Raw genomic sequence first — 72,089 nt, 5'->3', positions numbered from 1 at the left:
GTTCTAGTTTCTGGGATTTCCCTGGTCCTGAATCATGTTCTACCTAATTAAAAAAAATTCTTCCTATGAGTTCTTTATCACCATGGGAGAAGGCTTTTCCCTAGAGTTAACAGAATGTGAATCAGAACTGGCTAAATCCCCCTGGATTAGATTGTATTTTTATCTACACATTTTTTGAGTATGTTATTTTTTAAACCCCACAAACACGGAAAAATGAAACTTTTGCCAACATTGTCAGGAATGGAGCTAAGTTTGGGTGGTGGCAGAGCAAACAGGTCAATGTGAGGGAGAGAATTAAGAAGTTTCATAAGTTTCATAGGATTGCCCAACTAGACAAGACTTCATGACTTCACTTAACTCATTCATCAAAAATCCCAACATCTGAACCTCCTGAACATGTTGCAAAATTCCTTTTGTTGCCCCCACCTTTCTGAATGTATAAGAATCATTTATATTTGATAGAGTGCATTTCTTCCTCATTTCTCCATTTAAGGAACGATATACTGACTTTCCTCAACAAATAAGAGCTTTCAGGGCTTTCTGCTCTTAGACAGACGTTTTGAATGACCTACTAATGCTTATCAAGCTTTTACAGGCTTGTATGGGCATTTTGTTAAAATGTAGGTTCTGATTCAGTGGTCCTGTGTGGGGCCTGAAATTCTTCATTTCTAACAAATAGTTTTATTGCTGCTGATCCACATACCACATTTTGATTATTAGGAAGGCCTTAAACTAGTCTTAATGTTAAAAGAAGCCAAAACAAGCAAAGTCATTAAGACTATGTGCAAACATGTGTGTGAATATAGAGAATAAGGGGTAGTATACATAGCCATATAATGAAAAGCTCTGTGGAATACACAGAAGCAGAATAGCATTTTGGTTAAAAGAATTAAGTCTGGAATCTGACAAACTTTATTTCAAGCTACCAGCTTCATCACTCACAATCTATATAACCTTAGAAGAGTAACTTAATATCGCTAAGCTTCTGTTCTTTCAACAATTAAGGGTAGCAATAATAGGCTGGACCTATGATATCGACATTTTTATCAGTGGGAAATGTTCAACTGCGGGCTGTTTCATGCATTTTGATCTAATAGTACCACTTACTGGAGCAATTGTAAACATTAAAATGGATAGCACGTGAGAAGATCATAGCACATTGCCAGGCACAGAATTAAAACACAATACATTCTAGTATGTATACCTTTATTCTGAGTCATGTTTGTATATGTGTGCTTCTAAATATGAAAATGGGAAGCAAGTGGATATTTTTGTCCTTTACTATCTGAAGATTTCTTGGATTTTTTTTCCTTTTCTTCTCTTCCCCTTATTAATATTACCTTGTAGCAAAATCACTAGCCCTGGAGGGAGACTCTTGAATTCCAATCCACCAGGTATCAGCTGTATAACTTTTAGAAAGTTACTTAACTTTCCTATGCCTCAATTTTCTCATCTGTAAAATGGGAGATTTAATAGTATTTACCTCATAGGATTGTTGTGACATTGAGAGGTGACAAAGTGCTAGCAGCCCTCGCTCGTTCTCGGGGCTTCCTTGGCCTCGGCGTGTACTCTGGCCGTGCTTGAGAAGCCCTTCAGCCCTCCGCTGCACTGTGAGAGCCCCTCTCTGGGCTGGCCGAGGCCAGAGTCGACTCCCTCTGCTTGCGGGGAGGTGTCGAGTGAGAGACCCTGGCGGAAATCCCGGCTGCGCGCAGCGCTGGTGGGCCAGCGCGAGTTCCGGGTGGGCGCGGACTCCTCGGCCCCCGTACTCGGAGCCGCCGGCCGGCGCCGCCGCCCAGGGCAATGAGGGGTTTAGCACCCGAGCCAGCAGCCGCGGAGGGTGCGTCGGATCCCCCAGCACTGCGGCCCGCAGGCGGTGCCATCGAATTCTCGCTGGGCCTCCGCCGCCTCCCACGCCGGGCAGGGCTCCGGACGTGCAGCCCGCCATGCCAGAGCCGCCTTTAAAAACTGTAACACTCACCGCGAAGGTCTTCAGCTTCACTCCTGAAGCCAGTGAGACCACGAAACCACCAGAAGGAAGAAACTCCGGACACATCTGAACATCTGAAGGAACGAACTCGGGACACAGCATCTTTAAGAACTGTAACACTCACTGCGAGGGTCCGTGTCTTCATTCTTGAAGTCAGCGAGACCAAGAACTCACCAATTCCGGACACAAGTTAAATGAGTCAATATGCATAAATTAATTACAGCAGAGCTTGGCACATAATAAATGTTATGTAAGTGTTTGGTGATGAATGGATGGATAAGATAGATAGATGACCTCTGATTAGCTGACTATTCTTTCTAAAATAACTTGTTGATAATCGATCAATTCTAATGAAATAATAGTTACTAAACAATAAAACAACTGGTTAATAATAAATAAAACCAGTAAGAGTTTAATGTTTTTCCCTTTTCTCTGGCTCCTTTTTTTTTTTTTTTTTTTTTGAGACGAAGTTTTGCTCTTGTTGCCCAGGCTGGAGTGTAGTGGCGCCATCTCGGCTCACTCCAACCTCTGCCTCCCAGGTTCAAGCGTAGCGGGGTCCTTGAACCATCTTGGAGCTTCTCATCTCTCCTTAGCTATCACTCACCAACTTGCTTTCCCACCAAATTTCCAACCAGGTGCTATCAAGAGACAGAATTTACTGGTCTCAATTTTACTTTTTTCTCACTTCTAATCACCTTCCATGGGAAGATTAACCAGTTATAGCCTTTCAATATGTATCTACTATAATTGTATTTCAGTTGCCCGTACAATTTATACTCATTGACCCAAAGATGGTTCAGAGGGTCCTACGGGACCACCTCAGGACCTTAGTACTGATGCAGGCAAATTTGAAGAACTTACTTATTTGCTGTAGCCTGCAACTGCACCAAAGAGACCATCTGGACAACAGCCAGTGTTGAAATTGCCAGAGATAGTCTCAGTTGTTCAGTACAAGCACAGTTTAAAACATGGGTCAGAACTATTATCTCTTTTTAAATATTTTGTAAAATACATTGTAGCTCAAAGAAAAATAATAGAAAGCACCGTTGATAGAAAGTAAGAGATAAAGCTCAGGAGGAAAGTTTTACTTGGCTCCCTTTGATATCTGAATTGACTGAGTTCTAAAAAATAGCATCCATGATTCAAGTCCCTAAGACTGGAACAAAATGGGTAACACCGGAATGAACAATTCTCCAAATAAAACACACCGCACACAAAATTATATCAAAATATATCACCGTCCTACTTGTTTTAGAGTTAAAGGGTTTATCCTACACTTAAACCCGTTTTAGTAGAATATCATTATGTCCAATAGAGCAGGGACAGAGGCTGGAATGGAAAAAAAAAGTAGCTTAAAGAGCAAAGATTTTCTTTCTTTCTCATATAACAGAGCATAGCATACCTGTCTATAAAGAGCGCTAGGAAATGCAGTCTCTAGCTGGAGAATCACTTTTCAGTTACAATTCTATTAGTGTCAAGGAAAAAAAAAAACAAAACAAAACCAGGATTTGGCGCACAGCCAGCAGTCTCTACTACATTCACAAATAGAGTTTAATGAAATGATACCTCAGTGATTTATAGTGAGGATTCAAAAATCATTTGAAAGGTAAGTACCTTTTAAGATTCACATCTTCTAAGTTTGTAAACTGGTTTATGTCAGAGTTCAGTATATGATCTTGCATCCAGTAAAAATAATTCCTTCAATCCTAACATTCCACCGCTATCAAAAGTTGTTTTTTTAATTTTAATTTAATTTAATTTTTATTTTACTTTAAGTTCCAGGATACATATGCAGGTTTGTTACATAGGTATACGTGTGCCATGGTGGTTTGCTGCACCTATTACCCAGTCATCTAGGTGCCCTCCCTTGCCCCCCACCTCCCAACAGGCCTCGTTGTGTGTTGTTTCCCTCCCTATGCTAATGTGTTCTCATTTTTGAACTCTCACTTATGAGTGAGAACATTCGGTGTTTGGTTTTCTGTTCCTGTGTTAGTTTGCTGAGGATGATGGCTTCCAGCTTCATCCATGTCCCTGCAAAGGACATGATCTAATTCCTTTTTATAGCTGCATAGTATTCCATGGTATGTATGTACCACATTTTCTTTATCCAGCCTATCGTTGATGGGCATTTGGGTTGGTTCCATATCTTTGCTATTGTAAATAGTGCTGCAATAAACATACGTGTGCATGTGTCTTTATAGTAGAATGATTTATATTCCTTTGGGTATGTACCGAGTAATAGGACTCCTGGAGTCAAATAGTATTTCTGGTTCTAGATCCCTGAGGAATAGCCACAGTGTCTTCCACAATGGTTGAACTAATTTACATTCCCACCAACAGTGTAAAAGCATTCCTATTTCTCCACAGCCTCACCAGCATCTATTGTTTCTTGAATTTTTTATAATCGCCATTCTGACTGGCGTGAGATGGTTTCTCACTGTGGTTTTGATTTGCATTTCTCTAATGATCCGTGATGTTGAGGTTTTTTTTCAGATGTTTGTTGGCTGCATAAATATCTTCTTTGGAGAAGTGTCTGTTCATATCCTTTGCCCACTTTTTGATAGGGTTGTTTTTTTTTTTTTTTTTCTTATAAATTTGTTTAAGTTCCTTGTAGATTCTGGATATAAGACCTTTGTCAGATGGGTAGACTGCAAAAATTTTCTCCCATTCTGTAGGTTGCCTATTCACTCTGATGATAGTTTCTTTTGCTGTGCAGAAGCTTTTTAGTTTGATTAGATCCCATTTGTCAATTTTTGCTTTTGTTGCAATTGCTTTTGACATTTTTGTCATGAAATCTTTGCCCATGCCTATGTCCTGAATGGAACTGCCTAGGTTATTTCCTAGGGTTTTTATGGTTTACATTTAGGTATTTAATCCATCTTGAGATAATTTTTATATAAGGTGTAAGAAAGGGGTCTAGTTTCAGTTTTCTGCAGATGGCTAGCCGGTTTTCCCAGCATCATTTATTAAATAGGGAATCCTTTCCCCATTGTTTGTGTTTGCCAGGTTTGTCAAAGATCAGATGGCTGTAGATGTGTGGTCTTACTTCTGAGGTTGCTGTTCTATGTCATTGGTCTATATGTCTGTTTTGGTACCAGTACCATGCTGTTTGGGTTACTGTAGCCTTGGAGTAGTGTTTGAAGTCAGGTAGAGTGATGCTTCCAGCTTTATTCCTTTTGCTTAGGGTTGTCTTGGCCATATGGGTTCTTTTTTTTAACCAAATGAAATTTAAAGTAGTTTTTTCTAATCCTGTGCGGAATGTCAATGGTAGTTGGATGGGAATAGTATTGAATCTCTAGATCAATTTCTGTAGTATGGCCATTTTCAAAACATTGATTCTTCCTATCCATGAGGATAGAATGCTTTTCCATTTGTTTGTGTCCTCTCTTATTTTCTTGAGCAGTGGTTATTAGTTCTCTTTGAAGAGGTCCTTCATATCCCTCATTAGCTGTGTTCCTAGGTATTTTGCTCTCTTTGTCACAATTGTGAATGAGAGTTCATTCATGATTGGGCTCTCTGCTTGTGTGTTGTTGGCGTATAGCAATGCTTGTGATTTTTGCAAATTGATTGTGTATCCTGAGACTTTGCTGAAATTGCTTATCAGCTTAAGGAGTTTTAGGGCTGAGACAATGGGGTTTTCTAAATATATAATCATGTCCATCTGCTAACAGAGACAATTTGACTTCCTCTCTTCCAAATTTAATACCCTTTTTTCTTTCCCTTGCCTGATTGCCCTGGCCAAAACTTCCAGTACTATGTTGAATAGGAGTGGTGAGAGAGGACATCTTTGTCTTATGCTGGCTTTCAAAGGGAATGCTTCCAGCTTTTGCCCCTTTCAGTATGATACTGGCTATGCAATTGTCATGAATAACTCTTATTATTTTAAGATATGTTCTATCAATACCTAGTTTACTGAGAGTTTTTAACATGGTGATGTTGAATATTATCAAAGGCATTTTCTGCACCTATTGAGATAATCATGTGGTTTTTGTCATTGGTTCTATTTGTGTTATGAATTATGTTTATTGATTTGCATATGTTGAACCAGCCTTTCATCCCAGTGATGAAGCCAACTTGATCATGGTGGATAAGCTTTATGATGTGCTGCTGGATTCAGTTTGCTAGTATTTTATTGAGGATTTTCACATGATGTTCATCAGGGATATTAGCCTGAAGTTTTCTTTTTTTGTTGTGTCTGTGCCAGGTTTTGGTATCAGAATGGTGCTGGTCTCATAAAATGAATCAGGGAGGAGTCCCTCCCTTTCAATTATTTGAAATCGTTTCAGAAGGAATGGTACCAGTTACTCTTTTACCTCTGGTAGAATCTGACTGTGACTCCGCCTGGTCCTGGGCTTTTTTTTGGTTGTAAGGCTGTTAATTACTGCTTCAATTTCAGAACTTGTTATTGGTCTATTCAGGGATTCAACTTCTTCCTGGTTTAGTCTTGGGAGGGTGTATGTGTCCAGGAATTTATCCATTTCTTCTAGAATTTCTAGTTTATTTGCATAGAGGTGTTTATAGTATTCTCTGATGGTAGTTTGTATTTTTGTGGGGTCAGTAGTGATATCCCCTTTATCATTTTTTATTGTGTCTATTTGATTCTTCTCTATTTTCTTCTTTATTAGTCTAGATAGTGGTCTCTTTTGTAAATGTTTTCAAAAAACCAGCTTCTGGATTCATTTATTTTTTTGGAAGGATTTTTCATGTCTCTATCTCTTTCAGTTCTGCTCTGATCTTAGTTATTTCTTGTCTTCTGCTAGCTTTTGGATTTGTTTGCTCTTGCTTTTCTAGTTCTTTTAATTGTTGATGTTAGGGTGTTGATTTGCAACCTTTCTAGCTTTCTGATGTGGGCATTTAGTGCTATAAATTTCCTTCTTAACACTGCCTTAGCTGTGTCCAAGAGATTCTGGTACATTGTCTCTTTGTTCTCATTGGTTTCAAAGAACTTCTTCATGTCTGCCTTAATTTCATTATTTACATGGCAGTCATTCGGGAGCAAGTTGTTCAATTTGCATGTAGTTGTGTGGTTTTGAGTGAGTTTCTTAATCCTGAATTCTAATTTGATTGCACTGTGGTCTGAGAGACTGTTTGTTACGATATCAGTTATTTTGTATTTGCTGAGGAGTATCTTACTTCCAATTGTATGGTCAATTTTAGAATAAGTGCCATGTAGCACTGAGAAGAATGTATATTCTGTTGATTTGGGGTGGAGAGTTCTGTAGATGTCTACTAGGTCCACTTGATCCAGAGCTGAGTTCAGGTCCTGAATATCCTTGAAAATTTTCTGTCTTGTTGATCTGTCTAATATTGACAGTGGGAGTGTTAAAGTCTCCCACTATTATTGTGTGGGAGTCTAAGTCTCTTTGTAGGTCTCCAAGAACTTGTTTTATGAATCTGTGTGCTCCTGTATTGGATGCATATATATTTAGGATAGTTAGCTCTTCTTGTTGAATTGATCCTTTTACCATTATGTAACGCCCTTCTTTGTCTTTTTTGATCTCTGTTGGTTAAAGTTGATTTTGTCAGATACTAGGATTGCAACACTTGCTTTTTTGGCTTTCCATTTGCTTGGTAAATTGTTCTCCATACCTTTATTTTGAGCCTAAATGTGTCTTTGCACGTCAGATGGGTCTCGTGAATACAGCACACCGATGGGTCTTGACTCTTTATCCAATTTGCCAATCTGTGTCTTTTGAGACATTAGCCCATATGCACTTAAGTTTAATATTGTTATGTGTGAATTTTATCCTGTCTTCATGATGCTATGTGGTTATTCTGCACACTAGTTGATGCAATTTCTTTTTTTTTCTTTCTTTCTTTTTTTTTTCTTTTTTGAGACAGAGTCTCACTCTGTCACCCAGGCTGGAGTGCAGTGGCATGATCTCAGCTCACTGCAGCCTCTGTCTCCCAGGTTCAAGCAATTATCCTGCCTCAGCCTCCTGAGTAGCTGGGACTACAGGCGCCTGCCACCACGCCTGGCTAATTTTTTTTATTTTTAGTAGAGACAGGGTTTCACCATGTTGGCCAGGATGGTCTCAATCTCCTGACCTCATGATCCACCTTGCCTTGGCCTCCCAAAGTGCTGGGATTACAGGCATGAACCACCGTGCCCAGCCCAATGCAATTTCTTTATATGTCATTGGTCTTTATATTTTGGTGTGTTTTTGCAGTAGCTGGTACCACTTTTTCCTTTCCATATTTAGTGCATCCTTCAGGAGCTCTGACAAGGCAGGCCTGATGGTGATGAAATACCTCAGCATTTTCTTGTCTGAAAGGATGCTATTTCTCCATTGCTTAGAAGCTTAGTTTGGCTAGATATGAAATTCTGGGTTTAAAATTATTTTCGTTAAGAGTGTTGAATATTGGCCCCCACTCTCTTCTGGCTTGCAGGGTTTCTGCTGAGAGATCTGCTGTTAGTCTGATGGTTTTCCCTTTATAGGTGACCTGGCCTTTCTCTCTGGCTGCCCTTGACATTTTTTCCTTCATTTCAGCCTTGGAAGAACCTGATGATTATGTGTCTTGTGGTTGATCTTCACGTGGAGTATCTTAGTGGTGTTTTCTATATTTCCTGAATTTGAATGTTGGCCTGTCTTGCTAGGTTGGGGAAGTTCTCCTGAATAATATCCTGAATGTGTTTTCCAACTTGGTTCTATTCTCCCTGTCTCTTTCAGGTACTTCAATCAATCGTAGGTTTGGTCTTTTTACATAGTCCTAATTTCTTGGAGGTTTTGTTTGTTCCTTTTTATTCTTTTTCTCTAATCTTATCTGCATGCCTTATTTCAGCAAGATGGTCTTCAAACTCTGGTATCCTGTCTTCTGCTTGATCAATTCAGCTATTCATACTTGTGTATGCCTCACAAAGTTCTCGTGCTGTGTTTTTCAGCTCCATCAGGTCATGTATGTTCCTTTCTAAACTGGTTATTCTAGTTAGCAGCTCCTATGACCTTTTATCAAGGTTCTTAGCTTGTTTACATTGGGTTAGAACATGCTCCTTTAGCTCAGCACAGTTTGTTATTACCTACCTTCTGAGGTCTACTTCTCATCCTCCATTCAGTTCTGTACCTTTGCTGGAGAGGTATTACAAACATTTGGAGGAGAAGAGGCACTTTAGTTTTTTGAGTTTTCAGGGATTTATTTTGTTGATTCTTTCTCATCTTCATGAGTTTGTCTAGTCTCGATCTTCAAGGCTGCTGACCCTTGGGTGAGGTTTTTGTGGAGATTCTTTCTGTTGATACTGGGGTTTTTTTGTTGTTTTTCTTTCAATGGTCAGGTCCCTCTTCTGTAGGGCTGCTGCAGTTTGCTGGGAATTCACTTCAGGCCCTATTCATCTGGTTCACTCCCACACCTGGAGATGTCACTCAAGGAGACTGGACAACAGCAAAGATGGGTGCTTGCTTCTTCATCTGCAATCTTTGACCTTGAGGGACACCTACCTGATGCCAATAGGAACACCCCCATGTAGGGTGTCTGACAATCCCTGTTGTCAGGTCTCACCCAGGTGGGTGGCATGGGGAGCAGGACCCATTTAATGAAGCACTTTTGCTGTCCCTTGATAAAGAGCATGTGCTTTGCTGGGGGGAACCCAGTCATCAAGGCTGCCCAGATTCCTCAGAACTAGCAGAAGGAAAGACTAAGTCTGCTGGTCCATGGAGACTGCAGCCATCCCTCCCACTGGGGACTCAGGGTCAGGAAGATCAGAGTTCTGCCCCTGAGCCCCTGGCTAGAGTTGTTGGAGCTCCTGTAGGGAGGCCCCACCCAGTGAAGAGGGATGGGTCAGGGTCAGGCCTGAAGAGGCACTCTGGCCACAGTCTTCCACAGGTGGTGTGTTGGGCTATGGGGAATACCTCTTGGGAACAAGCTGTCCAGCCTCCCTGGCTCTAGCAGGGGAAAAACATGGCCTGGAGCTATAGGAATGGCTGCAGCCCTTCCCCTGCCCTGGGAGCTTAATGTTTTGGGCAGCTAGCAGTCCCAGTATTGGTGGCTGCCCCTCCCCCAAGGAGCTCAAGCAGCTTAGACAGCAGGCAGCCAGCTGTGGTGCCTGCTGCTTCTCCCCCTGGGAACTAGGCAGGCTTAAGGAGATTCTAGCTGAGTGGCTGTTGAGAATCTGTACGATTTCATGGTTGGGACCCTAGGCCCTGGTGGCATGGGCTCACAGGTGGGATCTTCCAATCCATAGGTTGCATAGTTCCATGGAGAAAGCACAGCTTCCCAGGCTGGGTAACATGCTCACTCACCACCTCCCTTGGCTGCAGATGGGGGCTCCCCTGCCCTGTGTGTCTCTCAGGTGAGCCACCGTACCACATTGCTCCTCATTCCTCTCTGTGGGTCACGTCAGTCACCTTGTCACTTCTGATGACAGAACCTGGATACCTCAGTTGCTGGTGCAGAATTCGCATGCTGTTATGGTTCTCATGGATAGGAGCTTCCCATTGCCACTGCTTTTAGTTGACCATCTTGGCCCCGCTCCCCCAAAAGTTGTTTTTTTAATTAATAAGTTCAATACACATTGCTCTTTATTTTTCTCATAGCCTGTGATATTTATTCATACCAAAATCTCTAGTATTTCATCACATGTTGATATCTTGGGCACACTTCTAAAAGACTGTAAACTTCTTAAAGACATTTGAGTATCAGTAGTACTCAACACAATGCAAATCTTAGGAGGTAGAGTAGTAACCCCTTTTTCTCAGGAGATACATTCCAAGACTCCCAAGTGAATGCCTGAAACCATGGATAGTACTGAACCCCATATATAGTATGTTTTTCCTATGCATACATACATATGATAAAGTGTATTCATAAATTAGGCACAGGCCTCTTGAGCTTTGGAGCAATTACTAAGTAAAATAAGGGATACCTGAACACAAGCACTATGACACTGTGACAGTTGATCTGATAAACAAGACAGCTACTAAGTGACAAATGGGTAGGTAGTATGTATAGTGTGGATACAGCAGACAAAGGGATAATTCACTTCTCAGGCAGGATGAGACAGGACCGTGGAGATTTTGTCATGTTACTCAAATTGGCATGCAATTTAAAACTTATCAATTGTTTATTTCTGAAATTTTCTATTTAATATGTTTGGACTGTGGGCAACTGAAACCACAGAAAGAAAAATGGGGGATAAGAGGGGACTATTGTAAATTGATCAAAATCACACAACTAGTAACTGGCAGAGTTGAAATTAGAATGCAAGTTGTATAACTCTAAAGCCTGCTCTCTCTATGTGATACTATGCTAGTCTCCCTGAAGCCTTCACTTGAGTACTAATCAGTGCATGCATGTATGGATACTACCAGATGCCAGGAAAAGAACCACCCAAAAGGAGCAGTGGGGACAATCAGGGTGTTAACATAGGACCAGGACTAAAATGCGACCAAAGTGGAAGTGATTCATGAATCAGCAGATAAGGTACTCATAAAATTGTTGCCTTTGTCCTGGGAAAAATTTAGTTTTAGACTGCTCAGCTTCTGCCTAATAAAGCTTAAATTCAAGCCTCAAAAGAAGAAATGGTCCTATCAACTTAATTACATACCAAAACAAATATTGATACAAAATAAAATATTTTGAGCCCAAGCTGTCCAGCCTCCCTGGCTCCAGCAGGGGAAAAATAAAATTTTTTTTACCAATCATAAGACTATCAACACAAAAAATAAAATATTTTGTATTAATCACAAGAATATCAATACAAAACTATCCAACTCCTAACAAGGTAAAATTCACAATATCTTACATCCAATACAAAAGTATCAGGAATGCAAGGAGGAAGAAAAATACCACCCATAATGGGGAGGAAAATCAATAAATAGAACCAAATTCAGAAATGAGAGCAATGATGAAATTAGTAGAAAGGACATTATAATAAATAGTCAATTTAACTGTATTCCATATGTTTACTAAGATAGAGAAAAGATTGAGTTTGTTAAATAGAAACACAGAAGATATAAAAACTATCCCAAATCATACTTCTAGAAATAAAAAATGTAACATCTGAAATTTAAAATATATTTGATGACATTAATAGTGTATAGAATCTGCAGGAGAAAAACTGGTGAACTTGAGGATATAGCATAGAAGAAAACCAAATTGAAATACAGAGAGAAATACTGAAAAAAAATGCATAGGGAATCAGTGAGCTGTGGGACAACTTCAAGTGGTCAAATTTATTTGTAACTGGTGTTCCCAACGAAGGGAGGACAGAAAAAATGTTTGAAGAAATAATGGGCAAAAATTTTCCAAATCTCATGAAAGCTATAAACTCACAGATTGAAGTTCAATAAACCCCAAGCACAGAAAACATGACAAAAACGACACAAAAGCACACAAAATCACATTGTTTAGAAAGTTTAAAATAAATGTAGGAAGTGATGAAGAAAATAATCTTAAAAGCAGCCAGAGAAGGAAATGTACCATATGTTAACCCTGGGTCATAAGATGTCAGTAGATTCCTTTTTGGAAATAATACAAACGATTAAACAGTAGAACAAGATCTTTGAAGTATCGAAAGGAACAACCTTCTATACCCAGCAAAATATATTTGAAAATTGAAGGCAAAGAAAAAGACTTTTTCAGACATACAATGACTAAAAGAATTCATTACCAACATACCTGCACTACAAACAAATGTTAAAGAAAGTCCCTGCAGCAAAAGAAAAATGATTACCAGATAAAAATATAGATTTACACAAAGGAATTCAGGGCATAAAATTAGTAACTACAGGGGTAAATATACAAGGTAAACTTTTCTAATTCAAAAAATCTCTTTAGAAGATAATTGACTGTTCAAACAAAATAATAATGTATGGTGGGGTTTATAAAAGATGTAGAAATAGAATATATGACAGCAATTACACAGAGGCCAAGAAAGAAGAAAGAGATGTACTTGTTTGTAATGTATTTAAGCTACAAATAAAGTGGTATATTACCTGAAGGTGGACTGTGACAATATAAAGATATGTGCTTACTATTAACTCTAAAGCAGCCACACAAAAACAGACCTATAACTAATAAGCAAATAAAGGAATTAAGTGGAATTTTTAAAAATACTGAATTAATTTTTTAAAAGGAAGAGAAAAAAATGAAAGAAAATATGGGGGAAAAGCCTAATAGCAAGATGATAGACTTAAACCCAATTTATCAACAATCATATTAAATATAAATGGCCTGAATACTTCAATTAAAAGTAAAAGGCTTTCAGATTGTATTTTTAAAAAGCTCCACAGAAACGCATGGTAGCTCACACCTGTAATCCCAGCAGTTTGGGAGGCCAAGGTGGGTGGATACCCTGAGGTCAGGAGTTCAAGACCAGCCTGGCCAACATGGCGAAATCCTGCCTCTACTAAAAAATACAAAAATTAGCTGGGCGTGGTGGCAGGTGCCTGTAATCCCAGCTACTCAAGATGCTGAGGCAGGGAGAATTGCTTGAACCTGGGAAGTGGAGGCTGCAGTGAGCCAAGACTGATTGCACCGCTGCACTCCAGCCTGGGCGGCAGAGTAAGACTGTCTCACAAAATGATAATATTAATAATAAAATAAAATTTTTAGAAAGCCCTACAAAAACACTAACTTTCAATATAAGACATAAATAAGTTAAAGATAATGTGTGGATAAAGATATACCATGCTATCATTAATCAAAAGTAGATATGTGTTTATTAGTATTAGACAAACTAGATTTCAGAATAAATAAAATTATCAGGAAGAAATGTTAATACAGATTATGAAGATTATAAGGCACCTGTTGAAATCAATGAGGGAAAATAAATTATTCAAAAAAAATATTCAAATAAAAATTTGTTTTAAAAAAGATAAATGTCTTATATTTTATCCCATTGTTAATGGGAGATCAAAGATTTAAATGTAAAAATTAAAATAATGTTCACTATTATGAACAAAAATTGTTTCCTTGTTGTAAATACAAAATAGGTAAGGCCTTTCCAACTATGACACAAAAGAATCCATGAGAAAAATACTTAAGAATTTAATTAGATTTAAAAAATATCTTCATAGCAGAAACCACTATAAGCAAAGTCAAAAACAAATCACAAACATATAGGTAATATTTGCACTCACAAAGGGATAATTTTCCTAATTTAAAAAGATCTCCTTCAAATTAATAAGGAAATTACCAACAACCCTTTAGAACAGGGGTATCCAATCTTTTGGCTTCCCTGGGCCACACTGGAAGAAGAAAAATTGTCTTGGGCCACATATAAAATACACTAACACTAATGATAACTGATGAGATAAAACAAAAATTGCAAAAAAAAAAACTCACAATATTTTGAGAAATTTTATGATTTTGTGTTGGGCCGCATTCGAGCCATCCTGGGCTGCATGCAGCCTGGAGGCTGCAGGTTGAACAAACTTGCTTTAGAACATCCAGCAAAGCATTTAAGTAGACAGTTCACATAAAAAGAAATACAAGTTGTCCTTATGCATATATAAACTAAAGATATTTACTATAAACTCCAAAGTAACTGCCAAAAAAAAGTCAACTTGACTCATAATAAAATAAAGGCAAATTGCAACAACACTGACACATAAGTTTTACTCATCAGTTTGGCAAAACCAGTAAGTTTGATAACAACTTATGTTGACAGGGAACTGACATTTTCATGATATGAGACCATTTTACCGGTACTTCTATAAATAGATATTATATAGTCAGATGATAAGTAGATAGATAATATCTATCCAAGTTAAAAATGAACATACCTTTTAACCTAGAAATTTTACTTGTAAGAATTTATCTTACAGATAATTCACACTTGGATAAAATGTACTAAATGATGACTGAACAAGGTTATTCACTGAAGCATCATTTAGAATAGCAAAGATTGAAAATAATTTTATAAAAACAAGAAAGTTAAATTTTGATATATTTTAAACAAATGAAACTATAAATCAATAAAAATTCTTAAGAAGCTCTTTATAAAATAATATGGAGCAGTAGCTAAGATACTATTTGAAGAAGAAAAGAACTCAGAATAGTGTATAACAATGTTATCATTTTTGTGAAAATAGTATTTAAATAGATATGTGTAAAATTTGCTGGATATGTAAACGTATGTATGTATATGCATGTATACATAAACCTATGTATGTATATGCATGTATACATATGTATACGTATGTATATGTATATATCTCTGGAAGAGTAAAGGATAGCATTTATATAAACTTTTTTAACCATATTGTTTTCAAGCACATATTTGTAAAAATAAAATTACAGAGACATACGTGGTAGTGATAAACACCAAATTCAGGGTTGTAATTAACTTTGGAAAGGAATAGTAATAATAGAATTATGCAATGATACACAGAGCCTTCAACTGTTCTGTAATTCTTTTGTAGGGTTGTCATTTTCATATAATTTCAAACTTGAAAAAATAGTTAAAAGACAAGAACAAAGAACTTTCATACATCCTTTACCTATGTTTTAATATATTTTTCATCTCTCTCTCTTCCTTTTCTTTCCTCCCTCTCTCCTCTCTCTGTCTCTATCCACACAAACAAAAAAACATACTTTATCTCTAAATCATAACCATGATTCAATGACCAAAATTAGAAAATTAAGCATTGACTTAATATGATTAGCTAATCCATAGTCCACTGCATCTATAATATTATATTTATTTAAAAAATGCGAAGCAGGCTGGCCATAATTGTTCACACCTGTAATCCCAACACTTTGGAGGGTCAAAGTGGGAGGATCACTTGAAGCCAGGAGCTCTAGAGCAGCCTGGGCAATATAGTGAGACTCTATCTCTACGAAATATTCTTTAAAAAATTAGCTTGCCATGGTAGTGTGCCTGTAATCCTAGCTACTCAGAGGGTTAGGGCAAGAAGATCACTTGAACCCAGGAGTTTGAGGTTGCAGTGAGCTGTGATTGCACCACTGCACTCCAGCCTGGGTAAGAAAGTGACACTCTGTCTCAAAAAAAAAAAAAGTGAAGCAAATATGGGAAAATGTTAAAACTGTTGGAGTTTATTAAAGGGGATGTGGATGTTTAAAATAGTTTCCATTGCCTAAAAAATAAGGATAATTTAACCATACATAATGATGTTATCTAGCTCATGTTTTAATCAGCCATCAATAAATATGTAGTATTTTCTATCTATGATGGAGACCAATTTCCTGGCCTCCAGGGTCTGGACCCTAGAGTTCAGTTAAGGCAATTATTTCTCTCATCATGTCAGATAGATATGAATGTTATGGACTGAATGTTTGTGTTCCACCAAAATTCAAATGTTGAAGCCCTAATCTCTCATGTGATGGTATTTGGAGGTGGGGCCTTTGGGACATAATTAGGTCCTAAGAGTGAAGCCTTCATGATGAGATTAAGAAGAGACACGAGAGAGATGATCTCTCTCTCCATTATGTTAGGATAAAGCAAAACTAAGGCCATCTGCAAGCCAGGAAGAGAACCTTTACCAGGACTAAGTGGAGTCTGCCTTGATCTTGGACTTCCAGCATTCAGAACTGTAAGAAATAAATATCTGTTGTTTAAGACACGCCATTTATAGTATTTTGCTATAGCAGCCTGAGCAGCATAACTCACCTAGCCTCACTCTGCAATGGAAAAATAATGGCTCATGAAGATTGTCACTCCAAACCCTTTGCAAAGGAAGGTACAAATGCCCAAGGCTGCTCATTACATAATTGCTCTGGAACACTGTTTCTCAGGTGTACACGATCCTGCACACTTCCACTGAGACACCTAGTGGTAGGCAGTTCTGTCTATCTGAAGATAAAAAGCAAAACACTATGCTCGGTCTTTTGCATTTTAACTCATAAAATGTCCAATTGGTTCTTTCCCCAAATGCTCAAAGGCTTTTGTTTATTCTAACTCCTCTTTAAATCATTCCAATGAGGAATAAAAAGAAATCAGACTGTGTAAGCACATTGCCCTGGGTCAAAGTCAGGATGAAATGCCCTCATCTCCTGATCTTTGCACTAACTGACTACTCACTGACCTACTATATTTGAATTATTAATTCTCACGGCTCTTTCAAAATCATTTATTTATAAAACAAAATACTATAGGACATTATCTGAATCTTCAGATTTATTTCACTGCAACTAATTTATTTCAATACATATTAAATATAATTGACTTACATTAAGATATAATGAGTGTAGGCAATGTGCTAGGTCCTAAACGCAGATACAAATGCAGATATAAACATCATAATAAGAATTCAAATCCATAGATTGGAAATTATCAAGATCATTACAAAATGACTGTTCTCTATAAGAAATCCTTTCAAGAAGAGTAACCAACAAAAAAGCTCTAACTACAAAAATACTACAAAAATACAAGTATACATGGAAAAAGTAATGCAATTCATTGTATCAGAGGAGTTTGGGGGTTTGGGGGAAAGCAGGCATTCTTCATTGAATTAAACGACAATGATGAGCTATAAATTAGCACATCCTTTTAATAGGAATAACACCCACACCACAGTTTTATAAATCTCTTCTTTCCAACCAGTGAGAGTAGCCTATACTCCCTGAGGTAAGAAGTCATTGAGTTTCTTTCCTGGTTTTATAAAATAGCAAAGTATGAAATATTTATTAAATATGTTTGTTATTAAATGCTTATCTTCTTTTCAAATGCATTTTTGGAATGACTGTTCTTTAAAAGGGATTTGAACCTTTAGAGCTGTTAGGAGCACATGAGGAAAGACTTGGGAACTTAGGAGTATAATTAATATTGTTAGGAGGTACTCGATATGAGTTATGAGTTCATACTACAAATGTTGAGGAATAAGAGCTATAAGTCAGAACGAAAGGGGAGACGGAATTATATTTGACTGAATGACTATACTGGAGAAATTGCAGGTTTGGGGCCATACCATGGGACCCTTACATACTGTTGATAAACTTTCTTGGTAAAAGGATTGTAAACACTACAGAGAGTCAAAACCAAACCTGTCATAAGGCTGAGTGGTATGATTTCCTAGAGCAGAGATCTGTAAACTTTTTCTGTGAAAGATGAAATAATAAATATTTTAGACTTTGCATGCCAGATTGTTTCTGTCACAACTGCTTAACTCTGTCCTTGCAGCACAAAAGCAACCAAAGACAATACTGTAAAAAAAGGGAGGGTGGGTTTGGATGTATTTCAATAAAACATTATTTACAAAATCAGATAGATAAGTAGAATTTAGCCTACACAGGCTGGGCACGGTGGCTAACGCCTGTAATCCCAGCACTTTGGGAGGCTGAGGCGGGCTGATCACTTGAGGCCAGGAGTTCGAGACCAGCTGCCAACATGGTGAAACCCCGTCTCTACTAAAATTACAAAAATTAGCCAGGTGTGGTGGCGTGCGCCTGTAATCCCAGCTTCTCGGGAGGTTAAGGCACAAGAAATGCTTGCACCTGGGAGGCAGAGGCTGCAGTGAGCTGAGATTGTGCCACTGCACTCCAGCCTGGGCAACAGAGTGAGATCTGTCTCAGAAAAACAAACAAACAAACTATATAGCATTTAGCCTACAGGCTGCAGTTTGTTAACCCCCTGCTGTAATCTCTCAAAATCTTTTCTAGGTGATATACCCACATTAAGACAGTCCTCAGGCCAAACTCATAGATCCCAATTCTTTGCTATCCATTTATCCTCTTCCGAACTTTCTAGAGTCTCCTTTTCTGTTTCTTCCTCCCTCCACCCCCACGTGTGTCTGGAATTGTCAGGTAGCCTTTTCTCAGAAGCCCCGAATGGCTGTATGGGAAGAAATTAGACCTCTACGAGACACACAAAATGGTTATTAGGGACTTACTCTGTTTAAGAGAGGAAATATAGTTAGGGGTGATTGCTTAATGCAGAGATTATTACTGAGAATAGTGGGACTCAATAGAGGAGACACTTGGAGGGCCTCAAACACACCAGATGAGAAATAAGCTGAGGGCTACCCCCTGACTAACATAATGAGCTTTTAAAAGACCCTTTTATACATAAACAATGTGGCTAAACTATGAAACAAATTACACAATAGAGTCCAGTAAGTGCATAGATTTCTTGCAAATCCTGGTTGGCAATATTACTAGGAAAAGAGGAAACAGAGGAAAATTGCAGAATTTCTTATAACTCATCTTTCACAGCTAGAAACTTTTTTTCTAACAAAATTTAATGAAACATTAAGAGCCACTGTTTCCTGTGCAAGAGTTATAGAACTGGTATGATGCCACAAGGCGGACATAGAAGATTAGGAAAGGAATGTTACCTGATGGCTGCATGTGATGACATCCTGCTGACTCCTGTGAATGACTGCATCAGTCAGGGTCCCACAGGAAACAAGGAGCATGCTCAAACTGGGTAATTGTGGGAAAGTTTACTAAGGGGACTCTTTACAAAGGACATAAGCTGGAAAATCAAGACTAATCATATAATTTATTGTTGAAACTGTGCCACTCTTTTTCGCAGTACTTTGAGTTGCTGTTTTAGGAATGGTGCCACTTTTGAGGGTGAAAGGAAGCTTTATTAATAAATTATTCCAGGACAATGGGTATAAACTGGGTCTAGCACAGCCAAACCATAACTTTTGCAAAGTGGTATATCCCAGGCTAGCAAAAATAAGGAGCTGTTATCACCCCTACCCCTACAAGGACAAAGGGAGGAAACAGTTACGAGAACCTGGTGGGCAGCAAAATGAAAAGATTAACAAAGAGGAGCTATGGCCCTCTATAAAGGAAAGCATCCAATCTACAGTGAACCAACAGCTAGAGAGTGGGTGAATTAAAATCCAAACTTCGCTGTCTTACTACTTTCTGATCTCTTGCCAATATCTCACATTAGGTGAACCCAATCAGAAGCTGGAGGTCAGGGGAGCCTGTGGATGCAGTCTTTATGGGTCTGCTTCCAAGGTACAAAGCCACATAGGGAAGGACAGAGAGTATACCTAAACAGGAAAATAGAAGATATCCAGCATAGTAAATATCCTTGCAAAGTGTCCAAAACTGAAACTATCCTTTGGCTCTGACTTCTTCCAAAACTTTTTTGAAGCATTCTAAGAAAGCTTGACTACTACATTCTTCTTGAACAACTTTCTCCCTATTCATGTCCTATCATGTTGTAGAAAAACAGTAAAGTAAGCAAGAACTTTTATCCCCAACTGGCTGGAGTAAGACTGTTTCTTCACAGAGCAATGAATGTAAACACGAGGTTTACATGAATATATTTAGTGTCCTCACTATCCATTTCAAAAAGATCTGGGAACATTTCACAGCCATGGGCTGATTATGAAGGTATCATCAGCCTGGGAATAAAATGAAATAAAAAACTTGTTTTTCACATTTATCATAGGAAACCCCTTCACTCCACTTTCTGGTTCACAAATGTTCCCAAGAGATCTTAGAAGAAGTGTGGAGTCTGGTGAACCAAATCAGTGGTTCAGACCAACAGCCAATCTGCATGAGCATAAATATAAAATGCAAAGGAAATAGGCAAAATAAATATGACTTTCAGGGGTGAACACTAGCCACTTCTCCTTACATAAATACCATCCTTGGCTATAAACAATTAAAGTAGAATATGAAAAAGGAAACAATGTCCACCTCTGAAAGTGTGACACTCTCTTTTATATGAGCATATGAAAACCAAGAGGTAGAATGATTTTATGACTTGTGTCCTGGAGGATCCAGAGCAACACACTTTACTTTCAAGACCAAAGAACACCCTTCTGCTAGGGAAAGTCCATTATTACCCTTTCTAAATTATTATCAAGCTAAAGTTGGTATCATTGACTTTTCTTACTCCAAAGAGAGAGATCTCCCCTATCTCATCAATAACCTCTCTGATATCCCTTCCATTTTTTTAAATCCCATAATTATATTATTGAATAAGCTAAAAAAAAAAAAAAATAGCAGTCTTCTTTTGGCAGCTATTTTTCAAACCCAAACTGAGTTTTGCATGAGTTCTAGGCTACTTTAAATATTCAGGACAGTTCAAGGAAAAGGAGGAAAGACATAAATTTAAAAAGAAAGAGGGAAAGACTAAGGGAATAAAAGAAAGAGTGGGAAGCATTACTAAAACAAGAAATAAAAGTATTAAGAAAATTAATGAATGATTTATCTTTTGAGTGAGGGTAGGAGAAAAAAGAGCTATGTCATGGATCATTTTCTGATCCATCACATGGGTGAGAGTATTGCCTAAGCTTCCTGAGTAATCGCAGAGTGTTACAAATGATCTCACTTCTATTTCCATATGGAAGACACACCATTCTTCACCTAACCTAGGATTTCTCAAACTAGATATGCAGATACTGTTCACTCCTTCAGCATTTGGACAAATGAAAAGAGAAGGAAAACAGGAAGATTTTCAGCTCACGCTGAATTTTCACAGAGGGCCGTGGTCTGAATTGTTGCCCCAGGTGAGACAGAAGTAGATTCCAGGAAGACAGCAGCAAAGAACTAGAAAAAGAAGTCTTTATAGAGAGGTTCTTTCAATGGAAAATAATTTGCTTCCTGACAATGATTTTCATAGAAGGTTAATATGCTTAAGCATATTGAGAATTCATTGAATGTCTATTACATGTAGTACAGAAAACAGCCCTATTGTGGTTATGATGATGACCATTAGCTTAAGAAAAATTGCCTTTCATGATGAATTTGTATGTGGTAGAGCTTGTCATAGTCTACCCCTTGTAGTGGCTGTTTGGAAGCTCAGAATTCACTTTTGAGATCAATTGTTGTAATTCTCCAGTTTTTAGTAATGTTTTTCTATAGTCTTCCCTGCACCTGATTCTAAGCACCTTATTCCTTTGTTCCATTCTCTTGTCTCGCTTTGACTGTTTTTTTACCTTTTGGCACCAATGTATTTATTGCAAATCACTTCAAATGCTACTGGAAAGGTAGATAGTGAACAAATGAACTGCTATAAAACATTACCTACTTTTAAAGAACTCACAATCTAATAGAGAGATAAGGTTGAAAAGCATTATTGAAATGTTAAGTAATCTATAGAAGTCATAGAAAGAAGTCAAAAATAGATATGGCTTACAGGATAATGAGGTCGCATCCGGGTAGGAGACCACTTTTGGAGACATCCAATAAGATGAACATGGAAAGACACGAAAATCTAACATCTCAGATTGGGAAGAAGAAAGCCCAGAGCATGTTTAGAGCATATTACCTTCAGATACCATTTGCTGGAAGCCTAGGAGAATCAAGGAAATAAGGCTGGAAAGACAGCCTGGAGCCAATGCAGGAAGGATAATTGTAAATCTCAAAACAACCTTAAGTAGGTTGTTTTGCCATAACTTTTTGAGCAGAAAAGTAATATAATCCAGATGATCCAAGAGGTCACATAATTACAGATAAGGAAATTGCAGGCAACAGGAACAAGTGTTTAGCAATGTTTTAACAGATAAAGAGACACCTAGGATGCCTTGGGGGAGACACTCTGCCTACCTCATCTCAACAAAGACTCTACATAGATCATAGACACAAGGGGTTTTTAAAGGAGAAAACAAAAGAAGGGAGGCAGCCTGGTTATACCTCCAGAAGAATGCAAGTTAAACCTCAGTGCAGGCTGCTTTCTGCTGTTCTTGCCCCCATCAGCAATCAAGAAATGAAGCTGAAGGTTCTAGTGGGCACTCACACTCTCTGGCCCTACAGCAAGCCACTAGAGGGGAAGGCATGTGAGGTGAGGGTGACAGAAGCAGCCACCATGCCCTTTCCTTTATCTCTTGGAGACATCCAGCCCAGTGAAGAAATCTGGGTTTAGCTCCTGTCTGCCTATGCAATGTCCAGCTGCCGACCAGAATCATCTCTGATGTCACAACAGATGAATCAGATTTTGACATCATCCCACAATACCCTGAGGAGTTGGTGATGGGGGAAGAATGGACTTCTTTTTCAATGAATGTTGTGGTGACTTGAGTACAACACATGAAGAATTCCAGAAAAGGGCCACTTTTGAAGTCAGCGGTGAATCAGAGGTTTTCTGACCCTCTTCAGTGCCTTCTATGAAAAAGAGTTCAACTCTGGCTTCAGTTTGTCCCTTACGCTTTTCCGGAATCCCTCGACATTTCCTGCTCTTTTTCCCGGGCACCGTATGGCCTGTGACATTTGCTGGGACTCAAATACAGCGTCCAACCTCCTTGCTCCAAGCGATGACTCCTAGGAACTTCCCTAGTACCAGAGCGATGCAGGCTCTGACACGCGAGGGCGGGGGGCGGGGAGGGGGTGGGGGGGGGGGATGAACGGGGAAGCGGAAGGGAAGGAGAGAGAAAGGGGACCTGGGTGTAGAGAGGGCCCAGGGCAGCATGAGCCAAGCTAGGGCGGAGCAGGGGGTTCGTCTCAGCAACGTGATCAGTGTCAGCCTTTCCCTCCCTTCAACGCTCCATTGGTGCTGCTGGAACTCGGAAGACTGCTAGACAGACATCCTCCAGGGCGCTCTCCCTGACTGCGCTTTTAAGCACTCTTTTCTGGATCAACAATAGTTTGCTAGCACAAATCTGAGCCCGCCATCTCGTTGCTTCTCCTGTCTCTAAAACCTGTGCCCGCGCTCAGGCCCCAGGTGACAGACGTTTTCCAGTCTACGCGGCGCGGGGCTAAGCCTCTGGGAGGCAGAGCTCACGAAAGCGTGCGCCGCCTCTGGGAAAGCTGAGCTCAGGACAGCATCCTCTCCTTGCGCTCACCGCTAGGCACCCAGCAGAGCGGTCTCCTCAGGTTTAACACTGGCTTTAAGAGTGGGACTGTGAAGGTGGCTGGGCACTGGAATTTGTGGTTTTAAAAGTTCTTGACACCTACTAGAAAGTGCTAGAGGACCCTTCAGCCCCTAAGGTGCCCCTAGTCACCAAGAGTAGGCGCTTTTCCTGAAATTGATATGAGAATTTGAAAAGTAGGATTTTTGAGAACAAGGCACATCAGATCTTTCCCCATTTATTTCAACCTCTTATCGTTCCTGCCCCTAAGGTTCTAGTCACGGTTGCACATTTAATGCTTTCACATGGAAGTGCTGTTGAAGACTGAGACTGCACCCACCCTCCAAAGCATCCCATAAGTAAGCACAGTTTCTTACTAGCCAAGGAGAAGGGAAAGCATTAGTTGAAGGCGGCCACACGAAATTCTCAAAGATGTTCAGGATGCATGGGACAGTATGCAAGGACTCCAAATCCTTACAGTGGCTGCTGGTTTCAGAAGGTGTTTCTCCCAAATAATAGAAAGGATTGGTCACTGAAACGCCCTGTGGGAGAAAGACACTGGTATCCATTTCTTAAAGGACATTAACACATATGAAGAGTTTAGGGCAAAGTAAAAAGGAGGAAGGTGAGGGAAATTCCTGATGACTTTACTAATGTTAAAATTCCATAGATTTAGCTACTGCTTTTTTTTTTTTTTTCCTTTCACATCATCAATTCAGAATTCTATAAAGGAAGAGAATGACATGGTAGAAAATCATTGGCCTAGGAGGAAAGAGCCCGTAGGCGTTTAGGTGTTATATATCTGCAGCCAGAATGCTCTGGAGCATCAGGGAGACTCCAACTTAAGACAACAGCATGGGTGAATAAGGGCTTCCTGGGGACTGGAAATGAGAGGAAAACCTGGTGCTTGAGCACTGGCCCCTAAGGCAGGCCTTACAGATTTAGAGGCAATTCAGCCTTGGTGGGAAGAGTTTAGTGTGAAACTGGGGTGGAATTGGGTTTCCACGTACATTCCCTTTTGCCTTACTATGTGTTCTGTCAGTTTCTTTCAGGAAATTCTTCATCTTTCAACTTGTAGGGCTGGTGCTAACTTACGACTTCACTAACTGTAACTTTGAGAAGATTGAAGCAGACTATCTCAGTGCTATTTCTAAAGACCTGATTACATATATGAGTGGGGTAAGTGAAGAAATTTTTTTAAAACGAATGTATTTTCATCAGAAGAGTAGGCGTACACACACTCTACAATTTAACTTTGTAGGAAAGAAAAATAATTTAGAAAAAATCATGGTCCCACATTTTGTCAAGAATTCTTACAAGTGGCATCTAAAATGATTATCTAGAAATTGGCACATTCTAAGTGTGCAGATGCTGATGAGGAGCAGGTATTGATAGGCAGAGCATTATGCATCAAGGATGTCTATCCTCTGCTAAAGTGCTGCTCTGACTATGCTGTAAAAAGACAGCAGGGGAAAAGAGCTTAAGAAAGAAGAGTAAAAGAGAGATAATTCTCATGAGCTAAACTTTAAGGGTTGATGCTGTGCTCCAGGTCTCTCCAGTGTTTTAGATGTTTCAGGATGCTACTTATTACAGAATATGGTGTACTTGGAATTTTTTAACATACAGTAGTAATCATTTTCCTGATTAACCTAATTTCTAGATAGAGTTTGCATTCATGAATGGCCACAGTACAGATGTGGACATCCAAAGAATGGCATTATTACTCACCAGCATAGTGCTATGTGCAGTCGTGGCTTGAGGGAAAGGAGCAGGAGGTCTCCCTCTGAGACCTGAACCTTTTGGTGTGGTTTCAAGCACTAGCCAGCACTATCTAAAGACTATTTCACTGCCTTGTCAATGACATAGGAAACAGGTACCTGAGTGGAAACTGTTTTCAGAGCACCTTTAAAGCCTGGGAGCAAACGGTGGAGGGATGATTTTCCTTGTGGACTTAAAAGTCTTTACCCTCCTTGTCGTATTTTTCTTTCTTCCAGACCAAAAGTACCGACTTCAACAACACCGTCTCCTGTAGCAATCGGGTGAGTAGAGAGGTCAGTGCTGCTGGCTTTCTCCAGGGAGACGCCAGGCATTTTGGAGAGGGAGTATCCTGCGATGTGCAGAACCCCGAGAGATGCCTGGGCTCCGGGACGCCGCGGCCGGGGATAGGGGACATCTGGGTTGCCAGCTCGGGGCTCCTCCCAGCTTGGGACAACACTTCTGTTCCAATTTAGGGAGAGGAAGTCCCTATCGGGAGGAAAGGCAAATTGGGAACTGGGATGAGGGAACTTTGTCGGGGCACCACCTGCTGGGGTCCGGCGGCGCTCCGAGCTTGGGCTCGGGCTTTTGGCAGCCTCCGCCCCCTGGAGACTTGGGCGGAGCGAGCGTGGGTGAAAGTCTTTTCGCGACCAGTGCCCTCCGCCACCCTCGCCACGCCCCTGCACCCCTGCGGTTGGTTCTTCCTTGCTCTACTCAACCGTGACCTCTTCGCTCTTACTCTGGACTTGTGTACCCGCTCCTCCCCGACCTTCCTCCGCTCGCCTTTCAGTCAATTCTCACCAACTCTCTCTCTCTTCTTTTTTTCTTTCTGGTGTTTTCTCCTTTTCTTGTAAACTTTGCCGCCTATGGGCAGCCACACTGCCTTACTGAAATCCAGAGCCTAACCTTCAATCCCACCCCCCGCTGCGCGTCGCTCGCCAAGGAAATGTTCGCCAGGAAAACTAAGGCTACCCTCGCTCTCTGGTGCCCAGGCTATTCGGAAACTCAGGTAAGCCCGAAGCCTCAGACGCTTGCTTTGTACCTTGGGACTAACCTCAAATTAAACTGGGGCTTTGGTGCAGAAGTCGTTCTCTGATTTTTATTTAGGTTTTATCTTTCGAAGAGCAAACGAGCCGGGTAAAAGTAGTAGGATGTCAATTAGACCCACGTTGATACCCGGACTCAAACTCACCTATTTCTAGGGTTCTGATACTGTTTTGGCTGAATTATGGTTCTAAACCTTACGGCAATGTTTCAAGGTATGTTGAGTGAGCCTCCTATATCAGAATGTTTTGATTGCTGGAGCATAAGAGTATGGCTGTTAAAAATGCCAATTCTCGGGGACTCAACCTAGACCTTCAACATCAAAATCTCAGGTTATAGGGCTACTTAAGAGATTCTTGTCCAGTCCAAAGTTTGAGCAACACCGCTTGTTCTAATCACGTAATTATTGTGTGCTTATTTACTAAAACGTTACATTATACAAAAAATCTCTATCCTATGTTTGCTTAATTGCTTGTGTGGATGCTGTTGCTGTCTCTTTACATATTTTTGCACAGGTAGTTATCTGCATTTGAATGCTTGTGTAGCATTAAATATGGACATAGTGTAGTGGAAAGTTAGGCGTAGGAACTCTGGAGACAACCTGCCTGACTTTGAATCCTGGCCGTATAACTTCTGTGAAGACTTAGTTAAATTACTTAGCCGCTGTGTACTATAGCTTCATGGGTAAAGTAAGTATCATATCAGTTAGTCTTACATAGATTGTTTATGAGGATTAAATTAGTCAATACGTGTAAATGCAGTTGGAACAGTGCCTGGTACACAACAGGCACTCAATATTTATTTCAGTCAGCAAGTAGAGAATTTATCTTCAGGATGACAAGTTTAAGAAACAGAGAGAGACAAGTGCAGATATGTATGATTGCTCCTTATTAATCTAGTGGACTTTATACGTCTGCAATCTAGGTAGATGGACAAGACTGCCTTTTTTTTTTGACAGAGTCTCGCTCTGTCACCCAGGCTGGAATGCAGTGGCACAATCTCAGCTCACTGCAACCTCCGCCTCCTGGGTTCAAGTGATTCTCCTGCCTCAGCCTCCCGAGTAGCTGGAGCTACAGGCGCCCCCCACCACGCCTGGCTAATTTAAGTATTTTTAGTAGAGACAGGGTTTCACCATATTGGCCAGGCTGGTCTTGAATTCCTGACCTTGTGATCTGCCCACTTTCGCGTCCCAAAGTGCTGGCATTACAGGCGTGAGCCACCATGCCCGGCCAAGACTGTCACTTTTTAGAGATTGAGGATTTAAGCCATAGGGCTGATCTGGGTTGAGCTTGAATTAGAAACTCAATACCAGACAGCCATATGACAAATCTATGTGGCTTCATGCCTTCTTATGAAGGAGTGACTGGCAAATCTACAGATGGCCACAATAAAATTCATTCAAATAAGAGCACAAACAAAAAACTAGATCAAGTTCTTGGACAGCATGTGAGAAAGGGAGAGTCTGGAGAAATTTATTTCAGTCACCTCTCAAGCCCAAATGGAGAGTCTAAGACTAATAATAGTTACGATTTTATAGATTTTTGTAAGATTTGTGCTTGATAACCCTGTGACTTTATTAATCTGCATACCATGTGTCTAGGAGGCCCAGTGTACTATTCAAAGGTAATTCAGATAAAGTTATATGCTGGAATCCTCTTTAAAATAAACCTTGAGATGTCTGTGGCATATCTAGACAGTGGGGCAGGGGAGGGGGAAGGATGGGGAGCAGGAGCATGCATTTTGGGTTCAAAAAAGAGATTAGGTTTACTGAATTATGTCTATAAGGAGGTATAAGATAGCTCTTACCCATGAGGAACTTGTGATCTTGTCAGGGAGATCTTGAAATCAGCAATTTATTCATTTATTTAATCACTCAACAAATATTCAGTGTTTCCTATGATTAAGACTCAGTGCTATGGGGAATACCTATGATGCAATATAAAGAAAAGCATGTTAAGTGAGAGCCAAGTTAAATGACACATACTCTTAAGCACTGGAAGACTTTCCAAAACCAAGGTCTGAGCAATTATCGGAGGCTTTTTGAAGGAGGTGGTGGTTGGCCTTGAAGTGAAAGTAGGTGGGTAGAGAAACAGGAATTCATTCCCCTGGAGAAGGCACATACTAGCACATAGTAAGCAGGTGCTTTGGAAATACACTGAAAGATGGATTTGCATAGAGAAGGCAATAAAACCTGCACTCAACAGTTACTAAAGATAGTGAAAAGTAATTTTGACTATTGATTCTCATATTCTACAGATAAATGCTACTCAGGCAATGAAGAAGAGGAGAAAAAGGAAAGTCACAACCAATAAATGTCTGGAACAAGTGTCACAATTACTAGGATTGTGGCGTCGCTTCATTCGAACTTTACTGAAAAAACAGTAAATCATCTTTATTATGGTCATATTTCACAGCACCAAATAAATCATCTTTATTAAGTAGATGAAACATTAACTCTAACTGTGACACAGAAGATCACAAATAGTTATCTTTTAATTACAGAAGAGTTTCTTAACTTATTTTTCTAAGTTTTTATTGTTTAATATAAATTTATAATGCAGGGGAAGTACTACGCTTCAAATGTTGAGGGAAGCTTCCGTAACATTGATGACTGGCTTAATTGGCAGTAATTCTCAGCCGTAATTGCATAAGCATTACTCAAGAGGAAAATCCAAAAGTGTAGCAGGAGAACTCTTTTCCTTGAAAAAGGAAAAATATTGAACTAAATGATAGTACCTAAACTTACATTTAAAAGGCAGACATTCCTTCTACATGTAATGACACTTCTTGTGTTAAACTAAAAATTTATGAGAGAAGAAAGTGAAAGCAAATGGGGTTTCACAAATAACTGTAAATATAGTGAAGCAATTTGAAATAATTTTCAAGCAAAATATTGTGAAAGTATTCTAAGCTAAGTTTTAAATATTACCTAACAGACAAGAGTGGTATATAATAAGTAGATCCTGAGAAGTACCTTTGTTACAGCTACTATAAATATATATAGAGAGAATGTACTTTAATTTATTTTATGAATGCTTTTGAAAATGTATATGTTCCTTTGTAATTGACACTATATATTTCTTAATAAAATAATTCTCAAATTTGTTTCTTACGAATCATCTTTCAAATCTAGTTAGTAGACAATTTGCACACATACTTTTCTAAAGGACATTATTTTTCTTCAGGTTTTTACCTCTACTTATCCTTAGAGTCCATTGACTGCTCCCCTTTATACCTGTTGGCCCTGCCTATAGGAGAGAATATTTGGAGATAGGCAGCTTCAGGATGCATTGCAGTCATCCTTTTCTTAAATTATGTCACTAGTCTTTTCTGTTTCCCCTCTTGAACTTTCCTCACACCTGGAAGAAACAAAGTAGGCAAAAGTGAACAGGGGATGTCAAATCTGTTCTTGAATTCCTGCTGCAAGCTAGAGCCACAGGCACCCTCTCACTCACCTTCCACTCAGAATCCTCCAAACACCAGTGGGAAGGGCAACCCTGGCCATAGAACCTAGACCAAAATAGAGCATGTGAGAATGCACTGATTTTTCCTAGGAGTAGACATGCTCCTCTAATACTCCCCTGAGGGTTAACTGGGGCTAAACCATGACAGAAGGGGGGAAGTTCAATGTCCTTAAATCCATCTTACCTACCAACAGGTAAGAGGAAGCTTACATTATATGTCCAGTAAGCATTTAAAGGGCACTTACTGTGGAACAAGCCTTCAGTCAAACACTGGGGATAGAAAAGAAAGACTCAGCCTTTTTCCAGAGAAGCTCAGGGTGTAGCTGAATACGCAGTTTCTTTTGTCCTGAGGAAAATCAAGACATGCTTTTCTGAAAATCTTCCTCTGAAGACCTGACCCAAACCCTTAAATGCCATTACAAGAGAAATTTCTTTAAGTATACTAACTCCATTTTAGTAGGGATTCACTGACTAGATTTTACTGAACTATGAAAATAAATACACACAATTTTTCATAAAATTTTGGGCCCAATTCCCCTAAATGAATTGAGGATTAGGGAGAAAGGAGACAACTCAAAGTCATCCCATTAAGTGCAGTTTCTTTGAATCTTCTGCTTTATCTTTAAAAAATTGTATAATTTATGTATTTTATTCTATGTATTCCATAGATGTCTTAATATAAAATTAGTCATTTAAATTACACTGTCAATTAAAAGTAATGGGCAAGAGGATGCATTATATTAATTTAGTAAGAACTTTCCCAAATGTTGTAACAATGTGGATCATATATCTCTGTTTTTTTAAATATACTCAGGCTTTCTTGGTGGACTAGTATAGTATACAGTCAGTTATGTCAATGTTTCATGGTCAATAAAAGGAAGTTGCAAATTGTGATTTAAGCATATAAAGTTGAATATTTTCATATTGAGACTACATGGTTAGTTATGCTATTTATATAATCTATATTCTCACTTTTGTCTCCTTCATTGAGAGGCTAAGACTGCTGTATGAAAGTCTACTGCTGGCCAGGCGTGGTGGCTCACGCCTGTAATCCCAGCACTTTGGGAGGCCAAGGCGGGCAGATTGCAAGGTCAGGAGATTGAGACCATCCTGGCTAACACGGTGAAACCCCGTCTCTACTAAAAATACAAAAAATTAGCTAGGCATGGTGTAGTCCCAGCTACTTGGGAGGCTAAGGCAGGAGAATGGTGTGAACCCGGGAGCCGGAGCTTGCAGTGAGCTGAAGTTGGGCCACTGCATTCCAGCCTGGGCAACAGAGCAAGACTCTGTCTCAAAAAAAAAAAAAAAAAAACCAAAATACAAGAAAGTCTACTGCTGATATAATTCTTTATTTCTTTGTATCCATAAAGTTTTGCTTTCTTGTTGCTGATATGGTTTCCCCTCACCTTTATTTTGATAAGGATAGAATGAAAAATTGATATTTGATTCTTAAAAGTTAAAGGAGCTTTCTTTTTTTCTTTTACAACAAAGAACATTGACAAATAACTTTACCAGCATATAGAGTTGCCTCCTTTGACGATAAAAGGAGGGGCTTAGTCCTGTCTTGGTCAACATTTTTTCAAAAACTGAATTAAGCAAATGCAGCTTTAATACTTCTATAAAGAAAAACAAACTATATATTTTTATTTTTAGATGCTAATTTTCACACATTTCTCCAAAATTCACATAGACGTTTGCTAGGTTGTAATTAGAAGGCAAACAAACACCAAATCTCACTGGCTAGCAACAACAGTTAATTCTCACTCACATTACAAACTGGCAACCTCAAGTCAGCTGCAGGCTTTATCTACAGACCTTCTCATTTCAGGACCCAGGCTGAAAAAGCAGCTCCTATTTGAGACATACCTTTCTCTTTTGGCAACAGAAAAGAGCAAGAGAGTTGGTAGAAACAGATAATGGCTCTTCAAGCATCTGCTGGGACTTGCTGAACATCATGTTTGCTTATATGCACTGGCCAAAGTAAGTCAAACGCTTCCTATTCCTGCTCCACTATGAAGGATTTGCTGCAAGTCTTGGGCAAAGGACAGAGAGACACATCTTCTTACAGGAGGAAGTTTAAATATTGGAGATGCTAAAGTGTACAACTCATTACTTTGGGAGGGAACATGACTAACATAAAAAAAAAGAGAGAACATTCCACATTTTTAGCAGTTTATTACTTAAATGTAACTTTTTTTTTTTTAAACAAATGTTTATTAAGCACCCCTTTTGTTCCAGATACTGTTCTGGGTGCTTGTTATGTGTTAATGAACAAAACAGAAAAAAAAAATTCTCTACCTTTATGGAGCTTACCCACTAAACTATTAAAATAAGCCTAATAAATAAGTTAATAGTACAGTGAGATGCTCTTTTCCCCTCTTTTTAAATTTAAATAACGTTTACAAATAATTAGCAACTTGTTCACTTTTAAGTCATACCACAAATATGGCTGAAAATGTGCACTGCTATTGAGAAATCCGGGGTACAAATGAAATCACAAGTAAGTACAACATGTCAAGGATTAAATAACAAGCTCTCATTCTGTTATCATCTGCTTCTTAATGATCTTAACATCCAAAGTGTTTGAGGCTCTGTGCCAGAACTATAAAATAAATCAAGATTTTTTTTTTTTGTTCAAGAGTGTATGAGTCAGATATTCAAATTAGCTAACAAGTTACTTTTGTTTCATAATAAAATAATTACATTTTAGAACTGGAAGGAACCCAAGAGAGTACACTGATCTGTGTAGAGACAGACCCTCCTTATCCCTTTCAAGCACAAGTATACTTACATTAGTAAATATACCCTCTTTATCCCTCTCAAGTACAAGTATATTTACATTAGTCACTCAACCCAAATCTGAATAGGCTGCCAAAACATTTTCATAAACGAAGTGAAATGGAAATAAAACAGTAAGATAAGAGGTTATTCCATATGTCAAACTTTGGTCCTGGGCTCTAACGTCACCACTGTTTTAGTTAACGTTCACATGATCAGAGATTGTTCCCCAAACCTACATCTTGGTAAGGCAGTTGGCTCTCGAGGAGTGAGGTGTCTTGACACCCACTTCACTGGAATCAGTCTTCTTCAGCATCCTAAGGCACTTAGCTCTAATGAACTGCCCAGACTCCCCTTTGCATTATGATGAGCTCCTCTTTGGAACCCCTACTGTCTGCTTTTGACAGCCGACCTCAAGGAATACTGACTTAATCCAGGGGTCCCAATAACATTTAATATTTATCTTCCTTTTCTCAGAGGAATCTACAGTTATCCAAGTTGCCCAAGTGAGCAGTTCCCTTTCCCCAAATAATTAGTTCTACAACCCAGAGAGTCTATGAGTGAATCCCTCTGTCATCTTTGAAATGTCCCATTATAGTTTTCATCTGTAAATATGTCAGTATATATCCAAAAGATGAGGATCTTTACGTAATCATAATGCTACTATCACATGCAAAAATTAAACATAATTCCTTAATATAATCAGATATCCAATGTTTAAATTTTTCCAGTCTCATGTTTTTGTACATTTTAAAATAATCACATGTTTAAATCGTTTCCATTTCCAAGGCGTCGATCTCTCCTCCACTCTCCTGGGCGTCGCGCTTCCCTCTTTGCTTCCCGCCCTTGCGGTTCCGTCGGAACCTCAGGAGCTTCCTTCCGCCGCAAAAGAGCTGGAGAACAACGCTAGGCAACATGCTGGACACCTTGGCCAACGGAACCAAAGTCACGCCTCCCATGTGAGCTCTGGAGGGAGAACTTTATGTGTTGCACTGAGGGCAGTCCCCGGAAACGCGATTTGCAGCGGGCGCCGGAAGCGGTCTTCTGTCTTCAGCTCTAGCAGATGACTGTTCCACTAGACACGCTGAAGGGACTGGCTACGTGTTTTCCTTCAGGACCAGAGCTGAGCGGAGCCGGGATCGCGGCGGCAATGGAACGGGCCTCAGAAAGGCGCACGGCCAGCGCGCTGTTTGCGGGGTTCCGGGCCTTGGGACTTTTCAGCAACGACATTCCACACGTGGTGCGGTTCAGCGCGCTCAAGCGCCGGTTCTATGTAACAACCTGCGTGGGCAAGAGTTTCCACACCTATGACGTGAGTGACTTCTTTCGTTGACTTCCCAGGAACCACCCTCCTTGGCCCCTAACTCTGTCCTGGAGCAATCCGATTCACCCTTACCATCTACCACGGGCTTCCCTTCTTTAAGCCCTCCCTGTCCTATTAATATTTCGCCATCCGGTCACATCCACGTGCTGATTTAGCACTTGCAGTCCTCCTGGGGCGAGTTTCAGAGGCATCCTGGCCAAGGGGAAACTGCTAGATAACCCCTCAGTTGTATGGCAATAATACTTGTTCAGTGAATATTTATTGACCTTCCCTTGAAGGTGGAAACATAATTAAGACAAACCTCTACCTCTTAATGAGAAAGAAAAACATGCATGCTATTACGTTATTGGTGACACGAGCTGGGTTAGAAATTCACTCTAGATAACATTGGGAGAACCGCAGATGGTGAGATTAATTACCGTTAGGGAAAGTATTTGATGGCAATCATTTATTTTCAACTAATGCAAAGTGTCTGGCACTGTCACTCTAAGCCTTGCAGCCGTTTCTTTGCAAGATAGGTATCGTTATACCGTAGCACCTTTATATAAACTACAAAAGTAAATTTCAGATAAATTACTTGTTAGTGTTGATTTTTTTCTCCTTTAATGGCTCATAAATCATTGTAATAGTGTCTCTTGTTTACTTGTTTCTTTTGTCTTCTCCAAAAGAGTGTAAGCTCTCTGAGAGCGGGAACCTTGATGAGGATGATAATAGTGTTAAATAAGTACTTTATTTTCTGGAAAACATGTTGTAGAGTTGTCTCTCTTGGAGGATTGTGAATGGCTTATTAGCAAGAAGAGCTGGGAGTTAGGAACCAGTTGAGTTAGTGGAAGAGGAAAGTGAGGGCAGAACTGAGGTTAAGAGCAATTGGGTTTCTCAGAGTCTGAGTTGGTAATGGAGACAGGGTGGGTTAGAACCATATCATTAAGATATCATGTGAGAGTATTTAGTGTTACCATTCTCTACACTTGTTCCTTGCTTGCTAAGTTTTACTTTTGCTGGTTAATGTTTTCTTCCTTGAAATGTAATTTTTCTAAGTTTATTACTTAAATAATTCTTGAAATCTTGTCTTTGGTACAGTGTCTTTCCTGACACTGCGTTACACACAGACACAGGTGTTTTTCTCTATATTCAACTTCCAAAGAAACCCTGTGGTGAGGAGAGTAACATATTTGCACATTTTATAAAGTTAACAATTTACTTACTGTGCATTGACATTTAGTCATAATAAAGATGGCTTTTAACGTCTCGTCTAGTGCTAACACTGATGATACATTCGTAACATCATGGCATGTAAATGTTCTTTACCCAGACTGTACACTGCTCAGATTAACCAATGCATTGGGCTATGACCTCTGAAACAGAAAATACTTGGGAGTAAAAAGAAAAAAAAAAAATGGAGCTAATGAACTTAAGTCACTAATTGGGTCTACAAGTGCTCTATCCCATGACTATGGCTGTATATGCTGTCCCCAGTCAGACTTCCTACAGTCCTACAGATTAGTTTCTTCTGCAGGGGAAACTAGACAAGTTGTGAATAGGTGGTGATAGTGATGGTAGCAGCTATCATGTATTGAGCAATTACTATATGACTGACCCCATTCTGTTTTACACAAATTTATTCATTGAATCCTTATAACAATCCCATAAAGTAAATAAATACCTGTTTTACAGATGAAGAATTTGAGGCACAGGGAACTTATTTTTCCAGGGTCATACAGCTGGATCAGTAGCCATGATTGGGGTGAGCAAATTACAGTCTGCAAGCCAGTCTAGCCCACTGCTTGGCTTTGTATGACCCAGGAGTTATGAATGATTTTGACATGTTTAAATGTTTTTGGGGGTAGGCTGGGGGTGGGGAGAAGGATATTTCATGACGTGAAAACTGTGTGATAATCAAATTTCAGTACCTATACGTAAAAGTTTGATATACCCATGCACATTATTTATGTATTAAGTATAACTGTTTTCATGCTATGGTGGCAGAAGCTAGTAGTTGCAACAGCGACCACATGCATTGTCTGCAAAGCCTAAAATAGTTAATATTTGGCCCATTGTAGAAAACATTTACCTACCCCTTCCATTACCACTCCTGGTGAAATATAGTTGAAAATATAAACTTCCCTAGTAATGAAAATTAGAGTCAGTAAGTGTCTTTCTTACGAAGGACAGCATAGCAAATGTACGTGTGAGGTTATAGCTTACTCTTCAGGTGTTAGATTATTATGATTGTGTTTGTTAATGAAAATTTAACCCTTTTTCTTTTTTTTAAACAGGTTCAGAAACTTAGTCTGGTTGCAGTAAGTAAGTATGGACTTTATTCTGAATTTATGCACATGTAAAAAAATTTTTTTTATTTTGACATAAATTTGAGACTTACAGAACATATAAGGAAGCCAGGGTAACATGTATGTCTTATAAACTTACATTATCAGCAACAAAAAAGGGTGCCAGGATAGAATCATGTTTTGCTTTCAGTTGTTACGTATCTTTATTTTCTTTAATCTGGAACGGTTCTTTAGACTTTCTTTGTACTTGATGACATTGACACATTGACATTTTTGGAGTACAGGCTCATTTAGAATGTCCTTCAGTTTGAGATTTTTTGACATTTCTTCAGGATTAGATTCAGGTTGTACCCGTTGGGAGGAATCACGGTGAATTGTATCAGAAGGCACATGCTGTTGGTTGGTTCTGTTCCTGATAGTGATTGGTTAGGAGGCTCTGTTTTAAAGTTAGGCCGGGCGCGGTGGCTCACACCTGTAATCCCAGCACTTTGGGAGGCCGAGGCAGGTGGATCACGAGGTCAGGAGATCAAGACCATCCTGGCTAACACAGTGAAACCCCATCTCTACTAAAAATACAAAAAATTAGCCAGGTGTGGTGGCAGGTGCCTGTAGTCCCAGCTACTCAGGCGACTGAGGCAGGAGAATTGCTTGGATCCGGGAGGTGAAGGTTTCAGTGAGCCAGATCGTGCCACTGCACTCCAGCCTAGGCAATAGAGTGAGACTCTGTCTTGAAAAAAAAAAGAAAATTAAAAAAAAAATTAAGTTAGTGTTTTGTCCTTTGTAACAGATAAGTATCTTTTGGTAATATGCACTGGGACTATGTAAATATCCTAGTACTCTTCAAAGTTATTACCTGCTGCTTTTAGTATTTTATGATGATACTTGCCTGAATCAGTTATTAATATGATGGTTGCCAAATGCATGTTGATTATCCTTAATCCAAAAATTTGAAACCCAAAATGCTCCAAAGTCTGAAACTCTTTGAGAGCCAACATGATGTTCAGAGGGAAATATGCATTGGAACATTTCTGATTTCAGACTTTCAGATTAGGAATATTCACCTGGTTATGCAAATAGTCCAAAATCCAAAAAAATCTGAAATCTGAAACACTTCTTGTCTCAGGCATTTCAGATAAAGCATAGCTTTTAGTGATTTTCTTTTTCCATCATTCCTTCTACTGTAAGGAAAAGTTTTCCCTTTTCTCACATTTTGGTATTTCTTTCCAATGGAAGGAATTTTAATAATAGATTAGAAGGCAGAAGAAAGGCATTGGAACTTAAGTTGAATACAAAATTGAATGATAAATCTATAAAACAGGATTATGCAAACAAATCCTAATATGGAATTTGCAGCATAAAAGTACAATAATCCTCTGTCTACTAACTCTCCTGCCCCAAAAGAGGAAATGGAAATGTCAGTGTGACCAGGATACTGAGAAAAGAATCATATGTCACGTGAGAAATGCTAAAGATTGATAGGCATATTTCTCTTGGAGAAGACTGTAGAAACAATATTATCTTTAAATGTTTTAGGAGTAGGCATATAGAATACCATATGGAATATTTTTGGGTTGGTCCAAAGTTAGAGATTTAGATTTTGAGTTACTTTTAAAATTTTTCTGAAGTTATTAGTGAACTTGATGTTCCAGAAGATACTCACATGGGTCAGGCGTGGTGGCTTATACCTGTAATCCCAGCATTTTGGAAGGTTGAGGTGGGCAGATCACCTGAGGTCAGGAGTTCAAGACCAGCCTGTCTAACATGGCGAAACCCCGTCTCTACTAAAAATACAAAAATTAGCTGGGCGTGGTGTGCACACCTATAATCCTAGCTACTCGGGAGGCTGAGGCAGGAGAATCAGTTGAACCTGAGAGGCAGATGTTGCATTGTGCCAAGATTGCATCACTGCACTCCAATCTGGGCGACACAGTGAGACTCCGTCTCTCAAAAAAAAAAAAAGATGTTCACATGAAGACTGGGTGACTGTCAGAGCTTTGTGTATCAGATGACAGTTTTTTCCAAATAACCTCAAAAAGCTTCTTTTCATTTCTCTAGGATTATGTTTTTATTTCTGCAAATCCTAGACATTCTCTTAGGGAAGGACAAGGTGATTTCCTATCCTTTGTTTGATAGTTACTATTAGATATTTAAAATATTTTAGTCAAAATTTTATACTCTGGTTCTCAACTTTGATCTTTATATATTTTTTTAAATTATAACCATGAAAAATGTTGTACGTATACTTGAGGTTTCTGGTTAACATCTTAAAAATCCCTGTTTCTTTCATTTGATATTTGCTAGGTAATTCTGTTCCGCAGGATATCTGCTGTATGGCAGCTGATGGCAGATTAGTCTTTGCTGCTTATGGAAATGTTTTCTCTGCATTTGCCCGTAATAAAGAGGTTGGTATCACTAAACTGCTTGTTTGCAGTCAGTAGTTGTTTGTTGTGATAGTGGAGGGAACTTTAATTCTGTCATTCTTTACCTGGCACACTCTGGAACTCTATAGTATTCTTTTTTTTCTAATGTATATTCAGTTTTCTGGAGGAAGATAAATTTTCAGAAAAGGCTTACTTAAAACTGGTGCTTTCCTTCAGTTTCTTTGCCCAGAGATGAATATCAGAATAACTTGGAGAGTTTCTTCAAAATTTTTTATGCCCAGTCAGTTCCCATCTCAGGAGTTTTCTGTTTCGTATATTTGTAGAGATGGGACGTAATGTGTATTATTAAGTGTATTTTAAAAATACTTTCCTGGAAAAGTTCATATTTGCACTACCACTTTATGTGGGTTGTTTATTCATTATGCATAATTTAGCTTATAACTCTTTTTCTGAAAACCAGATGCCTGTTCCCTATTTAGAGAAAGCTAGATTCTGTTTTCTCCACTGCTAAGGAAAGATCTTTTCTGGTCTAAATTTACCAGTTGGTTTCTGAATTTGTCCTGGAATAACTAGGTTGAGAGGTGACCTGGCCTTAATGGTCTAGAATGAAAGGAAATGTAGGAATGGGAATACAAGGATAGCCAAATGATAGTATCACTGTACTTGTCAGGGACTTGGAGTGAGGTGGTTCCCACAGTCTTTCATCATCACTACCTGTGGCAGAGGAAGGTAACTTATCTGTAGAGTTCTTTAATGGAAGGTGTTCAGATTTTTAGAATTGGAAAAAATGTTTATTTTTGTATTGTTGTTTATAGTTTTTCCAGGGAGATATATATGATTTACATGAGGAGACTTTATCCCATATGTATATCCTATATGTGGTTCAGATGCAGAGACTTTAATAAAGGACCTTTATGCACAAGTGTGGTCAGGGTTAGGGGAACAAAGTAGGGGTGGGGAGGCATCGGACACTGTCAACTGTAGGAAGTTGTTACCACCCCTAAGGCCAAAGGGCCAAGGAGAAGAAACAATGTTACTGGAATCTGGTGAGAACTGAAACCATGGAGAAGGGGCTATACTTATGGAGGGATCAGCTACTGTAAGGATCTCTGTCAAAGCAGAAAGGTATGGGGAAAAAGACCCTATATCCCCGTTTCCCATCTCATTTGAAAGCCAGTTGGTGTTGGAGTCTGTAGAGATCAGCCTTCTGGAATATACCATCTCGCTAGGATATGTGTAGTTACACTGATTGAATTGGGTGAGGGAACTAGGTGTGTGTGCACGCCTCCTCTCTAACCTAAGTTGGAAGACTGAGCTTCAAAGTCTCATTTATTTGTACTAAATGGACAGTTTACTTCCTTATTGTTGAACTGGCTGAGGGAGCAGATGAACATGCCTAGTTCCTTCGTATCTATGCGTTCATCCTAACCTTGAATAATCAAAAGTTGGGGTACATTTCTTAACAGAAGCATCTCCGGATTAGCTTGTTTTTGGGATAATATGAATAATATGACATGATGACTGAGTAATAATATGAAATTCTTTTAAACTTCGATATTGTAGATAGTACATACCTTTAAGGGTCATAAGGCAGAAATCCATCTCTTGCAACCCTTTGGAGACCACATTATCTCTGTTGATACTGACAGCATTCTTATTATTTGGCACATATATTCAGAAGGTAAGAGTTAACTCACTTATTTGCTTTATCTTAGGGTAGTATGTGTTTAATTAAAATTTAAAATCTATGTAAATATCTATGCCAGAGATTTTGCCTGTAAATAGTAAGAAATTTAAAAAATTAAAAATCTTTAACATGTATAAGAAAAAAGTTCTAAGTAAGAAAGAGATAAACAACTGTAGCAAGGTAACTACTTATAAACTGTTTAATGTGCTTACCTCAACTAATGTATTTTCCATTGCAGTTCTCCAACTTTAATGATTTGTTATATTCTCTGTGGAGTGAATATTGATGTATTTTCATGCCTGAGTAATTCTTGTTTTGTATTTTCAACTTTTAGTAAAGGAGACTGTAATAGTAAACTTGATCTTGTAATCTGAAGGAAAAGTACATCCATTTCCTAGGGATATGAGTCAGTTTCTTTCAACTGTGATAGTCTTAGACAGTGGCTATGTTTGTGGGATTATGTATCTTTAAACATGAAGAATTTATCCCTAGGATATCTACACCTTTCCTCAATAAAATACTGGGTTCATTATGAATTGAATCTTTTAAGTTCTTTAATCTGGTTACATTTTTAGCTTATATTGCCTCTTGGTTATTTCATTGTTCAATACACTGTGGGTTTTTTTTTTTTTTTTCTTTTTCTTTTTTTCTTTTTTTTAGTAAATATCCTGAAGATTACATTTCTGGGAATTATTCCAAGTTCTTATTTCAGATTAGTAACCCTTTTCTTGTTTTGTGTTTGCTCAAGTAGAGGGAGGGAACAGAATTCCAAAAGTATTCCTTGTGTAGATAGAAGTTAAAAGGGCTTTTATTAGGTTACAGGATCTGGTTCTTACATTCCAGCAGATTCTCTTGATGCTGATGGACCAGCTTTTTTGTTGCTGTTATAGCAGCATATTAAACCAGTATCTTCAGGGAGCCATTTGTAGTGACGAATAAAGTCAAGGATCTCTTAAAATAACATTCAAAGTAAAGTTTATATAATTTTCACCTATACTGTACTTCCTAAACTGGGGTACCCATACCCCTGGGATTATATAGCAGTGTACCAGAGGGTATGTGAACCTAAAGCTTAAATGAAATGTACCTTCTTTGATACTCAAATTTATTGGAAAATATAGTGAAACATTGTTTTAATCATGGAGGAACTGTAAAGTAAAAAACAGAATTCAAACATAGAAATTTTGAATGTAACCAAAGATTTCAGAGAGTTTTTTGATCTTGGAGCAAGTGACCACTGGTTATGGCCCCCCAACTCCACAGGGTTATAAGTTTTTTTTTTTTCCTTTATTAGAGGTTCTTTTGTGGAAATGAGTGAGAAGTACTCTTAATAGTTTCACTGAGGTGTGCCTTTTATTTTTGGCATTTTTTGAGTGACCCATCAAACTTTCTAGATAGTTGGCTTTTCATTCCTTGAAAGAGCTAAGTATAAGTACTTCACTTGGAATATTCACTCCTGTCTGTTGATCAAATTACAGAAACATTAATGCTAATCCTTAGGATCTTTTTTTTTTAACTTTATTATCCTTTTCTGTAAAGTAATTCAAAAGCGAATGAAACTTTTAATAGTATTTTTATTAGAAGTTGTAGAAAATTTTTGACAGTCTAAATTACATTTACAAGTTGCCCCTCATTTATTTTATTTCTCAAGGAATGTTTATAGATTAGTATCTAAGTCTGTGGTTTATTTTAGCATATAAATCTTTGATATGATAGACTTACTTTAAGTGATAAATATATGGTTATATAAAACATTTTAAACTGTTTTATAACAAATAATTTTAACTTTCACTTTTGTAGAAGAATACCTGCAGTTGACTTTTGATAAATCAGTATTTAAAATTTCTGCAATTCTGCATCCAAGTACCTACTTGAATAAAATACTGCTGGGCAGTGAACAAGGAAGCCTGCAGTTGTGGAATGTAAAATCTAAGTAAGTGTTTTAGTTAGAAAATAATATAGTTGTCACCTTATCCTCATCAACTACTTCCTAATGCATACTTAAGTCTCATTTATCCCTGTCCTTATATATTTATTTGGAGGGTTGTCTATAAATACAGTTGGTCCCCTATATCAGAGGAGTCAACCTCGGATCAAAAATATTCAAGGAAAAATAGATAAATAATAATACAACAATAAAACATCACATTTTAAAATAGTACAGTATAACAGCTCTTTACATAGTAGTTACATTATATTAGCTTTTATAAGTAAGCTAGAGATTATTTAAAGTATATGCATAAATGTGTGAAAGTTGTATGCAAATACCACACCATTTTATGTAAGGGACTTGAGCATCTGTGAATTTTGGTATCAGCAGAGAGGTTGGGGAAGTCCTGGAACCAATCCCCCACAGATACTGAGATATAACTGTATGTTTGCTTTTGGAGCTGTTGTTGCTGGCATCACATATGTGAAAGCTGGCATGTGATCCTGACACTTGTTAGACAGCTTCATAAATGCTCACTGAAAAGTGTGTACTAATGACCTAATAACTAAAGAACTGCTATAGAGAAGGCTCTAATAAAGTAATAGGAGATCCATCAGAAAATAATAATTATGAGATTATGACTAGGGAGGCTCTAATTTTCCATACATGAAGATTTTCTATACATGAAGATGGTAAAGGATGGAAAGGCAAATCAATGACAATGTAGTGCTAGCATTTAGAAATGACTTTTCGGGTTTAAAGTACTTCCATCGCCTCCCATAGTTATGGCACATATCTGTAATATTGGTGTAGCTGGAGGGCTGGATACTCAATTTTGAATACTTCTACCCATTATTTAAACATTTATCAGTAGAAAAAGGTGGCAGCTCACACTTGTTTGTGTAGCATTTTGAAAAGCAAACAAATATTTGACTGTCCAAATTGTTTTTTCCAAAGTCCTTATCAATTCAAAAGGGAAAATAAGATTATTAAAGATTTAATGATTTGAATCAGTGTTTCATTTCAGTTTAACAAATACCATTGACTGCCTACTTTGTGCTAGGTTCAGGGATAGTGACTGAAATACTGTCTTTGCCCATTTACATAATTTAGTACATGATTTAATACTTGATAATTATAATGATTTCAGATACCTCTGTTTGCTCCATGGATGTGTTATTTGTCATTCATGGCTTGCTTCTGAAATTGAGAGCAGCATTACTGTTGTCATATGACAGTCATATATCATGCAAATAATATTGTTATTAAAATATAAGTTATTCCCTTTCATGATGATGTTTCTATAAAGATATTGCAGTCCTAAATTTTTTTTACTGTAGTCTGTAATATAACATGGTTTTTACTCATGTATTTTTTTTTTTCCCACTTAGGATATTTTATTTCTTAAAGAGGTGGCATAGCATAGTAGTTAGTTTGAGATCTAGAATTTGGACAATATTACTAACCTTGTGACGTTAGTTTAATTATCAGAATAGTGTGTGGAAGAGTAAGAACTTAATAAATATCACCTATTATTATTTCACTTTTTAATGTGTAGCCGATATTGTTTTCCTCATATATATATGTCTTTCAACTATTTTTCTTCTTATAGTAAACTTCTATATACATTTCCAGGATGGAAACTTGGAGTGACAGCTCTTCAGCAGGTTAGTATTTTTCTGTTAAGTCAAAGAGGAAACAAAGTTAATAGGAAAATCCTTTAGTTTCAGGAATCAGTCATAATTTTAGACGTAAAGACAAAACAATATATAGCTTAGTTTACCTTAAAATTGTTAGCCTAAGGAAATAGTGTTTTGGAAATGTAAGTTAAAACAAGTAATAATGTCTTTGCCAATAACGCTTATGGAGTACTTTGTGCTTATAGTTTGACTTTAAACCTGTGATTGCTATAGATCCTTGTTACTAATCATTTTGCAAGTATATGTATTCCATTGTCTTGTGTAGCTTGGAAATGAGTGTTCAGCAATGCAAGGGGTATTGTAAGTCATGCAGAGAAATTTGTCAAGATGTTGAGATTTATGGTTTGAAATTATTGGAGCCAAAATCCTAATGTTTGATTCGATGATGGACTATTTAAGAAATAACTGCTTTTTTTAATGTGCAAAATATGTATAAATAAATGAATGCATGTCTACAGCAAATCCTGTGTTTCTATTGGCCACATATGTAGCCAGTATACCCTTATCTTTCTCAGTACCCATTGTCTATACTTGCCCAATTTATATGTATTCCTTATCTTCTCTTACCACCATCAACCTAGCTCCACTTTTGCATATCCAGAAGACTCCGTAAGTATCAGAGGATTAGGTCCCTTGAGGACAAGGGATTATATTTTTTTTTTAGTATCTCCAGTTTCTACACAGGGTCTCATGCATAGTAGACAGTTGATGACAAATTAATAAAACGTGTAACCTGATTCCATTCTGTAATGATATTGGACATTGATCTTTGCTAAAATAGAGAAATTCATAATAGATCCTGTATGTAAGACTTGTATTATAGACCGTTATAACCATAGAATATTAGAACTGGAACAGACTAACTGTATAACTTTTTTTACCTTTCTCCTTTCTAGGAATTGTCTCCTTTTACTGTTTCCATCCAGTCCAGTGATCTGTAATGATTTTATACATAGGTTTCTTTTTCTGTTGTGGCTGTTTTCTTTCTAAAATCTTACCAGCTAGGTTTTGGGAATGAGGATGGGGTGTTGACTGGCAGAATTGAAGCTGGGAAGTAATTTGGAAAAGTTGTTTCTGAATACTTCTATGCTGAATAAAAAAGTATGCTGGAATGGTAATACTTGTTGAGTTTTTCTGCCATCTTTAAGAAGATACTTCATTATTTCTTTTGACAGCACCTAATAAATGATGCATATCATCAGGATTATTAAAGCTATTTTGCTTTAGAAAATAAAAGTTTGAATAATCTAATTTTTAGGCACCAGCTGTGGATGTTGTTGCTATTGGTCTTATGTCAGGTCAAGTTATCATACACAACATTAAATTTAATGAAACATTAATGAAGTTTCGCCAAGACTGGGGACCAATTACTTCAATATCATTTCGCACAGGTAACTTTTAACATACTTATTGATAGAAGATAAGAACACTTAAAATTCATTATTTAAAAGTCAAATGTTTTTTGTCTTCTGGTAGCTTAATCTAATAGAAGTGAATGAATACTGGAGTAAAAGGCAAAGAAATATGAATAGATTATTGGTATATAGTTCTTTCTAACTTTATGGATTAAAAGGGAAGAGAGAATTCTTATTTTGGGGGATCTAGAAGTATTTTTCTTGATGTATTTTATTTTAATAACAGATGGTCATCCAGTAATGGCAGCTGGAAGCCCATGTGGCCATATCGGACTCTGGGATCTGGAAGACAAAAAATTAATCAACCAAATGAGAAATGCACACTCTACAGCAGTTGCCGGACTGACATTTCTCCATAGAGAGCCACTTCTTGTCACAAATGGCGCTGACAATGCTCTCAGGGTATTAGGATTGTTGTTATCTTCCTGACTCATCTAACTTACCCTTTGGGTTATTACAAGCTTGCTTTAATGTGTCAGCTTTCAACCTAGGAGATGAAAGGAATATGGAATGAGATACTGGTATAGATGAGACAAAAAGCACAGCAGGTGACATGATTGCAGCGTAGCGGGAAAGAATTACAGTTTATTTCTCTCCCAGTACCCACTCCCTCCCTTGTAGCTCCAGGGTCACTGGCTTAGCAAGCACTACTCAATGCCAGTTGATTTATGTAGGGGGTGATTTGACTACTTGCAGATCAGATGGAACATTGTAGAAGAACTTTACATTTTTATTTCTTGGCAGATATGGATATTTGATGGTCCTACAGGTGAAGGCCGACTTTTGAGATTCAGAATGGGTCATAGTGCTCCTCTTACCAGTATCAGATATTATGGACAGAATGGACAGCAGATTCTAAGTGCAAGTGAGCTTCTGTTTCATACTATTAGTTTATTCCAGCAAGTATTGAGATGTGGGTGCCCAGTATTAGGTTTGATATTTATACATATTTAGATTCACATATCTCTTTGAGTGACTTAGAAGTCTGGGTAAAACTAAGAGTCCTTTTTGTCTACTTGAGAAGCACTGTAGATATTATTATCTGTGCTTAATGTGTCCTTCTGTTTACTAATCCTCAGAGACAGAATGGTCAGATTCTAAAAATTCTGTTAGTCTGCTGAAAATTATTAGTACCTCATTTTCATTTTATCCTTTGTTCTTACTAAATGCCATTCTATAAAATGTTCAATATTTTAATGAAGTAGTTGCAATCTGGTTTTCCCTTTAAACTGTCCCAAACTGTAACTTCAAGATTTTCAAATTGAATTTTATAAAATTTGTGATTCACATAGTCCCTTGTTTTGATGAAGCTTGATTAGAGATTTTCTGTGTATATCAACAGGTCAAGATGGAACTCTTCAGTCATTTTCCACAGTACACGAAAAATTCAATAAGAGCTTGGGACATGGTAGGTCCTTTGCAAGACAGAAAATAAGCTGGTCACGAAAGAAACATTTTGACATTCTGTGAAACAACTGGAAGAGGTTTCATTAATGCATTTTATTTTTTCTCGGATGAACTAGATAAACATGTATGGAAGAGGTAGTAAGATTCCTAGGATCAAAGTTGCTATAGAAGTGGTTGAGGTTCTGCTATGAGGTTATTGAAAATGGTTAGACATCTTGGGTGGTAAAAACATACGGCTGCCACCCAAAAGATGTTGATGGCCTTACTTGAGCTACTGTACAGTGCACAGTTTTTAAAATGGAAGGTAGCTTAGAGAAAGCATCAAAGTAAGCAGCATCCAATTATTTTGCTTTACAGCAATCATTTTGTTCTCTTTCCCTTTTCATAGTTTCCAGCCTTTGAAAGATTTTATTAAACAACAAAATCTTATTCAGTTTTATTTTTAATAATTTTAAGTGACTATCTTATACAATTCATGCATGTATATAAATTTAAACATTTTTAAACAATATCTAAAATAACTTTTCTTAGAATTAAAAAATAACAGTGGCAATAACATCTTTTGTTTTTGACTTAAATGGGAATGTCTTGAACTTTATAGTTATAAGACAATGATAACTTTTCTTTTATATACACTTTTTATTAAGAAGGATTCATAGCTATCTATGTTCCCCTCTCCCCCAACCTCAGGGTTAATAAATAAAAAGAGAGTCAAACGTAAAGGACTTCAAAATACCATGTCAGTGAGACTTCCACCCATCACAAAGTTTGCAGCAGGTAAGTAACTTCATACTGTGTTTTGAGAAGTTCTCCTTTGTCATTTGTTTCCTACTGTGTGCTATTTTATTTTCTCTGTTTTAATAAATGCTTTTACAAATATTAATAAGCATTCAGAAGGTAACCCCAGGTGCATGCTGGTCTTGTGTGAAGACTAAAAATGAGTTATTTTAAATGTAACTTCTCATCTATTAACCTTAGGCTTTGCTCTTTTCTATAACAGGTATTTATAATATTTGATTTTATAGCCTTTCTTTTTGTTTTGTCATATGCCTAGTATAATGAAAGTTACTAATGCAAAAAGAACTGGAACAGCAAAGTATGAGAACACAGAGGTCTGACTAATTAAGATCTAAGACTACTGAGGTCTTAGTATACTATGTCATTTGATCAATGCTTCTTTCAAAGAAGTGATTTTAAGAAAAATATAGATAATGGGTTTGTTGCGTGAAATCTATCATGGGAAATTACTGTGTAGGCACCATTTCTATTTGAAAGTTATTATTATGACACCTTTCTGTTTTCTTAGAGCTTGAATGATGTTTCTAAATACATTTGAATCACATCACTCATCTGCTTAAAATTTTTTAGTGGCTTCTTACACCTTTAGAGTGGAATCTCATCTCCTTAACATGACTTCCAAGACCTTTTGTAGTGTGGTCCTGATTGCCTTGCCCTACTCCTGTCCCTCCCAAGAAGATACTACACTTACTTGCTGTCCTCCGTTTTGTTCTTTTTTTCTTGTGCATGTTATCCCCCCTGCTAATTTCTACTTGTTCTACCACTCTATCCAGAGAGCCATTTACTTTCCCCAAATCTCCTGAGTGGTCTTATAAGAAAACACTATCATACTTTATGATATGATAATTTCTTCTAATTAGAATCTCTTGTTAGGTATGTTAATTAGCTTGATTTAGCCATTCCACAGTGTATACATATCACAACATTATGTTCTGTGCCATAAACATAACTACACACACTTTTTATTCGTCAATTAAAAAATAATAACCTCTTGTTAGATTGGAAACATTGCTATCAGGTATTACCTGTTTGTTTTACCATTGTATCCGTAGTGTCTGAAATATTACCTGCCTAATAAGTAATAGATGAATAACAGAATGAAAAGTAATTTGATTTATGATTTTCATTACGTTTTAGAGGAAGCTCGTGAAAGTGACTGGGATGGTATCATTGCTTGCCATCAAGGTAAGCTATCTTGCTCAACCTGGAATTATCAAAAATCTACAATAGGTGCTTACTTTCTCAAGCCAAAAGAGATGAAGAAAGATGACATAACTGCAACAGTAAGTGAGCTTGTTTATAAGAGTATCTTCTCTTTAAAACTTTCCTATGGAAATCTTGTTATACTCAAGGTTTCTGATCATAATATTGATTGAAAGAACGTAGTTTAACATTTTAAAGCATTGCATAACCCAAGGCCACAAAGATTTGCTCCTGTGGCTTCTAAGAGTTTTCTAGTTTTAGCTCTTATATTTAGGTTTATTCTCTCTGAATCGATTTTTGTGTATGGTATGATAAAGGGGTCCAAATTCGTTTTTTCACATGTGGATATCCAGTTGTCCCAGCACTATTTGTTCAAAAGACTATTCTTTCTCCATTAATGATCTTGTTACCTCTACTGAAAGTCATTTGACCTTTTATGTAAGAATTCATTTCTGGACTCGGAATTCTCTTCCATTGGTCTGTATGTCTGTTCTTATACCAGTACCACACTGTCTTGATTTTGGTAGCTTGTGGTAAGTTGTGAAATCAGGAAGTGTGACTTCTCCAGGTTTTTTGTTCTTTTTTCAAGATTGTTTTGACTCTTCTGGTCCCTTGTATTTCCATATGGATTTTAGAATGAGCTTATCAATTTCTGCAAAAAAAAGCAGCTACAATTTTGATAGGGATCTCATTTTGATTTTGCAGATCAGTTTGAGTGTTGTCTCTGATCTATGAACATGGGGTGTTTTTCCATTTATTGAGATTTTTCTTAATTTTTCAACAATATTCTGTAGTTGTTTGTAGATAAGTCTTACACTTCTTTGGGTACATTTTTCCTAGTATTCTTTTTAATGTTATTGAAGTAGAGTTTTTTTTTTTTTTTTTGGATTGTTCATTGAGAGTGTGTCAAAATGCAATTGATTTTTACATTATTGATCTCATATCTTGTAACCTTGCTGAACTTGTTTATTAGTTCTAATAGTTTTTAATAGATGCCTCTGCTTTTGAAAATGCTTATTAAAAGTGTAACTCAACATTCGACCCTGTTTTATACAAATGGCATCGTAAGTATGTATATTCTGTTCTCCGTAGTATGAAAATCCAGTCTTAAGTTTTTATGTAATTTTCTAAACCATAAAGGTTCTATCTTATGCTCCCTTAGGGACGTTTACCTACATAGTTTTGAGTAATGGTTATAATAGTAGTGGTAATCACAGGTAACATTTTCTGTGTGATTACTTTGTTCCAGGCTCTCTGTCTAGCATGGATTATTTCATATTTTCCTCACAACAGTCCTACAGCACGGTGCATTGGTTAGGTGCTTTTTATGGACAGTAAAACAGGTTTTATGAGCAATATGCCTAAGATCAATGTAGCGAGTAAGAGGCAGAGCTGGGATTTTAACCTGAGACAACTCGTTCTAGAATCTATTCTTATAGCCCATAGGGATCACTCATAGAACATTTAGCATGTGTGTATACTATGATATGTGGCTGGAGTTGAGTCATTTGTCTGACAGTCTCAGCTATCTGGAACAAAGCCAGTAACTGATAAGTAATAAGCAAAAGTAAGTATAGAGAGCCTGTGCACTAAAGTACAATTTGTTACTCAAAAATAACACTCACGGGTTTATTTTTGCTTTGTTTGACTTAGATAATACATTAGAATGAATAAATTAGAAGAGATTGCCAGGAGCAGGCCAACTAAAAACAGTAACTTCCTTAAAAGACTATAATGCAGGACAGTGTAGGGCCTGTATTACTTGTAGGTTACAGCGTACTAGCTCCTTTAGTTTCCTAATTGTATAACTATACAACATAGCGTAAACATTTATGAATTTTTCAAAATAGGTCAGCTTAATGTTTGTGTTTCATTTAGGAAGATAAAATGTTTTTTAACCATAGTAATTTCCTATCTGAAATACGTATTTTTTTTTAAAGAAATCTTTATTTAGAAAAATGTATGTATGTAAAACGTGTTTATGTGATGCAATGTAAATATGTCTTGACTCAGTGGTATGTCAGACTTTAGTTGCTTTCCTTAGTTAAATAAACCTTCATTAAATCCTTTCTATTTAGTTTGTATAAGTCATCTGTTTAGATGTAAATTCAATATAGATGTAAATTGAATTATCTCTTGGGTGGATGACATCTGACTGACACACATTGGCAATCAGTTATTTCTCCAGCAGTGATCAAATATGTAGCCAGTCTCATGTTTTCAATATAGAGAAAATATATTGACATAATATTGATATTTTAAGTATTAAAATGAGTTTATATTATGGAGGCTGCTTATAAACCAAATATTTTCTCTGTAGTGTCTTATATATTTCCTTCCTAATATGTCATAATTAAAACATTTTGGGCTTTTGCTTTGCCATTCTAACTAATGATATGTTTTTTGTTTGATGTCAGCCGTGGAAGCGGTTACAAAAGGCAAGACAAAAAGAAATTAGGGAAAAGGAATGTTTTTACTTCAGCCTTGTTAATAAATTAAAAATTGAAGGCTAGTCCTATATATAGTTCTCTTGACTTTGTACATTTAAATTGAGTTAACCTTAGTTATGTTTTGTTTTCTTAGATAATGATTCTTCATACTTTTTAAAGAATGGTGATAGAATCTAGCTTGTATGCTTGTACACCCAAATAAAATTACTTTATGTTTAAAAAAACTAACGAAGCAATTCATTTATCATACTTTTTTTAAATAAAAAGGAACAAGTAGATAAAAAATACTTTGGAAAGCATAAAGTGCAATAAAAATGTTAGTTATTTTCTTTGTCATTTGTGGGTTGTTTTTTTTCTTAAAGGCAGTGGATATAACTTCTTGTGGAAACTTTGCTGTAATTGGCCTCTCATCAGGAACTGTAGATGTATATAACATGCAGTCTGGTATACATCGAGGAGGTTTTGGCAAGGATCAAGGTATAGATTTTTTTTCTTTGTTTTTAATTAATATAGGTAGATATAAGACTAGTAGTGAAAGCTGGCATGTATAATCTTTAAGTGCTGGGCATGTTGCTAAAGTTGAAGATGGGTTATAATCAACTCTATATGGCAGAGACTGCCATTGTATCATAAGGACCATGTTGAAAGAGAAAAGTCATGGATACCTAAGAGTTTTGTGGATATTATTCAGATTAATTTTTTTTCTTCTCTCCTTTAAGCAGAAAATCTTAACAAACTTTTCAAACCTATGTTGTATCGATCTGATTTCTGTTTTTTTACTCGAACAATATTAATAATTAAGAATCTTCTTACACCCCTAAAATCCAGATTTATTTCAAGATTTTAAAGGATATTTAAGTGGCAGCTTATATATTTGAATGAAGGAATCACTGTGTGTATTGTTCAGAAAGAAACATTGCCAATTCTGATTTTTTTTCTTTTGACATCTACCTTACAGCTCACAAGGGATCTGTTAGAGGCGTCGCAGTGGATGGATTAAACCAGTTGACAGTTACAACTGGTAGTGAAGGATTACTCAAATTCTGGAACTTTAAAAACAAAATTTTAATTCATTCTGTGAGCCTCAGTTCATCTCCAAATATCATGTTGCTACATAGAGACAGGTAAACTTTTAATGATAATGGATTTTCTCTTTGATTCTTTTGGTAAAAGTTATAAAGTCACAAGTTACCAAGTGGGAAAAATCAGACGATTTAGTAAAGAACAACATTTGGCTTAATTTCTCCCAAAGTATATTTGATTTAACCAAATTCAAGTGGATGTGAGACTTTAGTTCAAGGGTTTTTTGTTTATTAAAACTGGTGCATTTATCTTGCTAGTGGCATTCTGGGACTCGCCTTGGATGACTTCTCCATTAGTGTTCTGGACATAGAAACTAGGAAGATTGTCAGAGAGTTTTCTGGACACCAAGGCCAAATAAATGACATGGTAAAACAAACTCTAACTGATAAAACTTTACTCATTTCTACTTTTATTGGGGTGTGTTATCCTTTAATAGCCTTAAAATCATTATATGAGGTGGTCATCTATTTTAATTTGCAGGCTGTTTTTCAAAGATTTTAAAGGAAAATTTTGAATTGAAAGTTAATATTTTTCAGGGAGTTGATGCCATCAAATTGAAATGTAAGTTTTAGAGCTCATCTTTTTTTTCATTAACTCTAAACAAGGCCACATTATACTTTAGAGAATGAATGATCCATTGGCATATATGTCATTCTTAATATTAAAATAGGCTGGGAGAACTCATTTCTGTTTTACTGTGTATGGAATGAATTAATAGTAGGAAGCCATTTGCCTGGAATACCTGGTATCTAGTTTATTTTACTTTAGTGCTATTTTTAGAGTTTATATATCTTAACTCTGAAAGGGTTTAATTAATAAAAATATGCTTAAGTTTACTATTATATTCTTATAATGGGATGTATGATGGAAAGAAGTCAACTAGTTTAAAAAGCGTGTTTAATTAAAAAGTACTTTTAAAATAAATTTGTCACTTGAGGACCATATTAAGTATATGGTATCATTTTTCATCTATTGCAGATACCTTGATTTGCTTGAAAACAGAAAAAGTAAAATAAAAATAAAATCTTAATACTTAGTGACAAACCCAACAGCTACATTTACTAGTTCTCACACCAAAAATCAGAATTTACTCCTTTCCTTAAAAATTGAAGGAAAAAAACCTGGTCAGGACATTGTGTTCTGCAGATAGGAGGTTGGCAAAATTACACATCAACGGAATTTGTTTTGACAGCATCTGTAGAAACGAGGATGGGATTGGGTTAATTGTGCTGAAATGGCACTTTTGCAAACATCTGTCATTGTCAACTTGCTCTTCCTATTTCTTTTTCAAACCTTGCTTTCAACTTGCATATCTCGAGTTTCCTTGCTCAGTAATAAGGTACTCCCGTTAGTTAAATCTGTGAGCATTTATAACATGACTTTACCTGTCAGAATCATTCTTTCCCATCCTTTACTATCTGTACCGCCCTTCTGTAAATTGATCTATCTGTAACTTGAGATTTGAGTTCCCATTATATTACTGCAGCCTGATGAACAAATTAACATTTATGTATCCCGGTATCATCTACTAATTTAAACTGCTGGATGAACAATCTACTACAACTGTAGACTGTAAAGTTTTTCCTTTTGGGTCACCTTTCACCTGTGATCTGATTTGTGCCTCACAACGCTTAGGTACTACAGGCAAGGAGATCTATTATTTATCCATTTTCATAGCTAGAAAAAATAATAGGTGGCATAAGTAGTTTATTTAAATTTATTTTGAAAATCTGATTATAATTTGTTTAGAAATAAAGCATTATTAAAAGAGAAAAGATTTTTAACTTAAGCTTCAAGAAAAGCAAGCCCTTATCACACACATAAACATAGTCTATAAATAAAGATTATGATTTGAAAATTAATGCAGTACACTTAACTTTTTTAACTTTTAATAATTCATTTAAAAGTCTCATCTTTATCCAGATTCCAAATCAGTGGTATTTAGGAAGTGGTATTTTCTTTTATATAAAATAAGACAGTTTGAATGTTAGTCAAATTAATTTTTTTATGAAGCCTGCATTATCTTTTCATTTATTACATTCTTTAAGGTGTTAACTATATATACATACACATACATACAAATATATTCATATATGTTTACATATATTTTTTTGTGTATATATATATATTTTTTAATTTAAAGGCTTTTAGTCCTGATGGTCGTTGGTTAATAAGTGCTGCAATGGATTGCTCTATTAGGACTTGGGACCTTCCTTCTGGGTGGTAAGTTTATATTTCTAAATCCCTAACCTCTATAAGATTTCTAAGTTATTTTCTTCACATGTGACTTTTACCTATAGTTAATGGGTTATATGCTTTGTCAATGTGACTATATTTGGAGATTTTTCTGACATGACTATATTGTATCCTTGGAGTGTTTTTGATAACTAAACAGCAGGTAGTAGTGTCATGAAACGTAGTAGAAAAATGAAATCTTACTTAGATTTTCTCATCCTGCAAAATTGAGATACAGAAGCAAGTTGCCTAAACCTTAAGAAAGCTCATTTGGCCTTTTTGATTCTCCAAAATAAAGCTCAGACTTTAAGATGGCAAACTTTTATTTTGAGTTTGTTTAGTTCATGCTGAATTTAGTTAAAAGGTCAAACCCCTTAACTTTTCCTTTTTGTGTGTCTCTTCTGTTTCTCTGAGGTAATTCTTAAAAGAAGGCATTTTAGATAGTCTTAGTCCTTTTTGTGTTGCTTATAACAGAATATTGAAACTCGGTTATTTCTAAAGAAAAGAAGTTTATTTCTTACACGTTGGGGGATTGAGAAGCCCCGGGTCAAGGGGCCGTATCTGGTGAGAGCCTTCTTGCTAGTGGAGACTTTCCGAAGAGTCGCAAGGTGGTATGGGGTATCACAGAGTAAGGGGGCTGAGCGTGATAATGTAACAGCTTGAGTCTGTCTTCCTCTTCTTATAAAGCCACCAGTTTCCCTTTCATGATAATCCCTTAATCCATGAATGGGTTTATCCGTTAATGAGGACAGAGTCCTCATGATCCAATCACCTCTTAAAGGCACTCCCTCTCAATACTGTGACATTGGGGATTAAGTGTAAACATGAGTTTTGGAGGGGACATTCAAACAGTATCTTAAAGTGGTAAAAATGTGTGTCTTCGGATTTGGTTAAAACCTGACAAATGTTCAGAAATCTATTTCATGGGTTGAAATTTGCTACTAATCCCGGACTTTAAAGAGAAAACAACCAATTCTGTAAATCATATGAACAGAGGAGACATGCAGAATGTGTGTGGGCTTTATTGTTAAAAATTAAGTAGGTATAGATACCATTTAAAATCATATCATTTAACATAGGATTGCTTAGATGACTATGAAGAAAGGAAGAATTATGGGAATAGCAAAACATCTAATTTAACAGTAACATGCCATTAGAGAAAGATAGATGAGAAAAATGAGACGGAAGGTGGTACTTTTTAATCTAAAATATTCCTAAATTAAGCTCTGTTCACTTCCTCTTCCTACTCAGGAATTGAATAAGCTCATATATGAAAACAGTTTGATCTTTAGGAGGGAAAAACTCTGACGTCCTCAGTTCCCTTCAACTTTGAAACAGGCCTGAGGCATACCTACCCATCTTGTGTATACACTGGATTTATAAGCACAGCTAACGATTGTCACTAGTGGATCCAGCTTTAATAACCAGGGACCTTTGTCCACAGGTGTGTCTCTTTCACTTAAAATAGAGTGAAGCAAAATCTAATTTATTGACCATATCCTCCTTTGGCTTCAGAAAGTTCACTAAAAGTTGGTATTTCTTTAATTAAAAAAAATTTTGTTAAAGACACTATTTGAAATATTAGTGGTCTGTCACTTCTTAGGCTGTTGCTATTTTCTAAAAGTTAATGTTATATAATTTGAATTGCTTTAAAATAAGAAAGTTGTATAAATAGTAGAATTGGCATAATGCCTTTTTCATTTTCCTTTTTAATAGTTTATATTAGTGGGAGAGATTATTCAGTAGTAGTAAAGTGGCAATGTATTTTAAGTGGTAAATTTGTCTTTGGAATGGAAAAATTAGGATCCGAAAGTAGCATTCAGAGCCACTAACCTTTGACTCAGCATCAGCCTTTTGCTGAATTTATTATATCAGTAAAAAGTTGAACAGATTCAAATCTGATAGCTTTTCAGTTCTAGTATCTTTATTTTTAGGTGAACATAGGCAATTTTAAGTGAATAGAGAGGCATGAAGCTGGATGTAGCACAAGAGCAAGAAGTGACCATATCGAATTGTTAAAAGGAAATGTAATAAAATCTAAATTGATTGGAGAAAAGTATATTTTTATTAAAGAAAAAAGTTTTTGGTTAACATTTGAAGTGGACCAAATGAGAGAGCTGGAATAACTATCCAACAACTGCTGCTGCTTAGTAGCAACTAAGCTAAGATTTACAATGTGCTGCTAGGCACTGTATATGCTTTTATTTTTTCATATCCTAACAAGTTGTAGGTACTATTACTGTTATTAGTCCCATTTCAAAAATGAGGAAGTGGAGGCTATTTGAGAAATTAAGTGATTTGCCCAAGGCGACATAGTTTATAAATGACAGAGCACAAAATAAGCACAGGAGAAAGAAATAGGTTTCTTAACAGTTATGTTATCATCTTTGCTCAGACTGTATTTGTCTCGTTTTAAGTACGAACTGATTTTGTTGAAAAAAAACATAATTAGTGTGACAGCCTTTGGAAATTACTAGTTCTTCTTTTAATTAAATAATTTGAATAATGAAAACACATTACATAGCCTGGAAAGTGAAGCTATCTATGAGTAAACCTTTGAGTGTATTAACATACAGGTATATCCATCTGGAATTGTGCCTATCTGAAACAAATTGCATGGGTGTTAAACTTTCTTGTAAAGTTTTCTTAAAGTGCTGAAATATTTGTTATGTTTGTAAAATTTTCAGAGGAACTGAGTTGAAATTTTTTGTCTCTGAAGTTATCATTCCTCTACCACTACCACCACCTTTTATGTCTGGTTGTTTTTGATCTAATAGAAATTCGGATTGAATTCTTTTTTTTTTTTTTCCCGAGACGAAGTCTTGCTCTGTTGCCCAGGCTAGACAGTGCAACCTCCATCTCCCAGGTTCAAGCAGTTCTCCTGCCTCAGCTTCCTGAGCAGCTATGACCACAGGCATGTGCCACCATGCCCGGCTAAAGGTTTTTGGTTTTGTTTTTGTTTTTAATGGAGTTGGGGTTTCACCATGTGGCCAGGCTGATCTCAAACTCCTGACCTCAAGTGATCCACCCACCTCGGCCTCCCAAAGTGCTGGGATTACAGCCGTGAGCCACCGTGCCTGGCCCAGATTGCGTTCTTTGAGGGGTGAGAAATACATAAAATTAAATAATCTGAATAGAACTTTTCATTTGTTCTGTCTCACCCAACCCCTACTACTTCCTGAGGAGCATTACGTGAGAAGAATTGGAATAGACATTGTTTTGAATTTCTCACTGAGGCAGAAACATCCCCTTCTACTCCTTAAAGATTTCTGTGGAAGGTGATTTTAGCACTTTGGAAATAGAACATATGGAAGCAGTCTCCATTTGCTCAGAATAATAATCAGAAACAACCTTCTGAATGGTTATGCAGGGCTCAAATCTTGTAAATCTGATCCCTTAGAATAGGAATTGTATTAATATTCTTTAAGAAAAAATTATAAGTACCTGCGACTTATTTTTTAACATTAGCATGAAACTATATGGTAGTTTTAGGTCTGGGATGAGCCTGTGCATTTATGTTTTATGAACTAATGTGGCAGTGTAGAATAGCTGTGTATGTGGAAACCACCTTCCTCAATTTGGTGGTTTTATATAATGGAAGTCTCATCTACCTACACACCACAGCTGTGGAAATGAAGTTACACAATGAAGTTGACAAGATAATTATAGTATGAAGTAAAATAAGTTTGCTCAAGCAGTAAGCTTTCTTTTTAACAGATAGTTCCTAAACATGTTAGGAGGTTTTACCCTTCACATATGTAAACTTTTGATGAGTAATATTCAGACAAAGGAAATACCTTAAGATTTGAAATTGCCATGTTTTAGGTTTAATCTTTGTATGTGTTAGGATAATATCTTCATCTGTGGATTGTTTGGATTAAGTGACTTAACATAAATAATTTAATAGTCTATGGCATAGAATAAGTGCTTAGCAAATGTTTTCTTCTCCCCAATTCCCTTGATTCCCAATAAAAGCCATTCTTGTGAGCTTTCAAAACAAACTTGAAGAGAAATCAGACAAGTTATTGCTTCCTTCCCCATAATGGACAGTTAAACAGCAGTCGTTTTCCTGAACACACTTTGATGTGTGTGTGTTTGTTTCCGGTGCTTCTAATTGTTGTCTTTTCTTTCCATCTTGCATTCATTGTTTAAGGTTTATATTTTTATTGACTCTTTCAGCAAATTGAGAGAGGCGTTTTACCATGGGCAAGCAACTTAATGTCTTACACTGGACAGTCTTCATTTACATTTGAGCTGCTCACAGTGTGTGTCCCATGAATCACCAATGTAGGCATACTCTGGGTGTTTGTAAGCTATTGCCCTCTTTCTGTGTTTTAATTTCAGTAGTAGCTTTACTATAATTTATATTGGCTAACAATATAAATTGGGTAGAACTGCTTGGGTGAAAATCCTGACCCAATTGCTTTCTACCTTGAGCGAGTTTTCAAATCCTACTGGACCTCAGTTTTCTGGACTGTATGGTAAGGACGGATCTGCCTTATAGGGTTTGTGAAGATTCGATTAGTTAGCACACTCAAGTGCTGAGGATACTTCCTCACACAGAGCACTAAAAAAGTGTTAATCTTGTTCTTGAAATAATTTGTATTAATGTACATCTGGAACTTGAGTCATTTGTGTGTACCTTCCTATGGATAATATATTGGCTTCAGAAAAGCTGTAATTAAAAACCACTATACTCTCCTTAAAGCTGTTCTCACTTTTAGCAAGCCTAAGGAGTGTTTCAGCAGGATTCAGATGAGTGTAGGCCTTTCTCTTTGCTTCTTAAATCTACTTTTCCCTTCCTGCTACCACCATCCTAGTTATTTTTTTGATTGTTAAATGATTACTACCATACTGTCACCATTCTCTCTGTTCAAATATATTCGGCATTCTTATGGCAAGTTTTCTATGTAAGTGAAGATTATGCCACTATCTCCTCTTCCATCAATTATAAGATTGAAACAAACTCAGGTGTTTGGTATATAAGACATTGTATGCAGCCTTATGCTTATGCTTAATGGTCCTACAAAACTGCACTCCTCACTTTACACAATTGTATTTTCCTTTGCCTTATCCACCACCTTTCTCTTAGCCAGGAAGTGCTTTCTCTACTAGACACCAATATCCATTGAAATCCTGTCCATTTGTAAAGCTCCTCTCAAACATAAGTGTTCTCTGTGAAGCCTGTTCTGAGTCTTCTACCTGGTTTGTAGTTACTCTCCCTTTCACCCCAACTTGTAAATCCCTTCAGCAGTTTAAAGCTGTGGGGCTAGTTTCCATAAATTGCTTTATGGTTCTTCTCTAGAGACTGAATTTTCATGTGTTTCATGTATAGCATAATTACTTATTTCAAAAACAGGTACAGTTGCTGAAAAGCTTTTTTTTAAATTAGCATTCTTATTTACATCCATTTTGTTATATTACTTTCTCCTTTTGCCTAAGCTTTTCATTAGTTTCACTGAAGTAACAAAAATATAGAATACTGATAATTAGATTTATTTTAAATGTTATGTCTTTAGAATTGTCTCCAGGTCAGTCTACCAAAATTTAGTATTCGAGAAAAAAAGATTTCCTCCTGCTTCCTCCCTGTTGTTGAAACTGCTTCTCCAGTTAGTTAGTCTAGTGAATGTTGTCTTTCTCATTAAGTGAGATTATTTTCACATAGTAACTTAGTTAACAAAGCTATTTATTAGTGGTGACTTTCTGATTGATGCTGGTGATTTAAGAAAAAAAAAAAAAACATTTTCTGCATCTCTTATCCCTTGTCTTTTTGGCAAAAATATTTTTGTGAATTTTGTCCTTTTTGGTAGAGTTCAAATACTTTTAACATGTTAATTATTTCTGTAGCCTTATAGACTGCTTTTTGTTGGACTCGGCTCCTCTCAATGTTTCTATGTCTCCTACTGGAGACTTTCTGGCAACTTCCCATGTGGACCACCTTGGAATTTTTCTATGGTAAGTTCTTTCATATGGTTCTGTTTGGGGATGAAGAAGATTGTATTGTCACAGAGTTAGAGTCACTAAAATTGTCATTTAGGCTGTTTTTAAATTTATTAAATGGAAATGTCACAAGTTAACATAGATTGAATTCACTGTAAGTCTGTGAGTGATTCAACGTCTGCTCGATAATGTAGACAGCTTTGCTTCAGTATGTATTCCAAACCACGTGATTGATTTTTATCTGTTATCATATTTGGCTTTTATTTGCGGAAAGAATAAGTGAGTTCTAAAAGTTTAGGAAAAGGAGTCCCCAGTCACGCCATGGTTTTCCTGCCAGTATCCCACAACTACTTTTTGACCTTGGCCAATCACTTCTGAACCTCAGCCTAGTTTGTCTATAAAATAAGGCATAAGTATAAGCAGAATACTTTCTGAGAGATTTATTCTGTTTGCATGACTTTTCATAACTGTGTAAAGATACTTATGTGATCTTCAAATTTTGATGAACCTGTAAGGGACTATGATTGCTCATAATAAATAGAACATCACCTGGGTTTAGAAAAATTTTGTTTCTTTCCTAACTTTATACATCTATTGGGTAAAAGAAAAAATTGATTTTTTAAAAAAATTAATGATAAAATGTTGTAATTACATTTGAAGATACAAAAGGAATTTTAATATATAATAGAAATAGACCCTGTTCACCTTAATTTGTAAAATGGAGTATCTTAGAATCCATGAGGCTTCAACAATTCAGAAAAGAATAGCTGTGAGCACTCGCAGCAGGAGTATGGCCCCTCTCTATAAAGTACTGCTATTAATAACTTGAAACCTGAGATTCTCAATTTTTATTTTCTATTACAGATTCATAAACTGTGGGAAAAAGAACCTGTCCCCTTCTTTGGGACTGGTATCTACATCCTGATTAGTCATCCATGGCCAGGGTGCAGGCTGAGAGGCAGAAATATGGCTACTTAGAGGGCCATTCTAGAGAAGGAGAATCTGTGACCTTTCAGCAACCGCAAGAATATGCAGAGCAAGAATATGCTCAGCATATTCGCACTCTGACTTACTCTCTGAGTTCATCTTTCCTTCTGTTATAATTTACTTAAATAAAGGTTGATATATGTCAAAGCAATATATGAAAGTTATTTTACCTTATAAAAGTATTATCTGCTACTGGGCTATCTTTAATATGTTTTTGTACTACATCAGGAAAGAGACTCAGTAATATATTTACACAACTTTGTTATGATGGCATCTATGATGTAAGTCAAGGGGTTTTTAAATTGATACAATCTATCTTTGAGGTCTTTTTTTAACTAATAAAAGTCTCTAGTTAAATTCAATATTGTAGAGTGTTTCTCTGAAGAAACTTTTTATAGTTTTTAAAATATTGCTTATGTTTTGATTTTTCAGGTCCAATATTTCCCTGTATTCAGTTGTTTCATTACGGCCACTTCCTGCAGATTATGTCCCTTCAGTAGTAATGCTTCCTGGTACTTGTCAAACCCAAGGTAATTACAAAATTGCAAAGCAATTTTTGAGGTGTAATATTATAAACCTAATATAGGAGATATTGCTACCAAAGGCAAAGTTTAGTGCATTCAATCCAAGTGTTTTTTAACTGATATAAAAGACTTTGAATGACTTCATGAATTTAGGCAAAAATATAATTGATGTGGTATTGATAAGCTATCAAATAGTATACCAGTGAAAGAGGTGTTTTGGGTCTAGTGATGGGAGTTTTAGTTATGATAAGATAAGAAAAAGACAGGGATAAGGAAATGAAATAAATGAACAGTTTACAAGGCTGCATTAAGTGAACATGTTATGAAATACAGATGGATTTGAAATGAATTAAGTTGCTTTTATATGATAAAAATCTTTTGTTTTACCTGAAAAAATTTTTTAAGATGTAGAAGTATCAGAAGAAACAGTAGAACCAAGTGATGAAATGATAGAGTATGATTCGCCAGAACAGTTGAATGAGCAATTGGTGACTCTTTCACTTCTTCCTGAATCACGATGGAAAAACCTTCTTAATCTTGATGTTATTAAGGTAATAATTAATACACTTAATAGACCCTAAGCATGCATCCAGAAGCATTTTTATTTTTTTAAGCAGAGAGAACTGCTCCTACTTGACGGCATTAGAAGAGCAATTAATGTGTAAGATAACACTGACAATGCCATTTAATCAAATATTGTTTAATATGGTGTGATTATCACAAGATACTCATATATATGTCAACTTTGAGAACACTCAGCAGACATTTGGATGTGGCAAAAGTTCATCCTGTAACTACAGAGCTATTGGAAACTGATCTTTTAAAATCCAGCCTCATCACTTTTATATAAGTTTCTAAAACGAGCGGGAACAACTATAGCTGTTATAATGTATTTCTACTGCTGGGCATTTGAGAACTGGAGAAATTCCACTAGGCTTTCATTTTATTAAGTTAACCCCTTATCTCACACCATACCCTGTCAACTACTGAAAGATTTTTAGAACTTGCTGTGTCAGGGCCAGGTACGTAAGTTAACATGAACTAGGTACTAAATAATGTACCTGGAGAGTATGGTGGTGAAGAAAAAACAGCCCCTTTGTCCTTGAGGAATTTATGATTCTGCATGAAAAATGGACAACTATGGTATCGATTAGTATTTTTTTAGAGTATGTTTTATGACTCCCCACTAGTCAGTAGCAAAAACTACTGAAAAGAATACAATAGAGTGAAAAATTTCAGGTTACCTTTTGATCATGAATGCAAGTATTGTTTGGTGAAACTTGAGTTGGTTAGACATACACATACACTAGATCTGTTAGGTGTACTTAAGTCACAGTATGGGCTGTGGTAAAAAGTTTAAGGAACACCGACATAAGTAACTAATAAGATGTAATTATCCTTGTAACTAATAACACAAGAAAAGAAATGTGTGTCTTGGGTAAGGAAAGAGAAGTTTTCACATTACATTTCCTCACAGAAGTTAAAATTGCTTCTTTTTACTTGCCAGCTTTTTGAGAGATTAGTCGTCAACATAAAGGTGTGCTGTCTAGGAGCATGGGCATGGTATGGAATCTCTTCATCATGCTGTCCACACTGTCAGCTTTAAAGGGAGTACTTTATGAAATAGTTCAAATGCAAGGCATTAATAAGTACAAATGGATTAGTGTGAGGGGAGCAATCAGAATAATGCTGAACTAATTGAACAGAGTTTTGGGGCTACTGTGGTCCTCACTAAGATATAGTTTGTACTGCGTAAAATCATATATCAAAACATGAGTGGGTTATCTTTATGATGGGAATATGTTAAAACCTCTAATATTTTTATGTTCTGCTGAATAAAAGAAGAGAATGTACCAAGACTATGGTTTACATTTGTCCTGTGGATAACTTCTATTTTTGCTTTTCTTTATAAGACTAGATAATTTGCAGGGCACTATGGAGTTCCTTCAAAGCCTTATGGTTTTAACAAATCAGTGACTGTCCCCTTTCTAACTCAAGAATGGTGAGTTAGAATGGTAACTGTGACTCATAACAGTCTCCACCACCCTAAAGGGCTCTGCTTACGCTACAGTTGGCAGTGCTTTGTCCTGTGTTCATGTGATCATTTTCTTTTATACCATGGCTTCACTTTGGAATAGAAAGTCTCCCTAGGGCTGCATAGCTCCTAAAGAATGGAAGAATAATGTGAGGTGAAATTGTGAGACTTCTTTATTAGGCACTTTCATCAAATGTTCCTGAGAGGTGGGGCATGCCTGTAATCGCACTATTTTGGGAGGCTGAGGCGGGTGATCATTTAAGGTCAGGAGTTCGAGACCAGCCTGGCCAACATGTTGAAACCCCATCTCTACTATAAATACAAAAATTAGCCAGGCATGTTGGTATGCGCCTGTAGTCTCAGTTGTTCTGGAGGCTGAGGCAGGAGAACTGCTTGAACCCAGGAGACAGAGGTTATAGTGAGCTGAGATCACGCCACTGCACTCCAGCCTGGGCAATGGAGTGAAACTCCATCTCAAAAAAAAAAAAAAAACATGTTCCTGAGATACTGATATGTAGCAATGTACTTACCAAAACAAAATTCTTTCAGTGGAAATTCCAGTGGAGTTTTTCCTAATATAATTTTACTAGCATTTGAAATACTTATAAACCAGCAATCGTGTTTTCTTGCATTTTAAAAGCACAGAGTACTAAGGAAAAATTAAAATTCCAACAAAATAGAAGAATTAGAGCTGTACTTTGAAAGATTATCAAATTACTTATAATGTCAGTCTGCTTCTGTCTCCAAAGTTTCTTTGGAGAAAAGTAATTTAAGAAACCCTTTTGTATTAAGCATTTATGTAAATTTTGCTTTTCATCCTGTTTTGTGAAAGAGTTTGTACTTAATACAAAAAGAAATTTAAAATTACTTAACTGTTATATCTTCATGTAAATATTCATATTTCAGGAAAATGAGCTATGTTTGTCTTAGAACTTCTCCTGTGCCCTGTCACTTTTTTTCTGCCTTACCAGCAAGGGTGCTAGAGATCTGCATTGGGAAACCCAGGTTAAAGATAGCTGTGGTATTGGTCAAAAGAGATCGTATTTTAACATTCTTATGTGAAAGAGTTTCATTCCTCTTTTACTTTTTGGTATTTGTTTTAAAATTGATTTGAAATTAAATATTAGAAACTGTTGGCAGGATAATTCCTATTTTTCTTTCTCATTTTCTCTTAATCAGAAAAAGAATAAACCAAAGGAACCACCCAAAGTACCCAAATCAGCACCATTTTTCATTCCAACAATTCCTGGCCTTGTACCCAGATATGCTGCACCTGAACAAAATAATGATCCCCAGCAGGTAAAAAACAAATTAGAACATTCTAAGTATATCGGTTTATGTTTGTATGTGTTTTGTGTACTTCTTTACCAAGACCCAGTTTTACAGATATAGGGTAAATTAATGATACCTTTTAAATACAAACTGTGCATTTTTGGGTGATACTTGTGTTATTTGAATAATGTGTATTTGTTTTTGTTTAAGTCTAAAGTGGTAAATCTTGGAGTTTTGGCTCAAAAATCAGATTTCTGCTTGAAACTTGAAGAAGGACTGGTAAATAATAAGTGTAAGTTGAATTATAAAATATTTTAACAAATATCTTTAGCTTATTTTACTTTATATGAGGAGAAATTGAAGGAAATATCAGAGTTCTCAGTAGTTAAGATAGTAAAAATCAAAAGGATTGAAATTTTGGTTTTAATTTTAAATAATTTTAGCATTTATATTAAATAAGCCCACTAAGATCAAATGGTATTGATATTATTAAAATCTGTTGAAGATTTTTCATATATCTAATTTATTTTTTGTTGTTTGGAGATGGACATATTTATTGACTACATTTATAAGGTGATCCTTCTTGATGTGAATTAAATGTAAAAGTTTTGTCATTTTTATAGCAAGTAATTTGCAAGTCTTTTGTTTTTATTTATAATTTGTAATTCAGCAGACTGCTTAGGTAATTTCATATATTCCCAAATTATTTTATTAAAAAGGAAATGTTTTAATCTATCTGTTGTGTTAATATATTTAAATTTTGAAGGCTACAGTCTGTAGCTAATAGTGATTAGCCATAAGAACTGTAATCATTTAAAAAATCCTAGTTACTCTCCTAATAATTTTAAATTATCCTCTTGTTTTGATTTGAATGCTTTTGTTTTCATACCAAGATTACTTGAGTCCACATTAGCAAAAGCCAAAGAATGATACTGATGAGCCCTTGTAAATGACTTGTTATGTTTATGGGGAGACAAAGAAATAAAAACACTGTTGTTTACTCTATACTGAAGGATCCAAAAGTGATTAGACTTTTGTCATTGGTGATATTCTTTTTCAGAAAGCTAAAGCATAGTCATTGCAATTCTCAAGTGACTCATAAAAATAGCTGTAAGTGTATTGAGTATGTTTTCCTAGGGCGCACATGAAACAATACTTCTAGAGAAAAGAAGTAGGTTTGGGCTAGGTAAGAATAAGGGGTGGGGTCTTCCCCCTCCAATTTTATATATTCTTTATTGTTAGTAATATATTTCCTAATGATTATGTACTTTTATAACTTTATAACAATAAAAAAAATTATTTTACCTCGTCGGATTCCCAATGCTAACCGCTATTAATACTTTTGTATGTATCTTTATAGCCTTCTTGATTAGGATTTACTCTGAGAGAAGATATACGAGCTTTTAAAATTCTAAAGTGTTGCGAGGCATTAGATTTTCTTTATTAACAGGAAAAAGGTTTAAATTACAGAAACACTGTGTTTTGAGTACTTTCTCTTATATTGCTGTCATTATTTGTATTGATTTTCAATTATTTTGGGTTTTATTCTACATAATATGAAAAAGTTAACCCACAGGAAGAATTTCCTGTACCATTTAAATATATCCTATTTGGGGTATAAAAGGAAAACTGTAGTTTTCTAAGTTAAATGATTATAATCAAGTCATAACTGGAATAAAATTTAATGCAGATGACACTGCTCTCAACCTTCTGAAAGAATCAGGCCCATCAGGAATTGAAACAGAGCTGCGAAGCTTGTCTCCTGATTGTGGTGGGTCTGTAGAAGTTATGCAGAGCTTCTTGAAAATGATTGGGATGATGTTGGACAGAAAGCGTGATTTCGAGTTAGCCCAGGCATACCTTGCATTGTTTCTAAAGGTAAGTCTAATGTAAGACAGTACTGCCCAACTTATCTTCTTCTGTGGCAGTGCTATCTAATAGAACTTTCTGCAAAGATGGGCATGTTCTATATCCATCCTTTCCAATATCATAACCACTTGCCACATGTAGCTACTGAATCCTTGAAATGTAGACAGTGTGATCAAGAGACAGAATTTTTAATTTTATAGAATTTTAATTAAATTTAACCACATGTGACTAGTGACTACCACATTAGACAACTGGACAGTGCAGCTTAGGAGTCTTGTTTTCTTTTTTTACTCAACTGCACAGCAATTTAGACTTTACCCCCTGACATTTTTATGCTATCTGCTTGATCCAATGTGCTGAACCATTAACTTTTCTTTTTTTAGTGGTTAGTTACATTTTGGAAGTTTTTTGTGATTATGAATAGAAAGTAGGGTTTTGTTTTGTTTTTTTTCTACTACTAAAATCAAAATGTTCACTTCTATCATTGGTAAAGGAGTTTTGATCATTTTGCAGTAAGACAGTTACTTTTATGATTAATATAGTGGAGAACTCATGTTTTGAGGGTCTACTTTAGTGGTATAATGTGTTGAAGGAGGTAGATGATGCCGATTTTCGGTGATAATAGATTTGATTCTTTATCCCATTTATACCTAAAATGAGTTCAGTTGATCTAATTATTTAAACTTATCAGGACTGTCCTTAGGTGGAGAAGAGTGATGACCACTTTAATTCTACCAAGGAAGTCATAGTATCATAAAGGAGCTCATAATAAAAAAACAAAGTTTGATAGAGGAGGGGAAAATGGGAGATAGTAATAAACCAGCACTTAAGAAAACAAATATTCACCTAGTGTCTTCTGTGGTTCCTTGGTAGAAAAATTGAATCCAGATTAGGTAAAATTTTAATTTTCTTAAATGTTTAACCATCATGTTTTTCTTTGCAGTTACACCTCAAAATGCTTCCTTCAGAGCCAGTACTCCTAGAAGAAATAACAAATTTGTCATCCCAGGTGGAAGAAAACTGGACCCATTTGCAATCACTCTTCAATCAAAGCATGTGTATTTTAAATTATCTCAAAAGTGCTTTGTTATAAAAATAAATTTGTGACTAAACATATCAAAGACTTACATATTAAATGGGTTCAATTGAACTCATTTCTTATTTTCCAGGTGTCAATGTGAAAAGAAAATAAATGTTAGCATTACTGACTAGTCAGTAAATCTCCACTTTAAATGCTGAATACTTTCTTGAAGTAAAATCACACCTCCCAGCCAGGCATGATGGATAATGCCTGTAATTCCAGCACTTTCGGAGGCCAAAGCAGGAGGATTGCTTGAGGCCAGGAATTTGAGACCAGCCTAGGCAACATAGCAAGCAAGATCCCATCTCTACAAAAAGTTAAAAAAATAAATTACACCTGCCTTTCGTTTTGAAGATTTAAAGAATCTGCTCAAATGATTTATTTTCTGAGTCTCTTCACACATTAACTTTTATATGATTTTTTAAAAATTATTACTTATATTTTTTTAGTATCTGTTTCATATAAAGAGATACTGCATGTTCACTGTGAAGTATTGCTGAATTAAATTGAAAATGTCAGATAAAACTGATACATGGTGTAGTTATAAAAATGCTGTTTTGATATGAAGAAAAAAGGAATTTTTTTTCCTTGGTGGCCTTTGATAAAAATATGAATCATTGACTCAGAGTTGGAGGATAAACTAATCATCTTCCAGCACAGCCCTGTTGTGTTGCGGGAGAGGAATCAGGCTAAAGGTCTGTTGGTATTTCAGTGACAGATTGAAACTTTCTAACAGTGGCCTAGTGCTTTCTCCATTGTAATGTACTGAAAGGAAGTTGTTCATTGATCAGAAATGTGGGAGGCCCTTCCTTGCCCATGGCAAATGGCTAAAGACAGTTAAACTGATATCAAGGATAGGTAAGGGAAATTACAAATTCCATTGGAAGGTGGCCCTTTATTGCCACTGCAGACATGTAGATAACAATAGTTTAATGTCCTCTGAAAAGGTAAAAATTCCATAAATCATTGCAAACAATTTTTAGCAATATTGTTTATTGCTACCACAGCCAAGAATGGGTATTTCAAAGCCACGGGTTGTTTTGTTTTGTTCTGTTTTGGTTTTGGCTATACTTTTTTGGGGAGGACCTTTTTATTTGGGAAGAAACTGCTGAGTATACTTTTCTTTCACAACCATTGCAAAACCAGGTAGCCCTGGAGTTTTTTTCTCGTCATCATTGTTTTTATGGTTCAAGACTTTTGCAATACATGAATTAAAAATAAGCAGTTCTTTAAAGCATAGTGCTCTAAAAACTATTCTTAGCTTATACACTTAAAAGTTGGGTCTTTCATGAAATGCAGTGGGTTGAATATGAACACCAATAGCATTCTTGTGCATTGTTAGGGTAAGAGAGTTTTATAGAATAATCTCCAGAAGAAGCAGTCCTCAAAAGGCGTTTCCCAATGATACTTTTAATATTCATGTTTTTATTTAATGATGTCAGATAGAATTAATAAACTACTAAGGAAATAAGCCAATCTGGTTATTGTACTCAATTTCATTTTTCTTTTAGAAATGTGTATTGACTTACTAAAGCCACTGACAGAAATGTTACTCATGACTTAAGTTCTAATTTAAAAAATTATTTTCCTCTTTCCTAAATACTATATTCTAAATTGGAATATGGCAAAATTCCAATATATAATTCTATACCTAGTAAAGACTGTAAATAAAATTTACAGAGCTATGAACTGAAAATTTACAGAGCTATGAACTGAAATTGTATTGCTTACATAAAATCATGAACTGAATTTTCTTCTCTTTTTAAAGTGGGCATATAGACTTGAGTGTATTGTTATCAGAGAGATATTTAGATAGTATTACATCATTTTGGCAGGTAATCTAGAACCTTTCATGTACTGTTTCCATCAAGGGAGGGAAAGAAATACAAAATATAATTTTATTTGTCTATATTTTCCTTAAAATATATCAGTCTGTGCACACTAGTTTGTCTTTAAATTTTGTAATTACACATGTAATATATGACTACATTTTGCTTGTGTACTTTTTGAAAACCATCTTCAGTCCCAATACCCTCTGTAGAAGTAACAGTTATTAACTCTCCTAGATTTTTTTTAGATTGTTTTTATGAGTGTTTAATGTAGGAATGTGTATACATTATCTACAGCCACAAGAAATGTATAGTTGTGATTTTTATATACATGTATGTATATTATTGTACAATTTGCTATTTCTACTTGGGAGTTTTTTATTTTGGTACATTCACATTTACCTTATCTCTTTTGCAGTGTCCAACAGTCTACTTTGCCTATAATAGACACTTAAGGAAGTTTTCCTCCTTTTTATTCCTTTACGATTACAAACAATGCTGAAAGGAACTTCATCTTACATGAGCCCTTTTTGTACATAAAAGACTTTCTCTGTAGTATATGCTTAGGATTTGAATTTCAGGCCAGAGTATAAGCATTTTTAATTTGAAGAGATACCTCCATTTGGGTTCCAGAATGGCTGTATCAAGTTACAGTTCCCCTCAGCAACAAATGAGCATCTGCTTCCCCATGTAATTAATGACACTTGCTATTAGATTTTTGTAATTTTTATTACTCTGATGAAAAAATTATTTTGGTTTTAAATCAAATTTCTCACTAGTGAGGATGGACATATTTTTGTATGTTTATTTTAGAACATATAAACAGTTGTTAATTGTCTTTATCATCCACTGTTCATTTTTCTGTTGAATGATTTGTCCTTTTATCTCATGGATTTGTTAGCAGTTCTCTTGTATTTTCTGTCGCCAATGTTTTCTCCTACTTAGCGATTTGGCTTTAATTTTACATGGTATCTTTTTAAATAAATGTTTTATATTTGTATACAATCGATTAATAATTTTTCATGACTTATTTCAGGATATAAAGCAAATTATTTTCTAAGACATTCATAGTGTGTGTTTTCCTATGTTTACATGTGCTCATTTCACATCATGTATTTTCCTCTACGACATGTTTCTGTGTGAGTAGTTAATGTGTAGCTCTTTAGAATTGATTTTTGTGAAGAGTAAAACATACGGTACTGCCTCGTATGTCTGTGAAAAATTCATTTATTGAAAAGTCCACTCATATGTCTGATTTGAAATGCAGTTTCATTATGTGTTCAGTTCTTTCATTGAGCTTTTCTATATTCCTAATAAATAATGCATTACTTCGGTATGTTTTCAGATTTGGAGTAAAGTCTTCCTAATGTTTTATAAAGATTTATTGACTGCTGGTGAGTATACCTCTTGAAGTTTTATATGGGTTGCACAACATTTATAGGACTGATTTGGAGAGACGTACAATACCGGGTGCAGTCCTCCATTGGTGTCCAGTTCCAGGGCCCCTGTGGATACCAAAATCCAAGCATCTTCAAGTCCCACAATCCGCCCTGCAGACATATGTTTCCAATACATGTTATAATTGGTTGTTTCTGTTGGTGGTAAAATGATTTAATTTTTATGTTCTAATGTCATGACACTGCAGAACTCTTTGTCAATACAGTCTTACTAGAAAATCCAAGATAATTCTATCTTCTGCAATTGATGAGACTTTATTTCCTATCCAGTATTTGTGTACTTGAAATTTTTTTGCATTAGAAAGTTTTATACTTTAAATATATGCCCTTTTTAAAGATAAAAGCACTGAGGATAGAAAATATGTAGACTGAAATATGTATTTTGTATTGCATGAAAATAAATATAGTTTAAAAGCTGTCGTAACCCCCAAAACATTTTAAGCCTTGAGAGTGATGTGACTGTGATCTGAGTCACATATGGCTACTTCTTTTTCTTAGATTATAGATCAACTCACT

General features: G+C 36.5%; 2 protein-coding genes across 2 annotated transcripts; both read left to right on the top strand.

The window, feature by feature from the left end:
• Positions 1–22,820: 22,820 nt before the first annotated feature.
• TSLP (thymic stromal lymphopoietin) lies at positions 22,821–29,541 on the top strand. Its single transcript, XM_011989401.1, has 5 exons — positions 22,821–24,262; positions 24,680–24,816; positions 25,632–25,676; positions 26,267–26,401; positions 28,693–29,541. The coding sequence occupies exons 1-5, from the start codon at positions 24,229–24,231 to the stop codon at positions 28,819–28,821; spliced, it is 480 nt and encodes a 159-aa protein (XP_011844791.1). The 5' UTR covers positions 22,821–24,228; the 3' UTR covers positions 28,822–29,541.
• Positions 29,542–33,662: 4,121 nt separating this feature from the next.
• On the top strand, positions 33,663–71,121 carry WDR36 (WD repeat domain 36). The gene is made up of 23 exons (XM_011989400.1): positions 33,663–33,990; positions 36,279–36,306; positions 38,592–38,692; positions 40,235–40,352; positions 42,159–42,291; positions 43,901–43,955; positions 45,247–45,379; positions 45,630–45,805; positions 46,148–46,268; positions 46,746–46,811; positions 47,501–47,587; positions 48,746–48,891; positions 51,624–51,738; positions 52,220–52,385; positions 52,602–52,710; positions 54,488–54,567; positions 60,427–60,534; positions 61,939–62,036; positions 62,436–62,581; positions 65,245–65,364; positions 65,548–65,629; positions 67,028–67,215; positions 68,150–71,121. The coding sequence occupies exons 1-23, from the start codon at positions 33,742–33,744 to the stop codon at positions 68,297–68,299; spliced, it is 2,775 nt and encodes a 924-aa protein (XP_011844790.1). The 5' UTR covers positions 33,663–33,741; the 3' UTR covers positions 68,300–71,121.
• Positions 71,122–72,089: the final 968 nt, after the last annotated feature.

This window comes from Mandrillus leucophaeus, unplaced genomic scaffold (assembly GCF_000951045.1).
Source record: "Mandrillus leucophaeus isolate KB7577 unplaced genomic scaffold, Mleu.le_1.0 Scaffold352, whole genome shotgun sequence".
In the NCBI taxonomy this organism is placed as follows: Eukaryota; Metazoa; Chordata; class Mammalia; order Primates; family Cercopithecidae; genus Mandrillus; species Mandrillus leucophaeus.
Note: the sequence above shows the minus strand (reverse complement) of the source record. Positions and strands in the feature narration are given on the sequence as shown.

Excerpts from the sequence above, each read along its gene's own strand:
- TSLP (XM_011989401.1), top strand. The coding sequence starts at position 24,229 with ATGAAGAGTTTAGGGCAAAGTAAAAAGGAGGAAG. Across the intron at positions 24,817-25,631 it reads TGATTACATATATGAGTGGG|ACCAAAAGTACCGACTTCAA; the intron begins GTAAGTGAAGAA and ends TCTTTCTTCCAG. Across the intron at positions 26,402-28,692 it reads CAGGCTATTCGGAAACTCAG|ATAAATGCTACTCAGGCAAT; the intron begins GTAAGCCCGAAG and ends CATATTCTACAG.
- WDR36 (XM_011989400.1), top strand. The coding sequence starts at position 33,742 with ATGACTGTTCCACTAGACACGCTGAAGGGACTGGCTACGTGTTTTCCT. Across the intron at positions 45,806-46,147 it reads GCGCTGACAATGCTCTCAGG|ATATGGATATTTGATGGTCC; the intron begins GTATTAGGATTG and ends ATTTCTTGGCAG. Across the intron at positions 46,269-46,745 it reads ACAGCAGATTCTAAGTGCAA|GTCAAGATGGAACTCTTCAG; the intron begins GTGAGCTTCTGT and ends GTATATCAACAG.